Source organism: Lissotriton vulgaris, chromosome 7 (assembly GCF_964263255.1).
Source record: "Lissotriton vulgaris chromosome 7, aLisVul1.2, whole genome shotgun sequence".
Classification (NCBI taxonomy): Eukaryota; Metazoa; Chordata; class Amphibia; order Caudata; family Salamandridae; genus Lissotriton; species Lissotriton vulgaris.
Window position 1 is genome coordinate 354,513,679 of NC_141695.1, and position 72,089 is coordinate 354,585,767.

The 72,089-nt window shown below is 45.6% G+C and overlaps 1 long non-coding RNA gene across 1 annotated transcript; it reads left to right on the forward strand.

Moving 5' to 3' along the window:
• The first annotated feature begins 14,115 nt into the window (after positions 1 to 14,115).
• On the forward strand, positions 14,116 to 45,448 carry LOC147701575 (uncharacterized). The gene is made up of 3 exons (XR_015297191.1): positions 14,116 to 14,243; positions 37,542 to 37,921; positions 44,842 to 45,448. It is a non-coding gene; the product is annotated as an uncharacterized LOC147701575 (long non-coding RNA).
• The last annotated feature ends 26,641 nt before the right edge of the window (positions 45,449 to 72,089 follow it).

Here is a 72,089-nt window from a genome sequence, read left to right on the forward strand (position 1 = left end):
CATATCCAGTCCCAGATTACACTGCTCCGACCACTGCCAAGCAGCTGGTTCGCGAATTCTTCCCACGGTATGGTTTGCCCCGTATCGTGTACTCAGATAACGGTCAGCCATTCTCATCCGAGCTTGTGAAACATGTTACACTCATGTTAGGCTATCAGTGGAAATTCCACTGTGTCCGGCATCCCGAGGCAGCAGGTCTCGTGGAGCGCCATAATCAGACTCTGAAAATCCGACTTTCAAAAATCTGCAGAGAGAAAGGCGTTGACTGGATAGTAGCTTTGTCAGTTGCGCTCTTCTATATGAGAATGGTAGCGCATTCTCGAACAGGGCTATCCCCGTATGAGGTGGTCTTCGGTAGGCCACCAAATATGTGGGGGACGCCTATACCTCGTAAAATTACAGATGTTGACTGTATTATGCTGACAGATTACCTTGCTTCCTTGATGTCTGCACTACAATCTTGTCGTTCACAGGTAGCTGCAGCCTTTCCCGATAACACCGAAGTGAAGCCCCATGAAGTGGTCCCTGGTGATTTTGTTTTTGTTCGTAATTTCGACCGGAGAAGTCCGCTGGAGCCCCGCTGGCAAACCCCGAAGTTGGTTCTTCTGACGACGAGGACTGCCGTGAAGGTTGAGGGCAGAAAAGGGTGGCTGCACTCGAGCCACATTAAAAAGTTTCATGGACTTCCTTCAGACTTGAACTCTCAGCCCTGCCCTCCTCCACAGACTGACTCAAAACTCCCCCTGGTTGAGAAAACCGCCTCCGAGAAATATAGACTGAAACTACGGTCTAGCAAGTCAGAAAGTTTAATTGTTTAAGTCCTCCCCTAGGTGAATCGGTTAAATTAGTTTCTGACATGTATCCCCTAGACCGAGATAGAGAGAGAGATAGACAGAGACAGCTCAAGAAACATGCATATTGTAAATCACTTCGTAGTCACTGTATAGTGACATTATTGATTATGTTTTTCCTAAGTCTTCTGACTATTGCTGCAAGCATATTACTGCATATCTATTACCCTATTTTCAAGCGTGCACATTCTGCTTTCAACGTCACTGCCGAACATTCTTTTAGCGAATTACCTCCGCATGAATTGTCCTATAGACTTGCGCTGCGCAACAACACATTCATTAGTATGTTACATCACTCCCATCTACACTTAGGTCATAGTAAATGTACAACTGTGGTCGAATTTAGTGATCAAGGCAAGTCTACATTCAGAGCTACTCGTCATTCCTACTTCATTTGTGGTCATACCGCATATATACGTTTACCTCTAGATTGGGATGGTACCTGTTACATTGCATTCCTCCTGCCACCTGTTTTCCTAGCCCCTCCTGATTATCATAGAAATACCAATCTAGTAAATAATAGACTTCGGAGAGACCTCCCAATTGTCGATTACACTGAAACGGCATGGGAACAATACACAGACTTCAATAAAGGTTTCTTTCCCTACCTAGGTGCTGTCTTTAATAGTAAACTGATACGCAAATTAACTAGAACCCTCGAAGCAGTAGTGAACGAGACTACTTCTGCCCTAGGCAACTTAACAGAGGAACAGTCTGCTATGCGGGTTGTTGTTCTTCAAAATCGTCTCGTCCTTGACGTCATTCTAGCCGATAGGGGCGGAGCCTGTAGAGTCATCGGGTCGAGTTGCTGTGTTTTCATTCCAGAAAACGCGCCATCAGTATATAAAGCTATAACCCGTCTTCATAAGATTGCAAGTCTGATACATCAGAATCCAGGCACCTGGACTTGGTCCGGTTGGTTCTGGACAACGTTGACCGCCTGGGGATGGAAGGTCCTATCCTTCCTAGGCATTGCCCTTCTCATAGTATTCAGTTGCTGCCTATGTCTGCAATGTGGGCCAGCGATTTGCGGTCTGTGTGCCACATCATGTATTCCACATTCAAGTTCTCATTCGAAACGCCATAAGAAGAAAGAAGAGTAGTGTCAAATGCAGCACCTGTGTTGTCAACGGACATTTACTCATTTGATTTAATTACGCTGCATCATGTTTCTGTTATTTTAATCAGCACCAGTCAGGTGTTATTGGGCATTAAACCCTTACAATGCATATCATCTTGTCTTGGCTCTTTCTTACCTGTCTCAGAAGTGATGCCATGTGATGTAAGTCCGCCTCCTTTGCCGTTCTGCTGTGTTGGGCATATGTGCCTGTCGGTGTTGGGGGGGGTTAGGGGGGATTGCTGTGCACGTAACTCGTCCTCACCGTACACCTCTATGGGTATCCCCCTTCTTGTTGCGATGTTATGCAGGATGGCACAGACAGCTATGATCTGGCAGCAGGTCACTGGGTCGTACTGCAAGGCACCTCCTGTCTTGTGCAATATTCTGAAGCGACTCTTGAGGATGCCAAATGTGCGCTCCACCTCATTCCTTGTGCTGATGTGTGCTCTGTTGTAGCGCTGCTCTTGTGGTGTTGCTGGGTTGAGGTAGGGAGTGAGTAGATACTCACGCAAGGCGTAAGCGCTGTCACCTGCAGGATGGGGAGAGATTGGTCAGCGGCATGAATGTAATGGTACATGTGGGGATGTATTAAATATTGCATCAATACGTGCCTAGTAGGTGTCCAACTCCAAATTCACTGTTAATCAGGCGCCTGTGGATGCCACTGTGACGGAAGTTGTATGCGTCGTGTGTGCTCCCTGGAAATTGGGCTACGAGGTCCGTAATGATGTGCTTGGCATTGCACACAACCTGCACATTAATAGAATGGTATGACTTCCGGTTGCAGTAGATGTATTCGGTGGCTGAGGGAGGACAGATGTGGACATGGGTGCAGTCGACACACTCTATCACATGGGGGAATTGTGCCACCTGGTAGAACTCACGCTTGGTGCGGTTCAACTGTTGGGGGGTCGTGGGGATGGTGATGTGGCGATGTATCGTTGCTAGCATGCCATCCAGGAACCTGTGGAAGAAGCGTGATAGTGCGCCTTGCGACACGCCTCCGGCTTCTGCTATTACCCCCTGGAAGGTTCCAGACGCCAGCAGCTGCAGGCTGCATAGGACCTGGACATGGGCTGGTATTGCGTGGGTCCTAAGGGTCAGGTGCTACAGTTGTGGTTCCAGGTATGGTATTAGACGCATGATCATGGCAGGGCTGAGTCTGTACTTATCGTACACCTGCTCATCTGTTTGCCCCAGCAATGTGATGTGCACCTTGAAGACCCTTTCCTGGATCATCCTCCTTCCCTGGGCCAGGGCATTGATTCTCCTCCTCCGAACAAGCACATAGGGGGCAGCCATTTTGGTTGACTAACAGGGTTTCCAGGGTCATTTTTCAAGTGTTACTGATTGTCAGCACCTGTCAGGATTTTTTTTTTCTTCATTCAAATAACTTTACCTCCAGTTTGATATTCCCCTTATTTAGCTCATGCAAAATATCGATTTTTGAGTGTTTCGGTATTTGCGATTTTTGATGCATTCCGTTGCGATTCTTTATTAGCGATTCGGTATTTCCGGGGGCCTGCTTTGGTTTTCGTTATTTCCGACTTGCTGGATAGCGATTCGGTTAAATACCGGGGGATTTTTTTAGCGATTCTTTATTATTTACCGATTTGTGTTGATGCATTGCATTTTGGGTTTTTGTGGTCGGTATTGGCCTGTTTTACCGATTCGCTATTTTACCGGAAGGTATTTTGCTTGATGCATCTGCCTGTTTGTTCTTTCAAAGTAATATAAACGTGCTCTTCAAACATCTAACGTGTGTAGAACTCGTTCTGCCACTGAATCAGGTTGAGGAAAGAATACAGGTGACTCAACCGACTGATGTGAAAGGCAGAAACTACCTCAGGTAGAAACTTGGGGTTAGTATTAAGAACCACTTTGTCGCTGTGAAGTTGGAGAAAAGGTTCTTTTATGGTTTAGTGCCTGTAATTTACCCACTCTCCTCAGTAAAGTTCACATTTATGCATGGGTTCAAAAGGTGGGCCCATTAGTCTTGTTGTAAGGACTATGGTGAGATGCCAAACTGGGGCAGGTGGAAGTCTTGGTGGGAAATGTAACAGATAACAAATTATATTTTGTATTGAGGCATCAAGAGGATCGAGGTTATTGTTGCAATAGATAAAAAAGTTTCCATTTAGCTGCATAACAGGCTCTTGTAGTAGGCCTTCTGGCCTCTCTAATGATGTGCATACAGTCTGGTGGGAGATTTACGTAACCAAACTCTATGATTTCAAGAGACAGATAGCGAGGTTCAGTTGTTTGGGATCTGGGTGTCGGATTTCTCCATGGCTCTGTGTGAGGAGACTGAATGTGAGGTGCAGTTTTTGATGTGGAACTAGTGACAGCTTCAACAGGGTAGTGAACCAAGATATTGTTGCCTTTGTAGGTTGTAGAGGCAGTGTCTGAGGAGGTGTATTTGGACCCGCCCTGATAAAAGGAGCGTCAAAAGGAGCCGCGGCGTGACTAGAGGGCTCCTATGGATTTCGCCACCTCTGAGTATTTTTTCAACTTTCCTAATAATGAGTCTACTACAGGGCCAAAGAGGTGTTGTTTGTCAAATGGTGTGTTCAGAATGGAAGCCTGAACCTCTGGTTTGAACCCATAAATGTGTAGCAAGGCATGCCTTCTTAAGAGAACGCTGGTGTTAACACCTCTAGCAGCAGTGTCAGCAGCATCTAACGCGCACCTGAGGGAATTGTTTGAGATGAGCTGCCCCTCCTGCACTAGGTCTTGAGATTTGGACTTCTGCTCATCAGGCAGAAATTGTAGCAATTGCTCCATTTCATCCCAATGCGCCCTATTGTACCTAGCTAGAAATGCTTGTGTACTAGAAATGCGCCAAACGTTTGCAGCTTGGGAGGCTATTCTTTTTCCAGAAGCATCTATCAATTTAGACTCTTTTCTGGGCTTGGAGCATTCCCTGGCGTTTAGAAATTAGAACTCTTACGTTCATTAGATACAACTAGAGAATCTAGTGTTTACTGCCCCCTGATCTAAACTGAGTCTGATGTTGCAGATTCATATTTCTTGTATACCGGGTAAGGATACTTGCGGGCACAGGATCATTAAAAATGTAATCTACATTTCTGAGCATACCCTTGAGCAGTGGAAGTGTGTTCAAGGATTTTGTTAACTGCTAAGAGTTTCGAAAAGGAAATCTTCTTCTAGGGATTCCTTATGTAACTGGACCCCATGGTAATTAGCAGCTCTGTTTAACAATTCTATGTATCCTACACTTTCGTCTGGTAGAGAGGGCTTAGTAGGGTACAGATCAGGATTGTTTCCTGAGGGAGGATTAGTTTCATAATCTCCCCAGGGGTCTGTAGGTGGTGGATCATTATCCCTAGCTACATCCCCATCATCCTGATTATCCGGTATATATGGTGCTGGTGAGTCAGCAGGTGAAATTAGTAATGGTTGAGACTCAGGGGTAGGAGGAGATGGAGTAGTAGGAGGAGAAGGGTTAGTGCCCACATTCTTCCTTTTGAAAGGGATGTGGTAAACTTCCTACGTCTGTAGCTTACGTTTTAGTGTCACTTTGGAGGCAATACGTCCAGTTGTTGGATGAATGTAGAGTTCTCTTTGTTTCGGATCCGGTTTCAAGGGTGGAACATCAAAAGGGAACTCCTTTGCTGGGGACTTCGCCTACTTCTGTTTCGGCGCCGGTGTTTGGGATGCCGAGGTTTTCTGATCTGAAGATGTTTTCGGGGTCAAGGGATGGTTGGGCTGAGCCTGACTTTGACCCCAAAGGTTTTGGCTCGGTGCCCAAATTTGAGCGACTCAGTTCAGAGGCAGAAGGCTTTGGGGTGTGTTTCGGTGCCGAGCTGGAGGGCGGGGCGTTAAGACACATGTTCTCAGTGCTGACTGTGGCCCTAAGGCGGAGGTTGGACCAAAGCTTCTTCTTAATCTTAGGTGGACTTTGGGGCAAGGGAGGATAAGTACTCACAGTACGCTGCCCTTGCGGGATATTTTTGTTCCCATCGGAGCCTGAGTCTGAAATGGAGATGGGATCCTGTTCTTCTTCGGATCCAATGGCTTCTAAGGTTTCCTGTTCAGAATCTTCTCCAAAGAGGTCCGGAATGGAACCTGTGTGCTGGCTTTGCATATCGCAATGTCGAGCCCGATGATCACGAAGCGTCTTCTTCGATTGGAAAGCCTTACACGGGCTGCAGTCCTGTTCTTTGTGCTCCGGTGACAATAACAAGTTGCACACTTTGTGTGAGTTGGTGTGCGGAAACTTCTTATGGCAGAATTTAAATGGAGTTTGTTCCATCTAGTGCGAGGCGGACCTACGCGGGTAGGTCCGACGGCCTTCCAGGAGCTACCCAATCAAAGGGGGATTTTGAGTAAATACAATATGCAGAGAAAGAAGATAAGCGATCGAAAACAATACCGTCGAGGGTGAGTGTATTGCGCACCGATGGGAACCTGCTAAACAGGGTCAACCCGAGGCGCAGTAATTCATGTCCGAATCCGATGCCAGAAAAAAACTATCTAACAATGGAGTCGATGCCCATGCCATTCACCAAAAGGAGGAGTCACCTAGCTCGTGACTTGAAAGACTTCTTGGAAGAAAAACAACTTGAAACATCCAGACTCAACACTAGATAGCAGGAGTATGCAAAGCATGCGATCTAAAGTTCACATGCCTCGAACATTCTTTTTCTCTATTGCCTACAAAAGTAAAATACCTGCAAATATCTCAGAACGTGACATACTTTGACTTTAATTCAGATAAGCTCCAAACGTTGCGTCTCCTTCTGGCCTTATGTTCTTTTGATGCTTAATGTAGCCACCCTGTCACATATATCAAGCCCTGATAACCACATAATGTCAGTAGAACCAAATATATGGTTGAAGATGTATTCTGTGATATGTAAATTTGCGTCTGTGCACGATTATGCTACTAGTATGTATATGTTGCAATTAATTTCATGACCATGTTGAATTAGAACACAAAGCCAGCCTTGAAATTTTCCTCCAATTAGACTCACTTACCACATGGTTGAAGGTACATGCTTTCAATTAGGTTGTCTTCCTCCTTTGCTCCCTCCAATACCCTAGATGAAGCAAACATGAACATCAATCAGTACAGTGCCATTCTCATTCTAGAATGCATCACCACTAATAGGGAGAGGTGAAACCAAATTGCTTCCTCCTAACAGGCTAACCTTTCCTCAGCTCCGCCCAAGAGATAGTAGCTCTTATCTATCCTGGAAAGAGGATTAAGGAAGACAAGAATACAGAGATGCATTTTGTCTGTTCAAGCTTCAACCATTAGTGTGTGATTTCAAACTACCTAAGTACTACAAAATTACCATCTGGATGTCGTGTTTACACATATGATTTTGGACAGTTAGGTCCTTTTATACTGAGCTCTCAGTGAAGACTAGGCGAGTGAGGGTGTCGAATTATGGCAACATTCATTATAAAGGCCAGTTCCTGACGCGCTTCAAAAGATACCAATGCAAAAAAAATACACTAGCATGTCATAATATTAAACAAACATGTTCCAAATGCATTTAAACTTCTGTGTCTAAACCCACGGTCATTTCAATTTTTGTGCTGCGATCCCTTTAGGTGAAAGTGATCTGGTCCGGACTCCAAGGGGATCACATTATAATCAATGTGCTAATCCCCCCTTCATTCCCTTGTGCCAAATGGATTGCAGGAAGCTCACAGTTATAAGGCCTATAGAAAAACTCCATATTGCTGAAAGCGATACAGATATGGAGAAGTGTTTCGCAAATTGCTCCAGAAAGAAAGTGAGGACACATCAACTGACAAAAGAGGGTATCTCTAAAAGGGCCATATTGCCAGAAGACATGTATCAGATTATAAAGGGTGCCAGAAATGTATAAAAGAATCCCTAAGTACTGTTTAGTTAACCTCTATCCAGTTTCCAATCGAGGAACTAGATGGTTGCAATTACTTCTCGGTCTACATTATTTGGAGTCACTTACAACTCTTCTACAGACATGCAGTCCTATCTCTGGCAATATATTCCTCCTACCTACCAAATACCTGGAAGTGAGGGACACGTTCAGTAAGCTATCAAGGTTGCCCCAGACAGACGTAGAACTCAAGGTCATGCCCTTTGGTCTTAGGTTTTCTGTCGGTCCTAAAATGACCACTTCTCGTAATATACGTGGCAAATGTAAGAACTGTGAACCAGTCATGCTAAAAAAGGATTTAAGCATGACTTGAAAGCATGGCATTTTTGGGACAGCTGCAGATGAAGGCTATTGTTCCATCCATTCTCCTCTGTGTTCTACAACTCTATTTTGAGGTGCCACAAAGTGTTACTTTACAAAAGAAAAAACTGTCCAAAGGTCCAACAATGGAAAACCCAACTGGCAGCAGTGATACCAACTAAAATGGCATTGGAAAGGCTTTGTCAGGGATGACAGCATATGGAAAGCCATTTCCCCACCAGCATCAGTTCTGAACGACACAGCCATGGATGGCAGTGTTGAAGAGAAATCTCAGAAAATGGTCCCACCATGCATCAGGAACATTTTAATCCTTATTCTGAAAAATGTTTGAAGGCAACTCCACCAAATGCTAAATAGGGCAACGTTGACATTCTAGCAGAATATAGTGTTCAAAATATCATACTATGAAAAATATTGTAGCCAAAATGCAGACTACCACAATAGCGCAAACATAAGTATATACACATAAGTATAGGTTTACTATTATTCTAATATTAACTCTCTCTCTCTCTCTCTCTCTCTCTCTCTCTCTCTCTCTATCTATCTCTCTCTCTATATATATATATATATATATATATATATATATATATATATATATATATATATATATATATATATGTGATCAAGACAGTGTTTCACTGTCGAAACGCGTAATGCTGGGCACTTGCTGTTTCTGAAGAAGCTGACATCTATGCAATAAACTGCACTTGGATTTACTAAGTACGTTGTGGTCCGTACCTGTCTGTTGCGGGAACTAAGGCAACAACTTTGCAATCCCCCACACAGCTTCTTCCTTTTGCTGGGCTGACATCTGAGGAAATTGACAGCCGTCAACGAAACGCGTCAGGACTACCCATGATTGTAACCTGCCTGCAACTACTCTCAATAAAGTGATTGACATCAGTGCAGCGTGTGCGACTCACCTTGCTCTCCGGAAGGGGAGAGCTCCAGTTCTTATATATATATATATATATATATATACACACACACATACACACCAAGTTGCAGGTCCACAAGAGGATACTCCAGCACATTAGAGCGATACGTGGCAGTACACCCAGCTGCACGTCACTTGAAGGATTCTCATGATAATGAGTCTGATCTTTTGAGATTTTTTGTGATTGACTCTGTCCTGCAATTTCGAAGAGGGGGCAATCGTGAAGCCCTTCTTCGCGCACTGGAAACAAGATACATCCTGGAACTAGACACTAAGACACCTCATAGTCTAAACGCTAGTGAAGATTTCTTCACATGCTTATAGAAAAGCCAGTTTGCATTTCTCTGCACACCTGTTATATGAACTTCTCATTCTTGCAGCCTATATTTGTGTGTGTGTGTATATATATTCACTGAAAAAAACATAGGTTTCAGGGGCGTTATAGTTAGCTGGACATTTCACTCGTACAAAACCATTGAAATTCCCCTGTTATAGTTAGTTCAGCTAACTATAACTTGCACGCCCGCAATGCACTGTTGATTTCGTCACATATTACATCACTCATGACATGGTCAGTGACATCAATCATGACATCACGGATGACATCATCCAGTGAATGTGTGTCTTTAAATATTTTTTATATATGTATATCTCAAGGTCGATGGAAGAATAAATGGATAAATAAGCATCTAAATGGATTATTTTTTGTAAAATTGATTGTATAACTGACTGATTAAGTGTAACTTAGGGAATACATGGGTTAGCGAGTAATGTTTAAATATGTAAATATCTGTATCAGTCTCTCACTTTGTGCATAAATGGCTGCATGGGTTGGTGAGTAGCTACATGTGTGTCTATATGGGTAATTAGTTGGTTTTGTGCGTATGAGTGTCTGAGTGTCTGTATGGTTCAGTGAGGATTACTACTGAGTGCATACATGCATGAATGAGCGAGTCACTATTTGTATGTTTTGAAGACAGTATGTGTGCAGGACTGTACGGGTAAATGAGTGTGTTGGTGTGTTAGTGAGTGAATGACTTTCTCAATAGTGTGTTTATAAGTAACTACGTTTATTTTAAACTACTATATGTGAGTATTGGTGTATATAAGTGAGTATATGTGCGAGTGAGAGATTGGAAGAGTTGTGGTATGAATAAGTATGTATCAGTGTATGAGTACATATGATGAGTGAGTACATGTATGATTGACTATACAGAACTGTTGGCGAATGAGTGGTTGTGTATGTAGATTTTAGAATTACTGAATAGGTTGTTGTAACTTGTATTGGTATGTACATTGTTTTGAACATTTTAGTTTCTATTTTTGTATGTGTGTATCAAAGGTTATATTAGGATGAGAGGAGGTCTGCCACTCTATCACAAGGATGATGTCATCAGTGAGGTCATTTGAGAAGTCATCAGTGATGTCATGAGTGATGTCACTGACCATGTCATGAGTGATGTAATATGTGACGTTATCAGCAGTGCATTGCGGGAGCGGGAGTTATAGTTAGCTGAACTAACTATAATGGGGGAATTTCAATGGTTTTGTACAAGTGAAATGTCCAGCTAACTATAACGCCCCTGAAACCTTTGTTTTTTTCAGTGAATTTCTAGGGTTTTTTAAATGCTAATTCCTAACTATAACGTGCCCAAAACCTATGGTTTTTTCAGTGAATTTCAAAGGTGTTTTAAATGCTAATTTCTAACTATGCCTACAGAGATAGGACATATGAAGAAAGAAGAGAAAACGCACAGAAATAAAAAAAAGAAATGCAGAAAGAAGCAACAGAAGTCCTCAACGACGAAGAAAAGTGCAGGAAGAAGGAAAATGTGCAGAAAGAACCAACAGAAGAGCAGAAAGAAGCCTTGTTTCCAAATCATCCTGTACCCTCAACTTTTTCAGACGGATTCTGGCTAACCAGTGCTATGTTAAAAGGCACTTAGAATACAGTGAAAACCCTAAATACACTAGGGAACACTATGCGTTGGGGTCCCCCTATGATTAGCATGACCTCCTCTGTAAGCCCCTAGTATATAATAGGGCAGGAGGATTAAAACTACCTCTTAAAACGCGCCACAGGGCGTGTTTGCACCCGTCACCTCAGGCCCCGTCCCCTCCCTTCACCAGTGTGCAAACACGCTCTGTGGCCGTTTTAAATTGGGAGATTAAGTTACCTTGAATCCTGAGGGTCCCTAGGGTCCAACTAGCCCACTAGGTACCTCCAGTAAGCGCCACAGAGCTGCGTTGCATAGAAGTGTAAAAAGGGGTACGACCTAGTCCACCTCTCTGCAATGCAACACAGTGGCGCTTACTGGAAGCACCTGGTGGACTAGTTGGCCCCCAGTGGCCCTCAGGTTTGAAGGGGAATTATTTCCCCAACTTAAAACGTGCCATAGGGAGTGTTTGCACACGTCACCTCAGCCCCATCCCCTTCCTTCCCCACTATGTAAACGCGCCCTGTGTCCGTTTTAAATTGGGAGTTTAGGTCCCCTAAAATCCTGAAGGTCCCTAGGGTCCAACTAGCCCACTAGATACTTCCAGTAAGTGCCACATAGCTGTGTTGCAGAGAGGTGTAAAAGTGGCACGGCCTGGTCCACCTCTCTGCAATGCAGCGCAGTGGCGCTTACTGGAAGCACCTGGTGGGCTAGTTAGCCCCCATGGGCCCTCAGGATTCAAAGGGAAATATTTCCCCAACTTAAAACTTGCCACGGGGCGTGTTTGAATACGTCACCTCAGGCCCCGTCTCCTCCCTTCCCCACTGTGTGAACACGCCCAGTGGCCGTTTTAAGTTGGGAGAATAACTCCTCTTGAATCCTGAGAGTCCCTAGGCTCAAACTAGCCCAATAGGTACCTCCATTAACTACCTCAGAGCTGCGTTGCAGAGAGGTGTAAAAAGGGGCATGGCCTGCACCACCTCTCTGCAAGGCAGCTTTCTGGCGCATACTGGAGGCACCTGGTGGGCTAATTGGCCCCAGAGTCCCTCAGGATTGAAGGGGACAGGGCGTGTTTGCACACGTCACCTCACGACCTGTCCCCTCCATTCACCACTCTGTAAATGCACCCTGTGGTCGTTCTAAGTTGAGAGATTAAGTCCCCTTGAATCCTAAGGGTCCCTAGGCTCAAAGTAGCCCACTAGGAACCTCCAGTAAGCGCCACAGAGCTGTGTTGCAGAGAGCTGTAAAAAGGGGCGTGGCCTCTGAACACCTGTCTGCAACACAGCTCCCTGGCGCATACTGGAGATACTTGTTGGGCTAGTTGGCCCTCTAGGACCCTCAGTATTGAAAGAGAATTAATTCCCCAACTTACAACTCGCCACGGGGCATGTTTGCACAATGGTGAAGGAAGGTGGCAAGGCCTCAGGTGATGACCTGTCTGCAAACACGTCCTGTGGCACGTTTTAAGTTGGAGAATTAATCCCTCCTCAATCCTGAAGGTCCATGGGGGCCAACTAGCCCACCAGGTACGTCCAGTATGCGCCAGAGAGCTGCATTGTAGAGAGGTGTTCAGAAGCCATGCCCCTTTTAACAACACTCTGCAACGCAGCTCTGTGGCGCTTACTGGAGGTAACTGGCTGGCTAGTTGGCCCCCAGGGACCCTCAGGATTGAAGAGGTATTAATTCCTCAACTTAAAACATGCCACAGGGCGTGTTTGCACACATGTCACCTCAGGCCCGGTCCCCTCCCTTCACCACTGTGCAAAGTTAATAACTTCTATCTTAGGTTTGGTTATTTACCCATATCTACTTACTTCTATTTAATTCTATGAAATTCTATTTAATTCCTAGTCTTTGCTTATATCTTCTTTTTCTTAACGGTAAGAAGACAAAATATCGAATTCAAAATATAGAATTAGCAAAATATCAAAGTCAAAATATAGAATGGACAAAATATTGAATGGACAGAATATAGTGGTGAAAAATATCGAATTGAAGGTAAGTAATTTAATATTGAATAGTAATTTTCACCCCTATGCTATCCAACACTTTCCCTACTGTTGCACTCTCTCGAGTGGGAATAGTAATTTTTACCCATACGCTATCCAACGCTTTCCCTACTGTTGCACTCTCTGGAGTGGGAATAGTACTTTTTACCCCTACGCTATCCAGCGCTTTCCCTACTGTTGCACTCACTGGAGTGGTAATAGTAAATGCTATATTTATTATTTCATTAATTTTAAATTCCTTTTAAGACATTTAAAAAAATTCGATGTTTTGACTAACTATATTTTTGATTCGATATTTTTTGTACTTACCTGTTTGTAGATAGGATTTCTATATTTTTGCATTCTATATTTTTTCTTCGATATTTTGGTAATTCTATATTTGTGAATTCGATATTATGTCAGTGATCCTTCTTAACAGGTAAGTTGTATGTGAAGGTTCGATCTTTTAGTTAGTTTTTAATGTGAACTCAAAAGACGAAGTCAACTTTTTTTTTGTTTGGGGGTATTACTAAAGGGGATTACAATTACCCACAAGCGTATACTGAAGACCTCTTAATAGGTGTACTTTAAACATGTGATACTTCTCAAATGCTTTTACTAAATCTAGATTTAGATTTTATGGCTGAGTGTAGAGATTTGTCCAAAGTGATATTTTCCTCAATATCCTTTTGAGCAACTGGCTCCTTAATAGCTGTAGGATCTCAAATTATTTATTTTATTCAATCAGTAAACAAACGTAGTTCCGACAACTCTAAACGTTACCGGCACACTGCGGACCAGTCAAAAATAAGAACTCTACTCCACGGACTTGAAGCACTGATTCAAATTCAATAATCACATGCGCAATAGAAAACCAACTTTGAACACTACACTCTGGATGTGCGCAATGCCTTAGACTCAAATAACACATGTGCAAGGTTTTGGGGAAAACATTAGTTTGAGCGAGCTTTTCGGCACTTCACAGTTCAGCTGAGGCGGCTGACTCAGCGTTTTGCGGTTTCCGGGTCCGCGGCGGTTCACTCGAGGAGCAGCCGATGTGTCAGGGATTGGTTCCAAGTCCTGTGCCTTTGCGTTGGAGAGAAGCAGCAGTGGAGCTGCGGAGGAGTCGAAGGGCGGCAGTATACGGCCCTCTCAGAGGCAGAGGGGGGAGCAGTGGAGGAACAGAAAAACGGTGCGGTAAGGGGGCTGTGCGGGGGGCTGCTACCTTAGATGCCCGGGGGGCTGGTATTGACATCAATAATGGCAATGGCACAGAGTCAGCTACGGCTGTAAGCTCTGCTCAATCTACCTTAACAGAGCTCAGATCCTGCCCCGATTTTGCTCCGAAGTTGGAAGTAATTAAGAGCAAACTATACGCTATCACCGATATTGTGCAAGCTCAGAAGAGCAGGAAGATACAGGACACGAGGGAGTCCTCAAGAAAAAAGGGAGGTCTCCAGCGGAACTCTGGGGAAGCGAAGGGGTAAAAGTAGAAAGCAGGGGAGAAACCTGGTGACAAATAAGGACGCAGTTAAAGATTCTGAATCTGAGTACGAGCCAGGGGGGGAGTCAGGGGGGGAGCCAGAGTTTGAGACTGGGCCCGGGCTGGATTCAGTATTGGCACTAGGGGGCAAAACTCTGGGAGAGGCAGGAGAAACAAGGATTTCTATACCTCAGGCTGCTAATATAATAGAAGAAGGGTCCAGTATTAATATCACCACAAAAGAGCTGCCACTAAAGCAATGGCAGAAAAATAGTAAACCCAGAATCGCAGGTACAAAAGCTACACTGATAACACCCTCTTTAAAATCTTATTTTAAGGTCCTGCCTCAGGTTTTGAATATTACTCAGGAATTGCAGGGTCCAGCTGTTGTTCACAGCAAGAGCATAAGCACCCCTGCCATTACCACTGCCCCCGGGGGGTGGTGATGGACGGAGCATCTGAATCAATCAAACACTCACACCCAGTCAAAAGATCTGGGTTTAATCCACCACCGTTCTTTAGCCCACTCTGCCACCCCACTTCAGACATGGCTATATGCAAATCAGTCTGACCCAGTGCCTCATGCACCATCAGGATTCAAGCAAGCCGGGCCGAAGACGGCTGAAATGCCAGAAACAGGTCCCCGGAAGCTTGTTTCCTTCCCAGTGAAAGAATTGGCTTGGTAGTTTGGTTTGCCCTGTTCCCATGATGCACTGGGCCAGGGACAGACTAATTTGCATATAGCCAGGTTCTGAGCTGGGATGGTGCAGTGAGCTAAAAAACGGTGTTGGATTAAGCCCTGATCTCTTGACTGGGTGAGAGTATTCTGCTTAATTCAGAAACTCTGTCCATCACCACCCCCTGTTGTTTAATTATTTTGTCCACCATAAGCGTGGAAGGGTATACTCAGACGTGAGTCCCTTGCTCATTGCACCATCAGGATTCAAGCAAGCCGGGCCGAAGACGGCTGAAATGCCAGAAACCGGTCCCCGGAAGCTTGTTTCCTTCCCAGTGAAAGAATTGGCGTGGTAGTTTGGTTTGCCCTGTTCCCATGATGCACTGGGCCAGGGACAGACTAATTTGCATATAGCCAGGTTCTGAGCTGGGATGGTGCAGTGAGCTAAAAAACGGTGTTGGATTAAGCCCTGATCTCTTGACTGGGTGAGAGTATTCTGCTTAATTCAGAAACTCTGTCCATCACCACCCCCTGTTGTTTAATTATTTTGTCCACCATAAGCGTGGAAGGGTATACTCAGACGTGAGTCACTTGCTCATTGCACCATCAGGATTCAAGCAAGCCGGGCCGAAGACGGCTGAAATGCCAGAAACCGGTCCCCGGAAGCTTGTTTACTTCCCAGTGAAAGAATTGGCTTGGTAGTTTGGTTTGCCCTTTTCCCATGATGCACTGGGCCAGGGACAGACTAATTGGCATATAGCCAGGTTCTGAGCTGGGATGGTGCAGTGAGCTAAAAAACGGTGTTGGATTAAGCCCTGATCTCTTGACTGGGTGAGAGTATTCTGCTTAATTCAGAAACTCTGTCCATCACCACCCCCTGTTGTTTAATTATCATGGGAACAATCCAGCCCGAACTGCCAAGCCATGTCTTCTCTGGACCGGAAACAAGCTTCCGGGGACCGGATTCTGGCATTCCAGCCGTCTTCAGCCCGGCTTGCTTGAATCCAGTGGCAAAGTGAGCAAGGGACTCACGTCTGAGCATACCCTGCCACACTTATGGCGGCCAAAAGCGGTACAAAAGGGGGTGGTGATTACCACTGCCCCCATCACATCTCGCAGCAGCGAATCTTGCACAGCAGCAGAAATAATGGAGCAGAAAAATATGATGACGGCAGAAACATTAGAACAACCAGCAATTACAGTGGCACCAATAGACTCGGCGTTTGCTGATTCAGTGGGGCCAGATCCTGCAAATAACATTAGCGCGTCAGAGTTATTCTCTGGGAATACCAGCGAAGGTTCCCTCCAGGACATACTTATCGCTATGAGGAGCGAAATCAAAAGTGGTTTTGCAGATTCAAAAAAGAGCTTTGCAGAGTCAAGACAAAACCAATCTGAGATTCGGGCAATGTGTGAGACTCTAGAGACGAAAGTGGATGGCTCTTTGAGAGGACGGGCAGTCTTGAGGACACCGTAGGAGAGCTCAAGGCTAAATTAGAGCACGCAGAAATAAAAATCCAGACACTGCGGAGACAAGGGGAAGCAGTAAAAGACAGAGTTGAGTCCTTGGAAAATTATTCTAGGAGGAACAACCTTAGGCTTTTAAAAATCCCAGAAGGGAAGGAGGGGAGTGAAATTAAACAATACGTTGTCAGCCTTCTTAGAGACACCCTCAATCTAGAAGAGTCAACAGCAGAGTTACAACTGGATATACAGAGGATACATCGCGACCCTTTCCGGCTGAATCCAGGGAGGACTAAGCCTTGTGAATTTTCTACCTTACGCAACACATGGAGAAGATCCTAAATCTTGCACTAAAAGCTAAGACATTGAAGGCCCCTGACTTCTCCTTCGAAGTTAGATCATATCTGTCAAAAACCACATTAGAAAGACAGTGGGAGCTCGGGCAGCGATAGGAGAAGATCAGGGCTCTGGGAGCCACAGTGCAGAAGAGATTCCCTACCTTTCTAAAAATAATGTTCAACAATAAAATGTATAACATTAAGACTCCTCTTGAAGTGGACGAGTTGCTAGTTTCCATTAGTGAGTTTACTCAAACGCCTTCTTGACACCTCGTCTCACTCGTCTCATTCAAGGGTTGGTTTTTGATTTTACACCCTTGTCTGGTCCCTTCTCTTTTTCACTTTTTTTTTTTCTTCACACTACTGTAGGTCGTTTCCCTAGTAGATACACCTGCTTATAATATAGTCTAAATAACAGATAACAGCAGGTCTAAGAAGTATACGTATTGGATTGTACTGAGTACATGAAATCAGGGATAGATAACAATCAGTAAACAATCAGTAAAAAAAAAGGGGGATGAAAATGAAAAAGGAAAAAAAATGTATAAAATATAAAACAAGCACTTGCGTTGCCAATAGGTTTCGCATTTGGAAAGTTGGAGCTATTGGTTTTGTAAATGACATTTTATATTTATATATTGTTATTGACAATGCCAATAACGATATATAAATATAAAATGTCATTTACAAAACCAATAGCTCCAACTTTCCAAATGCGAAACCTATTGGCAACGCCAGTGCTTGTTGGAGTTACATCTGGTGGAGGAGATGGGGAGAAAAATCTATCCCAAACATGGTGGCCAGAAAGTTGAGGAGTAATAGATTTGACAGAGTCATCGTCCAACTCGGAGCCCTGCATAGCCTCCCAAATCATGGCTACAATCTATAAAGCCTGATGCCGCTCCCTAATGACTTGCTTCAGATCCAGAAAGTTTTCACAGCGAGAGAGAGGGCGAGAGGGAGGGCGAGAGAAGGCAGCTTATGGTTTGCCGTACCACCCCAGGGGGTCGGACTAACATTACACTGTCCCAAGGAGTAGAGCCAGTCCCTAGCATCATCAGGAGAGTAAAAAAAAAAAAAGGACAGTCGCAACCCTTAGACACGCTGTGAATAAAAGGGAGCACCGGTTATTGAATTCACGCAGGTGACATGCCACAGCAAGGATGCAGTTTCTGTGCCTCTGTACCGCTACGCTGTAATCCGGAGAAAACATTACACAAGTGTTTTCAACTGTTAACTTAAATGTTGTGTAGTATATAATCCCCATCTCGGTAGAGGAGGAACCAGACCAGGAATCGTTTGGGACGAGATCCAGGTGGAAGTCATTGCATCGGGACACAATGAGTGCGCTCTACTGAGAAGAACTGTGAAAAAGCTCCCCGTACCCAGCACTCCACATAAGTATCCACACCAGTAACTGCATCAGACCCCTCCACCCCTTCTGGAAGGCCAATGATTTAAATATTGCTCCGATGTGAGCAGCCTTCCGCACAGCGATCGAGGATATGTACCCACTTTGCCAATGTTCATAGAGAGGACCATGAGGGACTGCTCGTTCGCGTGGACCTTTATCAGCTAACTTTCAAGGGTCTGTGTGTAGCAGTGCAAGAGCTGCCATCAGTGTCCATCTTACTTTCCAAAGATGCTGGTGTGCTTTCCAGTGAGGCTACAATCCGCTCAACCACCGCCAGCATCTTGTCTAGCTTGCCCACAAAAGATGAAGGATGACAGGGTTGCTCCAGTGCATCCACGCCACTGACCACCTGTTAAGGAATTGTGGAGGAGCGCAGAGATGAGCCTTGAGTACTGTTACATATGCCACCCATGTCGAATGACATCTTAAGTACTTGCTTAAGAGGAGAACAGTATTTCGCAATCAGGGCCCGCTTACCAGCACCTCAGTGATCCATCCAGTGCAGCACCACGAGCAGCCCCATTTTTGTAGTAGAATCCTATCCAGGCGATAAACTCAAGATGTGAAAGCAGCAGGGTGGCAGCTCTAATGCCAGGTTGCCCCACAGGTAGAGCAGCCAGACCGCAGCGTCGCAAGGTAATGAGACTAGGTACTAGTGAAAGGTCTGAGCAGGTGTCCGCCAACAGAGATGCAATCAACACTTGAAGGACCCGCTTGGCAGCGCTCTCGAGCTGTCCTATGCACAGCAGCATGAGCAGCCCTGTATCCATAAGTGAGAACAGTCTGGATCAGGAGGTAGACTCAAGAGCATCCCACAACACAGTTAAAATGCATTCAATTGTTCCCTAGCCTGAGAGAGACCATGTCCTTAATAAGAAGGTGTAGGTCACTGAGGGGTCCAATTAAGGTAGAGCTCGGCATGAAGACGCTGGAATCTAGATGCTCAGGCTAGTCGAAGGTGGGAGTAGGGGTATTTGGCTACTGCTGCTCCAACTGGATCAGGGATGCCCAAGGCAGCGGTATCCACATGAAGGCACTGGTCACTGCCACCCAGCAGCAACAGAGCAGGCAAACGGAGACCTGCAGCACGGCCTGACTAACACTACCTTTCCAGCCCAGCAATCATGTACACCGGCCACCATACTCCTAATGGGCTAACCTCTTGGCCTCTCAATTTCTATGTAAAAAGCCTTCCAAGTACTCAGCAAGTTCATCCTTTACCTCTTATCTGATTATTAAGGGAATTCAAATCCTGCCGCCCAGATTATGATCTCGATTTATGTGCCTTTTTGATTTTCTCCACAAACTCAGTAAGTTTGCGCCTGGACTCCTTAAACTTAACCACAGCTATACTGATGATCCTCCCTCTAATAAAGGCTTTAAAGGTGTACCAGTATGTGCAGAGGAGCTGAGCCAATATTCACTTCGAAGAAAACAAATGCGTCTTGCTTTTGCTGAGTGATCACCATATGACTGAGCAATAGTGTTGTATCTAGAGGCCATCTAGGAGGAACAAATCCCTTCGTCAAACCGGACTGCAGAGTGAAAAAACAAATGTTCAGAGAAATGTCTCACCTCATTCACTCTACTAGAGAAGTGACCATATTACTTATTGTAAAGGTGAAGATGTATTACTGCCAGTCCTTTGTCTCCACATATCACATAAACCCTGATCCTTCATCATCTGCCTCACTAACGCAGACATCTTTGGAGAATTAGCCGTTTTCCTTATAGTAGATTTATCAAGTAGAAGATCCAAATTCGCATTAAAGTCTCCCACTATAATTGTATGTTCTACTACCTGCATCAATTGTCAATAAAATGCCTGAAGAGGTCCTGTATCATCAATGTTATGGCCACAAAAGCATGCAATTGCATACCATTAGCTGTATACCTGAATTTTTACTATCAACCATCTCCCGCAACGGTCCACCTTTTAATTTAGAGCATGCAGAGATATTGATCAAAATAACCACCCCTTCATGCAACGTGACTGGTCAGTACATACTTGATCCATTTCTACCCCCTATTTCCTCAAAATCCTTCAATAAATGAGTCTCCTGAAGTATAACTACCCTCAGAGTCTGATTGTTTCAAGTATTCAAAGATCTTCCTTCTTTTATGCTTTACCCTAAGACTTCACGTTCCATGACAAAAATCTCAGGTGTAACTATTAGGGCCCATCATTTTTTTCTGAGTTTTCTTAGGTCTCCAAAATCCAAGGGGGGTTCCCAGTTGGAATCACTTCCACCAGACCTACCTTTGTCTTGTGTCAATACTTGCTGCAAACAAGGACCTTTTTCCACTCCCCCCCCCTAATGCTTCTTACTCAGTGCCTCCACCATCGAACAGTATTCACCTGTGACAATCTACCACCCAACACCCCTTGGTAAGCCCCTCCTATCATTTCGATTAGTTTGCTTTACCTTTTGGGCCCATCCTCAGGTGCCAGCATCACTTCGTATGTGCCTTGATCGGTTTAATTAGGTTCTCCTCCGCCCCAGAATCCCTCAAGTTGTGCATGCATAACTTTAAAGGTTATGTAGTGTGTGTGTGGAGGGGGCACGTAGTGCTTTGGTATGTGCGTTATGTGATGCTTGGTGTGGGTCATGTCGTATTTGGTATGTGCTATTTGGTGATTGGTGTGTGGCTCTTTATGGCTGTTTGGTGTGCGTGCGTTGCATGCGTTATGTGCTGCGTGTGCATATCCATGTTCTAGGCATTCCTATAGAGCACAATATCCCCTCAAAACACCTTCACAGTCTTATCTCGAGCAGCCAGCAAGATAAACTGCAATAAAAAGTGCAACTACAAATCTATGACTGCCATTCATACAGCAATCAGCTCAGTCCCCAATGGACGTAATTGGGTATGCAGATGCCTTCCCATCACTGATTAATTAGCGCGGCTTTCGGTCCTCCCATCAATCTTGTGAAAACCACTGTGACTGATCTGCGCGCGCTTGGAGCTGAAAATCACTTTGCCAGCAGCATACCTATAATACTCGGCGGTTCAAACAACCACCAAGCCAACCCTCTCCGGTGGCCGCCGCCTCTGCACTTTTCTTATGTTGCACATTTTCCGAGCGCGGTTGAACACAAAAGAACGGGCCTCCACGAGCAGCAGCCACTACACGGAAGCAAAATAAAGCACCGTGTCTGCGCCCCGAAGGGCATTTCCACACGGAAATCTTTGATCAAAGTCAGCGAGGTACTTTCGAAGGTCTCGTCTTCGACAAAAGCTAGTGCTTCAAGGATCACTCGTGTCAAATTAATATTTTGCTGCGACTAAAAAACAGCTACTCCACTAAATCACTTGAGAACGCGAATCACAAGAGCTGTCCGTGTTCACATCCAGCGCTGACAGGCTGCAACAGCACCTTCCCCAGCGCCGTACAAGCTAAACAAAAAACAGGATGCGGCTGCCTTTGTTTGTCATTGTGTACCTAATAGTCAGACAGGGACTTTCGCTGCCCATGAAATGGTTTATCTTTCTGTATTTGATTTGTCAGTCCTGAAGGACAAAGCCCAAAACGCCAGCAAAATAATAACGAGGCATCGAACACGGACAGTGGGCGGGCGGGAGGGAGGAGGCACGGACAGTGGGCGGGCGGGAGAGAGACGGCTAAAAAAACAAGGCCAAGGGAGAGAGGGAGGGCGAGCACAGGGGAATGAATGGACGGGGGGTGGGATGGGAGTGCTGTAGGGATTCGGGGGCGTGTTTTCCGTGCTCTCCCCTTCCCATTGGCTGGAAGGTAAAATTCCAGCCAATGGGAAGAGGAGAGGGCGGTACTTAAAAAAAGACATGGAAACGCCCCCGAATCGCGTTTTGACTGGGAATGACTGATTGACAATACTGTCTTCCAATGGCTAGCCTCCATTTATGGAGCTAGCCAATGGAAGAAGGGGCGGATTCAAGTCCCCCATATAGTAAACAATAGCTTTCGACTGGGAGGGGCACTGCTTCGCCAAGGTCGAAACCTAAAAATATATATATAAAAAGGGGGAGGTAAAGTGTGAAATAACAGCAGTGTGAAAAGACAAGAGAACATAATATAGAACACAATATGAAATAAAGTAGCAATATATTCCCTAATCAACTAAGATACCAACAAAAAAATCATTTTTTAGGAACAAACCTGGTTTTTTCCACTTTTTTTCTCCTCTATATACTGTCTGGCCTTTCTGGCCTTTTTGGCGCATAACTTCCGCCAGCTACACAAAGTTGATTTCTATCCTCAAATCGGCCAATATCGTCCTTATAAGGTAGATGGGGCTATGGTTGGACATATATCGCTGACGACAAACTGGCAAGTCATCTAGCCAGAGTAAGTTGGGGGGGGGGGGGGGAGGGGGGGGGCGGTTTCCAGGGGATGGGGGGTTAAGGAGGGAGAAAGCATTAAAAAGTCCTTATAAGCAATTTTTTATTCTTATGAATTTTGTTGATTCCAGGAACTATTCTGTATACCGATCTGACAACATAATCCATACTAGTCAGGAAATGGTAGGGAAAAACGTAGGGTCTCCACAGAAAGGTAGGCCAGGAGATGGGAGTTTGGTCGTTAATGATAGATGAGGGAGATTAAGTTTCTATCCTGGAATGTTAATGGCCTGCGCGTGAGAGGAAGGAGACATAAAATTATGCAATACCTTAGAGATTCCCCCGCGCAGGTCATAATAATCCAGGAGACACATCTATTGAAACAAGAGATCACGGACATAATGAAAAGATTGAAATGGGTGGACAAATTTCTTAGCACAGATCACAATGCCAATATTCGCGGAATTACCATTATTTTTAAAAAGAAAGCAAAAGCTCAGATTGCGGTAGATGGTTGATAGCCAACGTCCAGCTTGACAGGAAAGGGTATACTCTGGTGGGGTACTATGGCCCCAACCAGGATGATCCTTCCCACCTTGACACAATACAGAACCACTTGATCACGACTCAGAATCCTATAATATGGATGGGAGATTTCAATCTGGTCCTGGACCCAAAATTGGATAAATCCCCCACTCTAGAGCAGCAACACACAGTAAAGCGAGGGCTACTCTTCTGACCTGTATGTCGAACTTGGGGTTGGCGGATTTTTGGAGGGAGAGAGCTGGGAATACTTTGGGGGTTTCGCTTCATAACTATAAATATAAACATAAATCTCGCATTGATTATGCCATATTCAGCTTCACCCTCAAAGACGCTATAAAGAGCTTGGTCTACCTTCCCTCGCATATGTCTGATCACTCGGCTATTCTCTTTTCTATCACATTAGGTCAGAATGTTTCTCATGCCTCATGGTCCTTTGATCGTACCATTCTTCTGGAAGAAGAAGAGAGAGAACATCTTATAACTGAATCCGCTGCTTTTTTGGAGTGCAATCTAAATTCTGCCCCCTTGGTCTGTGTGTGGGAGACGTGGAAGGCATATTTGAGGGGATGTATCACCAATCGTGCCTCCTTTAGAAAAAAGAAATATAGAGAGGAGGTATCAAAAATAGAGCGAGATCTGGCTCTCATAGATTCGGATGACCCTATATCCCCGGAGAATTCGGAAAGAAGGGGTGAGCTAAAAAACAAATTAGATGCTATATTGCAGGAGAGAGGAATAAAAGGTGGCAGGCCAGTAAGCTTTCCCACTTCAAATATGGTGAGGCTGCGGGCAAGTTGCTTGCTTGGAAAATTAAAGCAGGCCAGGCTAGAAACTATATTAAAGAAGTGAGGGTAGAGGGCGAAACCAATAATAGAAATACAGACTTAGAAATAGGGGAAGCCTTTCTGGACTTTTTTCAGAATATATACACAGAAGAAATCAGAGTAAATGCTGAGGAGAGAGATACGTGGTGGAGAAGGTGAGCCTCCCAAAGCTGACTAAGCGACAGAGTGAACATCTGGATAAAGAAATAACAGAGGTAGAAGTCGCAAGAGCTATTCCCGGCAAATTGTATCGAGTACTAGACTTAACTATCATTCCAGTCTTAACGAACTTGTTTAATAACATCTTAATCAGGGGCGCGACATCCCCTAGTTCCTGGGGCGAGGCAAATATTGCCCTAGTTCCAAAATCAGGGAAGGATCCAGTGGATTGCGGATCTTATCGTCCGATCTCGCTTCTTAACAATGATTATAAGATCTTTGCAGCAATTTTGGCTGCATGTCTGGGAAGCGAGATCTGTAGGATCATCCATCAGGACCAAAAGGGCTTTATTAGAGGTCGCCAGTTGGCCGATCTAACCTATGATCTGGTCGGGGCAATAGATATCGCCTCAACCTTTGCCTTGCCTCTTGCGATTATGACACTCGATGCAACGAAGGCATTCGATAGGGTCGATTGGCCCTATCTAGCTGCAGTAATGGAAAAATTCCAATTTGGTCCCAAATTCTGTAGAGTAATCAGCTTGCTTTACAAAGACCCAAGAGCTAGCCTCTTGATTGATGGCACCCGCACGGAACCTTTTGAAATCCGTAGGGGGACAAGACAGGGGTGCCCTCTCTCCCCCCTCCTGTTCAACATTTATGTTGAACCCTTTGTCAGACCCTTAGAAATGACAACAACATTCTGCCTTTTTCCTTCTTTGGCTGGGAGAAAAAGGTCGGGTTGTATGCGGACAACATTCTTATATATACAACCGATCCCGACCAGGCATTTCCTATGGTCATAAAAAGGGCTGAGGAATTTGGAAAGGTTTCAGGTTACGAAATAAATGCTGGGAAAACCGATCTTATGGCTTGGAATATCGCAAACTTTCAACTCTTGGTGAAACCTTCAATCCGCTATCTGGGAATTAGAATTACAAACGATATAAATATTTTGGCTCAGATTAATCTAGATTGGATTTTCCGCGAATCTAAGGCACTGATGAAAGAATGGTCCTTTCTCCTTCCTACTATCTATGGGAGAACGAGCCTAGTGAAAATGACTATTCTTCCAATATAGACATTTATATTTAACACCAGCTAACATGCTGCTGTACCCCATGTGGAAAAGCAATCTGCTTTGCTTCATTGAAGCGAGAGCAGGCATTGAAGCGAGAGCAGGTTTCCCTGCTCTCACTTCAATGAAGCAAAGCAGTTTGCAATGACAGGGTGGGAGCCGCGAGGCTCCCGCCCTGTCATTGCAAACAGCAGTGTCCCGGGGATGGGTACTCCGGGACATTGCAGGAGCCGGCCCTGGGGGGTGGCGGTCCCCAGGGCCATGACAAGGCTCCAGGAGGGGGGCAGCGCGGCCCCCTCCCAACATCTTCAAAGCCCCGGGGAGGTAGTGGTCCCCGGGGCTTGGGGGTCCGTCATGGTCCCCCACATTTTTATATTTTGAGCCCCGGGGAGGTCGCGGTCACAGGGGTGTATTTTTCAATCAAAAGGAAGCCCAGGGGGGGGGGCGTGGGGGGGGAATGGCAGTCCCCCGGGCTGCGGGGGCCGTGAGCCCTCGCAAATGTTTTAGATAAGCCCCAGGGGTGGCAGTCCCCGGGGCTTGGGGGGGCTTTTGAGCCGCCCAACCATTTATTTTACAAGCCCCGGGAGGTGGCGGTCCGCGGGGCCCCTCTGGGCCCCCCATTAAAATATGCACCTTGGCCCCCCGGGAGGCCGCGCTATGTTTTTTTTTTCGCTGCGGGATGCGCAGATCCTCCGCGTATCCAGTGATTAAAAAAAAAAATACAAATGTTTTAGCCCTGGGGGTCTGTGTGGGACCCCTGAGCAGGCCAAGGGGTCAGAGTGTTTCTACCCTGCCCCTTTGCGTGCTTTTCAAGTTTCTTTCCACTGCTTTCTTGTTGCACAAGATGGCTCACAACACTTCCTGGTTTGGAGTGTTAACAGCCAATTAGCATACAGCTTGTACTCAGCACGGTGCGAGATTTCTGCGCGGCCATTGATATCATTATGATTTTCTTTTGATTTTCTCAGGAACTACTGAACGGATTTACACCATTTAACCAAAAGGCATGACTCTGAACCAAACCTTTTTGCCAAATTTGGTGTAATTCCATTCAGCATTTCGGGCTGTAGCTGCGATTAAAGGTTGTTATAGAAAATTGCATGGGGAAAACACTTTTTGGGTCCCTCTTTTTTCTCGGCTCCCGTTTGACGAATCTCCCCGAGACTTTCAGGATAGGAGCGGACCAGAGCGCTCCACCAGTTTTAACAATTTCGCGGAGATTCTTCAACCGGCGTCAAAGTTATTCCAAATAGAATGTTGCGGATTTCCTATGGATAATAGGTCCTAACTATAACTACCTACTGGCGACCGCCAGTAGGTAATATATATATATATATATATATATATATATATATATATATATATATATATATATATATATATTTTTTTTTTGTCATCACTTTACTGCACTAGCACTTTAGTATTTTTCAAACATAGAGGTTTGCTACTGTTGTTTGTTCTAGTACTAGCACTTTAGGCTATTTCTTCATTCAGTGGCAATTTTGTAAATAGAAACTTTTTATCATGTAAAGTTTTTATGCTTACTTTAAATTGCCATTTGTATTCTATACATGTATGAATCAATTGATACTATATTCTATGCATTTTTTAATGTTTATCCCAACAGGTTTATTTGAGACGTTTTTAGCCTATTAATGTGCAATAATTATTGATTTGTTTTTCTTTTTGATTATTACAATGTGTTACCACCCACTTGGGTTTTATCACATTTCAATTATGTTTTAAGCAAAAATTGAAAGGTTCAGGTATTATTACAATTTAAAAAAATTCCTTGAAGTCTATTATAATTTTCAAATGTAACTAATATCCATGATGCAATATTTATCATGTATAGTTTATAACTTGTGTCAATAATTCTAGCATTTTTTACCGTAGGCTCTTGCCTAGAACTCACAAATGTTTCCTCTAGGTCTATTTGTCGTGTGCTCTATGCCAATTACGATTGCATGCACGTAGCACTTTAAATTTTGCACTTTCCTCCACAAGCGTCATGTGATCAAGGCCTCCTGAAGGCCAAATCGCGTCATGGCGGACACGAAGGGTATTCAATAAAGAAAATCTTCGCACCGATTTACGGGTCTGCTTTCGTCTGTTGAGCTGAAGGATTACAGTGGCGAAGGCTAGCGCATATATATCTCTCTCTCCTTTTTAAGGAACGTTTAAGTGGGGTGAAGAATAGTAAATGAAATAAGCATCCCATCCCCACTATTGGCACCTTAGTATGATGTGTTCTCACTGGAAGGGTGGCTCCAGGAGTGGACTATGCAACTAGCCCCGTCAAAAACTCGAGTAGCCAAGCAAGGCAGAGCATTAGCTTCATGGTTCAACGAGCCACTTAGGAAAAACAAAAGGGCATGCAAATGCCTTGAAAGAACTTGGAGGAAAAACTACGATCCTCTGAGTAAAACCATCTATAAACTGGCCCTGAAAGCCCACTATGTCTGAGTCAGTGAAGGAAAAAAATCCTTTCTGGCATCTAAAATTGAGCTAGCCGGGAATAGCAGTAGTCAACTTTTTAAGATAGTTAAGTACTAACGAATCATATTGCACAATACTTTTATAATAAAATAAAAACTATCCAGGATTCATTTGGCTCTGCTGCCCTTGTTAGCAAGGGCTTTTTGCGGCTGCAATACTTTTAGATTTTCCCCCTATTCCTATGGCCACTTCCCTTAAAATTATGAAGGCATTGAAATCCGGCTCCCACTCCGACCCCGGGCCTGCCAAAACATTGGCACCCATCGTGGAGGTTATGAACCCTGATGTCAACAGAGCCTTGAATTTATCCCTGCCTGAGGGTTTGATGTCAGACAAATGGAAACACGGAAAGATCCTCCCGCTACTGAAAAAACCCTCAGCAGATCCTTTGGTAGCCAGCAATTACAGAACAATATCTCTGCTGCCTTGCTTCTCCAAGGCTTTGGAGAAGTATGTCAATGCTGTCATCACTGATTTTGTAGAGTCTACACATGTTCTGCACTCAAGCCAGCCGGGTTTCAGAGCCAACTTCAGTACGGAGACGTCCTTACTACAAGTCTCTAAGACAATCATAACTACTCTTGATAGAGAGGGAAAGCTGTACTGATACTATTGGGCCGATCGGCTGCTTTCGATACCGTGCCCCACAATCTACTTCTGCACAGACTTCAGGACTGCGGCATTGGGGGCACAGTTCTTAGGTGGTTCTCCTCCTTCCTGCAAAGCCGCCAGTAAACTGTTTGGTCCCCTCCCTTCTCGGCCATCATTCCTCCGTTGAATGTAGGAGTGCCACAGGGCTCGGTTTTAAGTCCAACCCTGTTTAATATTTATATGCCCCCCCCCCCTCCCCCTCGCACTCATAGCAGAACAGCATGGAGCAAAAGTTTTATCTTACGCCGACGCTTAGCTGTTATTTACTTGTGAGAAAGATGCGGCGCTAAGAGGAAACAACATCAGCACGTGCTTGGCCAAGGTGTTTGCCTGGTTCAAATACAACCAACTGCAATATAATTCGGATAAGTCTGAAATTATCTTTTTGGGACACACTCCTGGTGGCCCCAGAATCTGTCCCCCCCTTGCCAGCCCAGTGACCACCATAAAAATCTTGGAGTGAAACTGGACGCAGATATGTCTACGAAGTCACAGGTCTAATCCGTGGCCGGCACCTGTTTTGGGCTATTAAAAATTATGAGAAACTTTCACACTCTGCTCCCTATCTCGCATAGGAAAACAGTGGTCCAAGCGCTGATCACATCAAGGCTGGACTATGCTGGACTGGCCGCACCGAATACCTACTTGTTTGCCTACAGGTGGAACAAAACATGGAGGCCAGAGCCCTACTGAGGGTCGGCTGAAGGACACACATGACCCCTTGTCTAAAGTCCCTGCACTGGCTCTCAGTGAAAAAGAGTGTTAACTTTAAATCTCTGGTGGTATACTTTAAGGTTCTCCACAAAATTGGAGCTCTCTACCTCTTGAATAAAATCCAGCCCTATACCCCATCCAGAACTCTGCGGTCATCGACACAGCACCTGACGATCGTGTGAAAGTTCTTTCGGTCTCAAAAGGGGGTACGCTCCTTTCAAGTAGCAGCTGCAAATCTATGGAATAGCTTGCCTCCCTCTCTGAGACAGATGCAGGATCTCCTTGGTTTTACGCAACTCCTGAAAACATGTCTCTTCCAACAGTAGAGGAGGCGCATATTGTTCTGTTCACAATGCTCTGTCAAGGGTTTTTGAGTAAATGCCAGTACACTCCCCGGAGCACCCATGCGCTCAACAAATACCTCATAACATAACATGACATGACATACTTGTAATCCTAGTGGCATCATAGACATTCTCACTGAACCCATAAACAGAGAATCGTCCCATCTCTGTGTGGGGTCCCTGGAACAAATATACAGTGTGGGTGTGTATGTATTTCTGAACTTGGAGGTAGACACCCCAGTGCTCGACACAGTCATAAGTCTGTGACAGGCCAGATATAACTGTATTTTTCTGTACAGTACTACACTATTGTAATTTAATCCAAACCACATTCCAGTATTTAGTGTAGAATTGTGATACATATTTGAAATAAATAGAAATTCTCAAACTGCAGAAAACGTGAAGGTAAAGGTGCCTGTCAGGTCAGAAGTGCACTTGCTGTGTTCAGTATACAATGTACCTTTAAGGAAGAAAGCAGCTTCTATTACCGACCATGAGCTCCAATGACAAATTGCCTCACCACCTCAATTGGTTTTAGATGGAAGACTATGACCTGTGGTAGGATATAATACAAAGAAAAGAATAACTTAAATTGATAAATGTAGAAGAGAGGATTTTTTAGTACTTCAGTGAGACTATCTATGATGTAGAGCTAGGATTACAAGAAAGTAAAATGTCCTTCTGCATCTTGGGGTTCTAACTGATGGTCATTAAGATGTACTAGAATAGCAAGCATAGCCCAACTGCCAGGTTGTCCATGAAAGAAGAAAACATTCTAATTAATGTATGCAGTATAAATGTGACAAGATGTGAGAACGCTAATTAAATACATTAAGTAGGCAACTGACCCACTAATGTATCAGCTCAATAATCTTCAGAACAGAGGAATGACTAGTTTATTATGAATAGATTTCCAGGTTGCTGCATTACATACTTCAGGTAGGAAAACCTTCTTGAACCAAGCGGTGTGCTTTCGGTCTACCTGCTATAGGTTTGTTTGCTAACTGGTAAACAGCACATACCACAGGATACAATCCATAAAGCAATAGTTTTCTTGGAGGACATTAATCCTTTCCCTAGAGGACCATCATTTACAAAAAGATTACTTGTCATTATGATGTTCTTAGTTTTATGTAAATAAAACTTTAGGACTCCTTTTAGATTTAGTGAGCCCCCTGCTGGAGACAATGGATTGGCGGAACATAGGAAAATAAATAGTTTGAATAACATGAACATCTGGTACAACTTGTGCAGAAAATAAGATCTGCCCTTAATACTAATGTGAATGGAAAATCAAGCAGGATTCAATAGCAGATGAACTCAACTCGCTACCCTCTTGCTGATGTAATGGCAACTAAGAAATTACCTTCCACAAGACCTGTTGCAATCTGGCCTTAGGAAAATGCTCGAAGAGAGGTGCCATGAGAATAGAAAGCACTACAGTTAACTTCCATGGAGAATCAGGCCTTTTGATTGCAGTGTAGGTCTTTTGTCTTCTCTAAAAACATTCTCTAGATCAGTGGGATCGTAAAGAATGTTCTTTGATTTGGACCTTTACAATAAAGCTGTAATAGCTGCCAGGTGAAGTTTGACTGTATAGAATTGCAGAATTGACTGCGACAAATAAAATAGATAAGGAAGAATAACATTCTCCTGACAGAGTGGAGAGGCACTAAAACACAAATTATTTTCACTAAAATAATGGGAGCTCCTAGAAGATGGCCTACTTGCTTACTTAAGACTCTTCATACAGTTTGAGGGTCTATGAAAGTGTTCAAACTGTAAGACCTCAGAAGCATACTGCCAAATTCAAGGACTGTGTGTTGGGCCGGATGATCTTCCCCCCTACATCCTGGATATGAAATTGTGGTTACATAGCAGCCCTGTGTGGAGTTGAAGCAATAGGTGAAGAAGCTCTGAAAACCACCAATAACTAAGCTACTCTGAAGCTATAAGAAACATGGTCGCTGAAGACCTTTTGAACTTAGCAATGACTAATGGTATCAGTAGTCAAAAGAGCACTGGCCATTTTGTCTAGTGGCAAATAAGCATAGTTGTAGGACAACCCAGTCTTGAAAGAAAGTGCAGAAAAACAAAGTGCAAGACGTCGGCATTGAAATATCACTCAAGATTTTCATAAAAGTGTCTAATGGGTAGGTCTGCTTGATGATTTTGGAGACCTGACAGATGACCTGCTCATTTAAATTGTTAAATTTCTCACTATCAGCCAATGCCAGATTGCTTGTGCTTCCAATATCAGAGTTCTTGATATTGTTCCTCTCTCTTTATTCAAGTAGTTTATGGTTCTGGTATCGTCTGCCTGCACTAGAACTATAGATAGTACTGGTGGGAAAGCCCTGAGGGCAAAGTGGACTGCCTTGAGCCCGAGTCCAATGAAGTGATATAGTTGTTACTGCAGAGACCACTGCCTCGGATTTGTTCGATTTTTTTAATGTGTTCCCCTCCCGTTGAGAAAAGCATTTGTTATTATGTTTGAGTACGAAAATCTTGATGGAATCGGACTCCAAAGTGTAAACTTTTTCTGTTGAGCTACCTCTGAAATGACCGTTGTGCTTTATTCAGGTTGATCTGTCTTCCCAGTTGATATGTTTTGACCAGAGATCTTCCAAGCGTTGATGCATGGCTCATGTTTAGACAGGCATTGGACCCTAGAAAAATGCAAGAGCCCATGGAACCTAGCAGGGAGATGACTTGTCTATCGGGTGTGTGGCATGAAACAAATAAGGCTTTTTAAAAGAAATGGAATATACGAAGTCTTGCAAAGGAAACACTTCTCCTCTGATGGTACTGAGGGATGCTTCCATATAGTTTCAAATTTGAACTGGAGATTATTTTTGTAGATTCCCACACAAACGTATTTTAATAATGCAACAGTGAAAGTGAAGTCCTTTTATGCTTGACATGCAGTGAGTATCTTTATTAGACAGTCACTTAAGCAAAAGTGTAGTCAAAGGTTTCATTTTGGAGGAGAAAAGTCATAACCACTTCCATGCATTGTGAGACTGTCCTTAGGGCTGACTTCCGGCCAAGTGGTAGAAATGTGTACAAAGAGAGCTTTGCTGACAAGAAATCTGAAACGTTTCCTGTATTTTACTGCTATTGAGATGTAGAAATAAGCGTCCAAAAGATCCATAGAGCACACACAGTCTCCTTTCATGATCTGTGAATACATATTTAATGCAGTGCCAACATTCTGATTTTGTTTTATTTTGATATACTTGCTGGCTTGTCTTAGGTTTAACATGGCTCTAAATCCTCCTTTTTGGCTTTGTGTACCAAACCATATCTGGAATATATGTCACTTCCTCATTTTGGCGGACGAACCGGTACTGTTTTTTCTTTTTGAGGTAGAATATTATTTTTGTTTTAAGATAGAGCCGCTGGTGTTGAGATATGGGTGGCAGAACCCTGAATTGATGTTGCAGTCGCTCTAAATAATATGTCGGACTTATTTGTCTGCAGTAATTTTCCTCAGCTCTTCCAGTTGTTAAACTCCCTCCCACTGGAGTCGCAAACAGAGTACATGGAGTAATGACCCATTGTTCATTGTTATGGGAGCGTAATTTACCCAGAGTAAAGGCTTTATATGTTGATCTGTTGCTGTTCAAGAGTACAGCGACTGATGTTGAGATTGTGGGTACTAAGCCCATTGAGTAGGTGAATCCTCTGTTGTTGAAATTGCCTGCTCGAGTTCTGTCTTCATGCGAGACATATCATCAGCATTGAAACAGAATAAAATGTTTCCTGAGAACAAAAAGATTTGGTGTCGAGTTTCAGGTTTTAGCCCTGTGAATGTGAGCCTAGATGAGCGATGGTATCCGTGTGCTGCTAGGACGGAGGAATCAGCTGCAGCACTGATAATCTGGATGGATACCATCATGCGCCTCAATCAAACTTTCTTAGAAATCTTCACGTCTATGTCTGGGAAGTTCTATCAATTGTTTGACTAGAGTCCAGAAGTGACCGGTCATCTCTTCCAGTCAGAGCAGAAATGCTTCCTACCTTCATAGCAACAGCAAATAAGCACTTGCAATGTAATAGGTCTAGAATTACTGAACGTTATTGGCGTTGCATTATAATTTGCATCGCTAATAGGTCAAACATTCAGTAATGCAAAACCTATTGCATTGCAAATGCTTGTTTAATCTTGATCTTACCTCCATGATCCCAAGACGTTTTTCAGCAGGTCAGTGGCCTGTAGAAAAGGGCCTACATTTCCCCCCTCCAGATAACATGGGTGAATGCTGCATTTGTGCGTGACTGGAGGGGGACAGGGTGTGTGGCCGAGGAGTCAAGAGATGACCAGAGCTGGTCAACCAAAAGAATCAATTGGTGATGTCCGCTAGGAGGGAACCAAGCACCAAAAGGCGTGTTCAAAGACCCTGATACCCCATAGGCCGAATACAGCATGCCTCGCAGCACATGCGCTGCCCAGGCTGGACCTAAAAAGGGGCACATACTTTTGGGACTCTGAATCCTTTCCTTGTCAGGAGGAACAGTACAAGGGGCTGTGGTATGAAGGTTTCGGGCAGAAGAAACGATGACAGAGTACGATGTGGGATCGGTACGATGTTGTGATCTGTACTTTCTGTCGGTGGGATGGTGCAACAGTTACAGATGCCAGAATCAGGAAAGAATCCACAGCTAGTTCTGCACCAGAGGTCTGCTGGAATGAGACCCTAACCACCTAAGCGGTGCCCCTCCAAAGCCCTGGACCCATGGAAGTGGTGTTAGAGGTGATGCCCCTGCCTAACCCTAAAATATGGAACCCAAGGTGCACTGCTGGTCGCCCTAACTTTGCAGTAACTCCTGGTACATTCTTCACTGCAGCAGCACATCTTGTTCAGTGGGACCTTAGAGTAATATTAACCAGCCTCAGAAAGCCCTCTTCGGCTATGGCTTGCAGCATCATCCCATTGGAGGTTTTGAACTTCCCAAAAATTGTCTGAGTCCGAATGTAAAAATCTTCACCGGGCTCGATGATGACAGGCTCCCAATCAACACTGATGACATCCTTGGACTGGAAATCCAGATTCTCTCCTCGGAACTCCATCCCACCATCGTCAATGCTGCTCTCCTTGGCTGCTGAGGGTTCTTGGGAGCCAACTGCCCCATCTGTTACCTCTAGTACGTCCCACACAGAGGGACTGGTGGTAGGTCTTCGGAGGCCACGCCCCCTTATTCCACCACTGCAAATGCGCTTCCTTGGCAAACTACTGGCTGCGGGGATAAAGCCCCCTTGGCTACCGAGGGTCCTTCGGGGCCAGGAACCGCTTCTGTTACCTCCTGTAAGTCTCAGGCAGCTAAATTGCAGAGAACTGGTTGGAGGCACGGCCCCTTTCTCCGCCACATGGCAAACACTACAACTAGTTGACAAAACATAGAAATTCACTGAAAAAAACAAAGGTTACACGGACGATATAGTTTGGAAATGGAATAAAAAAAATAAACATAGAAAGTCACTGAAAAGAACAAAGGGTACAGGGACGTTATAGTTAGGCTCAAGCTTCACTACTACAAAAACAGTGAAAATCAGCATACATAGTTAGCACCCACGGCAATGCACTGCTTATCTATCACCTCACATATTACATCCCTCATGACATGGTCAGTGACTCCAATGACATTACTGACGACATAATTCACAGAATCACAGACACACCCACTAACATACACATTTTGTTTGTAGGGGCGGGGGGATCCCGTTGAAAATGTTTTTTAAAAATGCATTATTTTGTCCTGGGGAGGCCCAGTTGGATTCCCCAAGACGCCTAGAGGGTCAGGGTGTTACTACCCTGCCCTCTTTTCTTTTTATTTACATTTATTTGGGACTGTGCTTCAAGCAGAGTCCAAAGAAGGCTGCCTAACACTTCTTGGTTGAAAAATTGGCAGCCAATCAAATTTCAGTAGGATTTCAGCAGTACCTTGGGCTCCCAGATATCTATCTTTTTTTAAATTGTTGGTGTAATTCTGTTCAGCAGTTCGGGCCCATGGACATAACATGGGGAAAATGGATTTTTGGACCCCCCTTTTTTTCCTCAGCCCCCCTCTCAACGGATCACCCCGAAACTTTCAACACAGCAGTTGAACTAACAAGCATTGGTAATGCATCAGTTTCTTCTATGTGATGAATAAAATGCTGTTTTTATCAATCATCTTCCGGGGCAAAGGAAAGAGGTCCCTTACAAGTAACACAGGAAATGAGAGGAAGTGGTGCAGAGCACAGCGCTGCTGACCCCTTCCTCTTTGTGAGTGTACACGAAAATATTTTTAAGAGCAGGCAGTGGTCCCAGGGACCAATGCCTGCCTTAAAAAAATGAAACAAAAAAAGTTTCTTTTTTCTTTTTTAAATGGAAACGGGATGCATTTGAAAAAAATACTGCTTTATTTAAAAACCAGTACCAGACAAGGTGGTCTGCTGACAAGAGCAGGCCACCATCCCTGCGAGTGCTAGCCATTCATAACGGGGTCGCAAACTGAGACTGCCTTATGAATATTAATGAGGCATGTAAATTGTGACCCCATTAGGAATGGCAAACAGTGTCTGAGACACTGTTGTACATTCTATTTTGCATTTCGACGCAATTTGCGACTCGCAAAATTGAATGGTCGTACATCTGACCATTAATCTCTCCGGGTGGCAAGTTGCTATATAAATCTGCTGCAAGACGAAAAAGCTAAATTAAGGCAAAACCTTTATAAAACACTTGGGGACTGATGTAGGTAGGCCAATACCGGTCGGTAAAGGCCGATTTTACCGAATTTCGTCAGTTACCGACCGGTATAGGCCTTTTGGGATGTAGGGGACAGAAAAACATCAGAATCTGTAATTTTACCGAATCGGTAAAGTTACCGAATCGGTAAAGATACCGAATCGGAAAATATACCGAATCGGTAAATTTACCGAATCGGAAAATTTACCGATTCTGTAAAGTTACCGAATCGGAAAATATACCGAATCGTTAATTTTACCAATTCGGTAAAGTTACCGATTCGGTAAAGTTACCGATTCGGAAAATAACAAGTGGTAAAAATGAGTATTTGAGATGTAGGGAACCTCTGAAATACCGATTTTGACTGAAAATCGGTATTTAAGAGTCTGTAATTACCATGGATTCAAATCAGGTGGTAAACAGGTGCAAGGTATAAAAAAAGGCCCAAAATGCAACATTTTCTCAACTATGGCGGCATTCTATGTCATTGCGAGGCGGCTACGCCTACAGGCTGAAGGTGAGAGGGTCTGGAGGAGGGAGGAGCAGGTGTACAGACAGAGGATCACTCTATTCCAGCTAACTGACCCAGAGACCCTGCAGAGGTACAGGCTGGATCTCCAAACCATCCTGGACCTAATCAGGGACCTCCACCCACTATTGGAACATCCAACCACAAGGGCCCACGCCATCCCCCCCATGTCCAGGTGCTGTGCAGCCTACACCTGCTCGCATCTGGAAGTTACAAGAGTGTGGCTGCTGCGGTAGGTGGGGTGTCCCAGAGCTGTCTGTCACGTTTTTTTCAAAAATTCCTTGATGCAATGTTGCAGAGAATGCATTTATACATCCGCTTTCCAGCAACGCATGCAGAACTGCTAAGGACAAAGACAGACTTTTACCAGGTGGCGCATTTCCCACACATCATAGGCTGTATTGATGGTACCCACGTACCAATATGCCCACCAGCTGCCACAGAGTACATCTATCGGAACCGCAAGTCCACCCACACCATCTACGTTCAGGTGATCTGTGATGCAAAATACGTGATCACTGACATAGTAGCCAAATTTCCAGGGAGTACCCACAACTCCTACATATTCCAAAACAATGGGATATATGAACGCCTGACTGCGGGGGAGTTTGGCGAAGAATACTTGCTAGGTGAGACACTGTGTGGAAATCACTTGAATCGTATTACAGGTGGATGTGTGTGAGCATGTGATTAATGTCAATTTCTCATCACTAATAGGGGACAGTGCATATGCCTTCCGGTCCTTCATCCTCACACCCTACCTCAACCCAACAACACCAAGTCAGAGGCGATACAACCGGGCACACAAAACAACTAGAAACATCGTGGAGCGCACCTTTGGCATGTGGAAAAGCAGGTTTCGCAGCCTCCATAAAAGTGGAGGGGCCCGCCAGTACACACCAATCACCTGCTGCAAAATGATTGCAGCCTGTGCAATGCTGCACAACCTGGCGGTCAAGAAGGGGACAGAAGTGGAACTCTCAGATTTTGAGGACCATGACGACGAGGATGCCGTCCCTGAACCACACACATCTGGTGGAGCAACATCAACTGATGGCAGACTCAGACGGGAAGAGGACACATGCAACTATTTTTAAGTAAGTAAGGAGACAAAGACAGGCATAGTATGCTACAACACTAGTTTAATTTTCAAATCACTTTTGTTATTAAATCACAAAAGTGTAACAAAAACACATTTAACGGCAATGCTCCGAGTTATGTAGAATTACACCTTGAACTGTGTAACTCATTTCCTTGCTCGCTTCCCAGTAACACTAGGAGGTTGTTCAACCTGCTCACTCTCTTGTTGGCCTGCGGCCTCAGCATGGCGCCTGCTCCTCCTAGTTTCTGTTACAGGGGCGCTTCCAATGCTGCTCCTGCTCGTGCTCTCCTCACTAATATTTACAACAAGGGGTGGTGAGGGACAGAGTCTCTGAATTAAGCAGAAAGCTCTCACCCAGTCAAGAGATCAGGGCTAGATCCAACACCGTTTTTTAGCTCACTGCACCATCCCAGTTTCAGAACCTGGCTGTATGCAAATTAGTCTGTTCCTGTCCCAGTGCATGATGGGAACAGGGCAAACCAAACTACAAAAGCCAATTCTTACACTGGGAAGGAAACAAGCTCCCGGGGACCGGTTTCTGGCATTACAGCCGTCTTCGGCCCGGTTTGCTTGAATCCTGATGGTGCAATGAGCAAGGGTCTCACATCTGAGAATACCCTTCCACGCTTAGGGTGGACAAAAATATTTACAACAAGGGGTGGTGAGGGACAGAGTCTCTGAATTAAGCAGAAAGCTCTCACCCAGTGAAGAGATCAGGGCTAGATCCAACACCGTTTTTTAGCTCACTGCACCATCCCAGTTTCAGAACCTGGCTGTATGCAAATTAGTCTGTTCCTGTCCCAGTGCATGATGGGAACAGGGCAAACCAAACTACAAAAGCCAATTCTTACACTGAGAAGGAAACAAGCTCCCGGGGACCGGTTTCTGGCATTACAGCCGTCTTCGGCCCGGTTTGCTTGAATCCTGATGGTGCAATGAGCAAGGGTCTCACATCTGAGAATACCCTTCCACGCTTAGGGTGGACAAAAATATTTACAACAAGGGGTGGTGAGGGACAGAGTCTCTGAATTAAGCAGAAAGCTCTCACCCAGTCAAGAGATCAGGGCTAGATCCAACACCGTTTTTTAGCTCACTGCACCATCCCAGTTTCAGAACCTGGCTGTATGCAAATTAGTCTGTTCCTGTCCCAGTGCATGGTGGGAACAGGGCAAACCAAACTACAAAAGCCAATTCTTTCACTGGGAAGGAAACAAGCTCCCGGGGACCGGTTTCTGGCATTACAGCCGTCTTCGGCCCGGTTTGCTTGAATCCTGATGATGCAATGAGCAAGGGTCTCACATCTGAGAATACCCTTCCACGCTTAGGGTGGACAAAAATATTTACAACAAGGGGTGGTGAGGGACAGAGTCTCTGAATTAAGCAGAAAGCTCTCACCCAGTCAAGAGATCAGGGCTAGATCCAACACCGTTTTTTAGCTCACTGCACCATCCCAGTTTCAGAACCTGGCTGTATGCAAATTAGTCTGTTCCTGTCCCAGTGCATGATGGGAACAGGGCAAACCAAACTACAAAAGCCAATTCTTACACTGGGAAGGAAACAAGCTCCCGGGGACCGGTTTCTGGCATTACAGCCGTCTTCGGCCCGGTTTGCTTGAATCCTGATGGTGCAATGAGCAAGGGTCTCACATCTGAGAATACCCTTCCACGCTTAGGGTGGACAAAAATATTTACAACAAGGGGTGGTGAGGGGCAGAGTCTCTGAATTAAGCAGAAAGCTCTCACCCAGTCAAGAGATCAGGGCTAGATCCAACACCGTTTTTTAGCTCACTGCACCATCCCAGTTTCAGAACCTGGCTGTATGCAAATTAGTCTGTTCCTGTCCCAGTGCATGATGGGAACAGGGCAAACCAAACTACAAAAGCCAATTCTTACACTGGGAAGGAAACAAGCTCCCGGGGACCGGTTTCTGGCATTACAGCCGTCTTCGGCCCGGTTTGCTTGAATCCTGATGGTGCAATGAGCAAGGGTCTCACATCTGAGAATACCCTTCCACGCTTAGGGTGGACAAAAATATTTACAACAAGGGGTGGTGAGGGACAGAGTCTCTGAATTAAGCAGAAAGCTCTCACCCAGTCAAGAGATCAGGGCTAGATCCAACACCGTTTTTTAGCTCACTGCACCATCCCAGTTTCAGAACCTGGCTGTATGCAAATTAGTCTGTTCCTGTCCCAGTGCATGATGGGAACAGGGCAAACCAAACTACAAAAGCCAATTCTTACACTGGGAAGGAAACAAGCTCCCGGGGACCGGTTTCTGGCATTACAGCCGTCTTCGGCCCGGTTTGCTTGAATCCTGATGGTGCAATGAGCAAGGGTCTCACATCTGAGAATACCCTTCCACGCTTAGGGTGGACAAAAATATTTACAACAAGGGGTGGTGAGGGACAGAGTCTCTGAATTAAGCAGAAAGCTCTCACCCAGTCAAGAGATCAGGGCTAGATCCAACACCGTTTATTAGCTCACTGCACCATCCCAGTTTCAGAACCTGGCTGTATGCAAATTAGTCTGTTCCTGTCCCAGTGCATGATGGGAACAGGGCAAACCAAACTACAAAAGCCAATTCTTACACTGGGAAGGAAACAAGCTCCCGGGGACCGGTTTCTGGCATTACAGCCGTCTTCGGCCCGGTTTGCTTGAATCCTGATGGTGCAATGAGCAAGGGTCTCACATCTGAGAATACCCTTCCACGCTTAGGGTGGACAAAAATATTTACAACAAGGGGTGGTGAGGGACAGAGTCTCTGAATTAAGCAGAAAGCTCTCACCCAGTCAAGAGATCAGGGCTAGATCCAACACCGTTTTTTAGCTCACTGCACCATCCCAGTTTCAGAACCTGGCTGTATGCAAATTAGTCTGTTCCTGTCCCAGTGCATGATGGGAACAGGGCAAACCAAACTACAAAAGCCAATTCTTACACTGGGAAGGAAACAAGCTCCCGGGGACCGGTTTCTGGCATTACAGCCGTCTTCGGCCCGGTTTGCTTGAATCCTGATGGTGCAATGAGCAAGGGTCTCACATCTGAGAATACCCTTCCACGCTTAGGGTGGACAAAAATATTTACAACAAGGGGTGGGGAGGGAAAAAGCCTCTGAATTAAGCAGAAAGCTCTCACCCAGTCAAGAGATCAGGGCTAGATCCAACACCGTTTTTTAGCTCACTGCACCATCCCAGTTTCAGAACCTGGCTGTATGCAAATTAGTCTGTTCCTGTCCCAGTGCATCACCACCCCCTTTTGTGAATCAGAATAGCGAGCAGTAGCAGAAAGCACTTTTTAAAATTTTTATATAGGTACTTAATACAGCATCATTCTGTACATAGCTAGCTAGAATTCTGCATATTAATATTGCAATCACAGTTACTAAACATAGCACCCCTTGTTGTAAATATTTTTGTCCACCCTAAGCGGGGAAGGGTATTCTCAGATGTGAGACCCTTATTCATTGCATCATCAGGATTCAAGCAAACCGGGCCGAAGACGGCTGTAATGCCAGAAACCGGTCCCCGGGAGCTTGTTTCCTTCCCAGTGTAAGAATTGGCTTTGTAGTTTAGTCTGCCCTGTTCCCATGATGCACTGGGCCAGGGACAGACTGATTTGCATATAGCCAGGTTCTGAGCTGGGATGGGGCAGTGAGATAAATAACGGTGATGGATCAAGCCCTGATCTTTGGACTGGGTAAGAGTGGTCTGTTTAACTCAGACACTCTGTTCATCACCACCCCCTTTTTTAAATCGTTTTTGGCCACTATAGGTGTGGCAGGGTATACTCAGACATGAGTCCCTTTCTCACTGCTCCATCAGGATTCAAGCAAGCCGGGCCGAAGAAGGCTGAAATGCCAGAAACCGGTCCCCGGTAGCTTGTCTCCTTTCTGGTGAAGAATTGGCTTTGTAGTTTAGTCTGCCCTGTTCCCATGATGCACTGGGCCAGGGACAGACTGATTTGCATATAGCCAGGTTCTGAGCTGGGATGGGGCAGTGAGATAAATAACGGTGATGGATCAAGCCCTGATCATTGGACTGGGTAAGAGTGGTCTGTTTAACTCAGACACTCTGTTCATCACCTCCCCCTTTTTTAAATCGTTTTTGGCCACTATAGGTGTGGCAGGGTATACTCAGACATGAGTCCCTTTCTCACTGCTCCATCAGGATTCAAGCAAGCCGGGCCGGAGAAGGCTGAAATGCCAGAAACCGGTCCCCGGTAGCTTGTCTCCTTTCTGGTGAAGAATTGGCTTTGTAGTTTAGTCTGCCCTGTTCCCATGATGCACTGGGCCAGGGACAGACTGATTTGCATATAGCCAGGTTCTGAGCTGGGATGGGGCAGTGAGATAAATAACGGTGATGGATCAAGCCCTGATCTTTGGACTGGGTAAGAGTGGTCTGTTTAACTCAGACACTCTGTTCATCACCACCCCCTTTTTTAAATCGTTTTTGGCCACTATAGGTGTGGCAGGGTATACTCAGACATGAGTCCCTTTCTCACTGCTCCATCAGGATTCAAGCAAGCCGGGCCGAAGAAGGCTGAAATGCCAGAAACCGGTCCCCGGTAGCTTGTCTCCTTTCTGGTGAAGAATTGGCTTTGTAGTTTAGTCTGCCCTGTTCCCATGATGCACTGGGCCAGGGACAGACTGATTTGCATATAGCCAGGTTCTGAGCTGGGATGGGGCAGTGAGATAAATAACGGTGATGGATCAAGCCCTGATCTTTGGACTGGGTAAGAGTGGTCTGTTTAACTCAGACACTCTGTTCATCACCACCCCCTTTTTTAAATCGTTTTTGGCCACTATAGGTGTGGCAGGGTATACTCAGACATGAGTCCCTTTCTCACTGCTCCATCAGGATTCAAGCAAGCCGGGCCGAAGAAGGCTGAAATGCCAGAAACCGGTCCCCGGTAGCTTGTCTCCTTTCTGGTGAAGAATTGGCTTTGTAGTTTAGTCTGCCCTGTTCCCATGATGCACTGGGCCAGGGACAGACTGATTTGCATATAGCCAGGTTCTGAGCTGGGATGGGGCAGTGAGATAAATAACGGTGATGGATCAAGCCCTGATCTTTGGACTGGGTAAGAGTGGTCTGTTTAACTCAGACACTCTGTTCATCACCACCCCCTTTTTTAAATCGTTTTTGGCCACTATAGGTGTGGCAGGGTATACTCAGACATGAGTCCCTTTCTCACTGCTCCATCAGGATTCAAGCAAGCCGGGCCGAAGAAGGCTGAAATGCCAGAAACCGGTCCCCGGTAGCTTGTCTCCTTTCTGGTGAAGAATTGGCTTTGTAGTTTAGTCTGCCCTGTTCCCATGATGCACTGGGCCAGGGACAGACTGATTTGCATATAGCCAGGTTCTGAGCTGGGATGGGGCAGTGAGATAAATAACGGTGATGGATCAAGCCCTGATCTTTGGACTGGGTAAGAGTGGTCTGTTTAACTCAGACACTCTGTTCATCACCACCCCCTTTTTTAAATCGTTTTTGGCCACTATAGGTGTGGCAGGGTATACTCAGACATGAGTCCCTTTCTCACTGCTCCATCAGGATTCAAGCAAGCCGGGCCGAAGAAGGCTGAAATGCCAGAAACCGGTCCCCGGTAGCTTGTCTCCTTTCTGGTGAAGAATTGGCTTTGTAGTTTAGTCTGCCCTGTTCCCATGATGCACTGGGCCAGGGACAGACTGATTTGCATATAGCCAGGTTCTGAGCTGGGATGGGGCAGTGAGATAAATAACGGTGATGGATCAAGCCCTGATCTTTGGACTGGGTAAGAGTGGTCTGTTTAACTCAGACACTCTGTTCATCACCACCCCCTTTTTTAAATCGTTTTTGGCCACTATAGGTGTGGCAGGGTATACTCAGACATGAGTCCCTTTCTCACTGCTCCATCAGGATTCAAGCAAGCCGGGCCGAAGAAGGCTGAAATGCCAGAAACCGGTCCCCGGTAGCTTGTCTCCTTTCTGGTGAAGAATTGGCTTTGTAGTTTAGTCTGCCCTGTTCCCATGATGCACTGGGCCAGGGACAGACTGATTTGCATATAGCCAGGTTCTGTGCTGGGATGGGGCAGTGAGATAAATAACGGTGATGGATCAAGCCCTGATCTTTGGACTGGGTAAGAGTGGTCTGTTTAACTCAGACACTCTGTTCATCACCACCCCCTTTTTTTAAATCGTTTTTGGCCACTATAGGTGTGGCAGGGTATACTCAGACATGAGTCCCTTTCTCACTGCTCCATCAGGATTCAAGCAAGCCGGGCCGAAGAAGGCTGAAATGCCAGAAACCGGTCCCCGGTAGCTTGTCTCCTTTCTGGTGAAGAATTGGCTTTGTAGTTTAGTCTGCCCTGTTCCCATGATGCACTGGGCCAGGGACAGACTGATTTGCATATAGCCAGGTTCTGAGCTGGGATGGGGCAGTGAGATAAATAACGGTGATGGATCAAGCCCTGATCTTTGGACTGGGTAAGAGTGGTCTGTTTAACTCAGACACTCTGTTCATCACCACCCCCTTTTTTAAATCCTCCTCACTAATAGGCACATCCATTGCAGCTGTGTGCGCAGTTTGTGTATTCAACAGCGCCTCCAGAGCACTGGTCACCCTGCCCATGCCCCTAGTGACCTCATTAGTGTTTTGCATCATGGCCTCCTGCATGTTGGAGCTTCTCCTGCATAACAGGGATGCGGCAGTGGCCAGGCAGTTGATGGCAGTACTACAGACATGTGCGCGACGCCTATCCCTGTCCCTTGCAGCAAAGTCCTTGTCAAGATTTGTGCATAGTAGCTGCACCGAGTTGTTTACTCCTCGCATCCCTGCAGCCATCTCCTTGTTTACCTGCACCATCTCCTTGTTGACCTGCACCATCTCCTTGTTGTCCTGTACCATCTCACTGATACCCTTTCCTATCTCTCCAATGTTACTATTCAGGGACCTCAGCTGTCGTTGGCATGCCTGGATGGCTCTCCCATGCATCCTCTGTATCCGGACCATGCTCCCCTCCAGACCAAGGAACACACTTCGACCCTCAACTGGTGCATCTCCTGGCCTTTCCTGCACTCTGCGGCGTCTTCCACTACTATGGGCCATCCCTGCACTGGAGTGTGTTGTGCCAGGGCTCGCTGGTACAGGCAAGTTCTGTTGTCCATCACCCTCCATGTCAGCTGCCACGGACTCAAAATCGGGGAGTGGACCCACGACATGCCTCCTGCCTGGTTGTGTTGGGGGTATCACATCATGCTGTGATGCAGGCATCTCTGGTGATGAGAGCAGTAGTGGGGACTGAGATCTGCTAGGGGTTGCCAGCAATTCTTGGGCCATTTCTGTGTCTTGGCCAGTTGGATGGCTACTTGATGCAGCTTTCTCCTGTGGTACGTTGGGGGTACTTTCTCCTGCATCCTGACTCTCCTCCCTCTCAGGTGGTGTCCCTTCAGCCTCCTGCGAGCGCCTACAAGATGTTTCACCTGTGGACATATGAGCGTACATTAGCTAAGTGCTACTGTCTCACAGTCACTACAATAAAATAATTTTCACTTTGGCCATGTTCTGTATGCAGTCATTACATGTACTTGTGAAACTGCTATTTTAACTAGAACTGTGTATTGATTTTAAAAATACCTGTAGTTTGTTGTTTGGACCTGTGTCCACCGCTAATTCTTGCCGCAATTTCCTGCCGCCGCCTTCAGCGACGAGGCCGCTAGCCACGCCCACTTGAGGCAACGCCCCCTTTCATCTCTCTTCTGGCACACATATATAAATGTGCAACCCTAGGAAGCGCAGCGGACGAGCGCAGCGGGCGCGCCTAAGACAAGCCCGTCTGCGCCCGTCCGCGACGGGCCGGGACCTGGGACTATACCCCCTGGCCCTCCCCCGTCAGGACCATCTTACATCTACTCTAGGGAAGTCCTCCTTAGACTCATGCCATCCCAGCATGCCCACTGCACTGTCCTGAACTCTCACTATACCTGCCAGACTTGCCTGCTTCCCCTTACCTCCCTCCCTTCTACAACCAACATAGCCACCTCAAACTTCCCTCCCGTATGTCCCAAACCTACGGTTACGGACCAGACCCAATCCAGGATGCTGATCAGCCCTAACTGCAGATCACTAGGCAAACATAGAAGAGAAATTTTCGATCTTCTTGTCTCGGAGAAACCCGCAGCCCTCTTTCTCACAGAGACATGGCTAAAAGATCACTCTGGCCCAGATATTGCGGCCGCTCTCCCCGACAACTACACTTACGTGGGGAAAAAATAGACCAAAGAAAGAAGGTGGTGGTATAGCCATAATCTATAACAGACTACACTCCTGCAAATGGGAAGACTCTGCAATGCCTAACTGTGAGGCCGGTCTGTTTAAGCTCTCGCTCTCTCCCAACTTTATCTTCTCTGGGCTACTGATCTACCGCCCCCCGGGCCCGGCGAATTCCTGGGCAACCTCCCTTCCCCGAATATATAGCACCACTAATTCAGACCTCAACAAATTTTTCCATTATCGGTGACCTCAATTTGCACCTGAATGACCCCTCATGCACTATCAGCAGCAACCTCTTACAGGATTTGGCTGCTTTAAACATTTCTTTACACAACTCTGGCCCCACACACAAAGCAGGGAACCTTCTGGACCCCATCCTTTCCAACCTGGAGGCCATTGACTGTAAGGCTCCTTCACCTATCATATGGTCAGACCATTACATGGTGACATTCGCTATCAAACTAGGTCAGCAACTTAACAACTCCTCCAACCCCGCAGAACCCAGGTTATCCAGAAACTGGAATAAATTGGACTTAAACAAATTTAACACCTGTCTCGAAAATACTAGACCTCTCATGGAAGACACTAGCACTGCAACGTCTGCCGCTATAAACATCTGGCTTACACAGGCTGCCGATGCATGCCTACCTCTGCGTATGCTATCGCACAATTATCATCATCCACCTGCACCCTGGTTCACTGAAGCCTTAAAAAAAGAAAAAACCATTTGCAAAAATCTGGAGCGCAAATGGCGCATAAAATATGCCTCCTGTTCTAAACAAAGCTATAAAGTCGCTTAAAAAAATACCACTCCCTATGTAAAGCTGCCAAAGCTGAACATGTTAACCACACTATCCTTGAAGCAAAAAATCGCCCAAAGACACTCTTCAAGGTAGTGCAAAAACTCTCAGGAGCACTTTGCCAGCCCAAAGCTCCCTGTCTTAATACATCTCAATGCAATTCATTAGCTGAATTCTTCATCGCCAAAATTGACACCATCTACTCCAATTTTGGAATCTCATCCCACCTTCCTACTTTACCCAACTCATCGGCCCCAACCTCATCCCTCGAGCAAGAGATACCAGATGACAACAGCCCCATTCACTCCTTGCCGACCCCCTCCTCTCCACCCACGCCTTCCTGTGACTCTAGGCTTACATCTGGTACCTGTCCTCCGATCGCTCTGCTGATCGACACATGGGATCCACTCAACATCGAGACCCTCTATGATATCATCAGTAAAATTAAATCCGGTTCCCCACTAGACCCCATTCCTCCCCAAATTCTAAAAAAGCTGGACAACGCCTCCCTAGAACTCATCATGGAGCTTTTAAACTCCTCCCTAAGAGAAGCTACGGTACCCTCCGCATGGAAACATGCGATGATAATGCCTCTACTAAAAAAGGCTAATGCTGATCCCAGCATTCTAGCTAACTTTCGCCCCATCTCGCTTATCCCAGTATTTTCCAAAATTTTAGAAAAACACATTAACTCTCAACTTTCCACCCATGTTGAGCTAAGAGGAATCTTACATCCATCACAGTCAGGCTTCAGAGCCGGTTTCTCAACGGAATCTACCTTGTTGGGAGTCTCGGAAAACATCCGTTTCCGAGTCGATAGGGGGGAAACCGTGGCACTCATCCTGCTGGATTTGAGTGCCGCATTCGACACGGTTTCCCATCCCATCCTTGTCAATGCCCTCCGATCATCGGGCATTACCGGCTCAGCTCTCAACTGGCTTGTTAGCTTCCTATCCAACCGCACCTTCCAAGTTTTCTCTTCCTCATCTGCTTCCCAAACCTTTACATCTGCGTATGGAGTACCACAGGGTTCCATCCTGAGCCCCTTGCTCTTCAACTTATGCGTCAGACCTCTGGCGTCCATTGCGGAGCAAGCTGGGCTCACAATTTACTCCTACGCAGATGACACCCAGATCATCTACTCCCTCTCCTCAGACCCTCATGCCCCCTCATCCGCCCTCTGTTCAGGACTGAGCAGTATCGCAGCCTGGATGTTGGACAACAAACTCCAACTGAATGGGGGAAAAACAGAACTTCTTCTGTTTGGACATAATACCACTCTATGGGGACCCCAACACTGGCCCGCCCAAATGGGCACTCCACCCACTCCCTCTAAATCAGCTCGCAACTTAGGAGTGATCTTTGACGATCAGCTATCCATGAAAAGCCATGTGATCAAAACCTCCTCCACCTGCATCACAATCATCAAATGGCTGCGTAAGATCATCTGGATGCTGCCTGTGGATACCCAGAAAACTGTTGTCCAGGCTCTAATTACTTCTAGACTAGACTACAGTAACATCCTTCTCCTGGGCGCCAGCAAAGAGGTAACCCGAAAACTTCAAACCGTTCAGAATATGGCGGCACGACTGCTCTGCAAACTATCCAATACCGCCCCCACTTCAAACTCCCTCCGCACACTTCACTAGCTTCGCATTGAAAATCACTCGAAATTCAAAGCACTCTGCATCATGCACAAAATAAACAACGGTTCGGCCCCACCATATCTTACATCTTTGGTCCATCACCACTGTCCCCCCCGCACTTTGCGTTCATCCAACCAACACCTTTTTTCAGTGCCTAGAATCAGAAAAGCCAGAATGGGAGGTCGTTCCTTTGCCTGGCTAGCCCCTTCACTTTGGAACTCTCTCCCCCTTCAGTCACGAAAAGAACCCAACTATCTTAGATTTCCCAAACAAGTAAAACATTGGCTATTCAACATGTAAGCTTCCTCCTCTCTGTCCTCCCTCTCTTTTTGTTGATTTAGCGCCGGGAAACCTACGGGTAGCTGAGCGCTTTACAAATTTAAATATAATAATAGTTGGTTGGTGTGCTGTATGACAAGGCCTAACATTTCCTGTCTACATATCGCATCATGCATTGGCCCAGTGTATTGCTAGCAGTACTGGAATTGGGTTTACTTGCCCACTAAGGGTACAGGTAAGGGGAATGATATGGGGGGGAATGCTGTGCATTTCTCTTACCTTTTTTGCTTGCAGCTCTGGCAGAGCTGTCTACGTCTCCCAGTCCGCAGACGCTCTCCGAATCAAGGGTTGAGGCCACCATCTCCTCCAGGTCAGTCAGGGGGGGTGCTGGGTTCTTGCCTCCGCCTGTTTTCATAGCCTGCTTGTGTAGTTCTGCCATTTCTTTTTTGGTTTGGCTCCTCAGGTCATAAAACCGTTTTTTTTAGGTCCTCTGTATCCCTGCTGGTGACCCCCACAGCATTCACTTTCTCCATGATGTCCAGCCAGATTTTTCTTTTTGCTGATTAAGCCACAATCAGGGACTGCCTGCCAAACAATTTGTGGTGCACCCTGACCACCTCCTCCACAAGGACCTGCAGCTCCATGCTGCTGAATTTTAGTTTCCTTCTCCTCTCAGGCTGCTCTTTCTCTTGGCTGCTTGTCATTTTTCACTTTTAAAAGTGCTCCAACCCCTTTCTGCTGCTCCTGCACTCTGCTCTGCTCCAACAGCCTTTCCAGAAGGTTCTGATTAGTTGCAGCAGCCTGTGTAGCCACTTCCTGGTAGGGAGGGGAGGGTGGTGGCACATGATTGGCTGCCTACTTGAGTTTCACTTTGGTTAGGTTTCCAATTCTGTATTTACCGAATCGGTATTTACCGAATTGGTAAATACCGAATCGGTATTCCCCATTCATTCCTATGGGCCTTTTGGCCCATAGGAATGAATGGGGAATACCGATTCGGTAAATACCGATTCGGTAGATTCCGATTGTCAAATACCGAACTTTACCGAATCGGTATTTTTTACCGATTTTTTTCCTACATCCCATTTTCCGATCGTAAAATAACGATTCCGTAAAATTCGGTATTTTAGGATCGGTAAAATCGATTTACCTACATCTGGCCTATAGTTCCACCAAAGTGGATGTTAACAGTATTTCGGTTACGGGAAACTGATAACAGAAGCTGACGAGGAACAAGCAATGGTAAATGCAGGAAAATATGCTACAGCCAATAGAAATGGAGGCAAAGTATGCAGCAAGCACAGGAGCCAATGAAAAGCCAGGAAAGAGAGGGGGTGGGATGTTGGCCCCTTTTAAGTTGAAAATAAAATCAAGAGATTTCACAACAAGCTAAACCTAAAAAGGGTGTGTGTGTGCTGCGCCAAAGTTATTGGCAAAATAAAAAAGGCCTTTTCCTGTGGAAACTTTAGTTCTTACTATAACTACCTACTGACTATTGGCAGTAGGTGATTATTCCAGTGTTCCTGCACAGAGGCAGGACTATTCAATGTTTATGACTATGAGTGAGAATCCTACTATGCAGAATCCATACCTGCATATACTTCCCAATATTGTGGTGTCAATATTTTTGCTAAGATGCTTTTGTGGTAAAATATTTTTGACTCAACATTCTGACAAACAGCCAAACCCTTTAGTCGCTGGTCTGTAACACACGATACTACATCCATTAAAGAAGATATTCCAGCACCTTATGACTTAAGGCTGTGATTTTCTGCTTATGTAAAGGGCAGCTTCATACTGTTTTAAACACCTAAGATACTTCATATGTGTAAGCTCAAGCAAGACTTGATATAGGCAGGTTAAGACAGTAACAATTATTTCAGTTGCTTTGACATACACTCACAAATAGGCAGAATGCTCCTTTCCCAAAAGCTACAACAAAACCAACCACAACACCATAATATAGCAACATTAAACAAATAAACTTCAACACATCACAGCTGCAACATACGAACTGATCTTTTATGAAAGCAGAACGCCACCCAAGAGAGTAGCCTAGTGCCAGGTAGTAGCGTACCCAAGTAGCCAAATACAGAAACTGACACCACCAGAAAAACATCATGCGTCTGAAATGCGGGAGAACCCATTTGCACACTTCAGATTCTACCCGTCCCAAGTGAAAGAGAAATATTTAAAATGATGCACTATATATGTATCTAACCAACGAAAGGCATCATTTAACCACATGGCTGCTGGGCGTTTTCCCCCCCCCTGTGCTGGAAACTGCCATTTTAGTCGCACTATGACGAGCTCAGCTCGTCATCAGCACACAACACCTTTGGGTGATGACGAGCTGAGCTCGTCATCAGCATCGAAAGGGTTAAAAATGATCAACCAACAAACTACAATCCACGCATCTTCCTAACACCCCACCAACTAAAGTTTCAAAAAAAGGTCACACGTTTGCAACACTACTCATTTGTCAACAGGACAAAAGAAGAATACAAGATAATCACACAACCATAAAGTCGAGCAAAGAAAAAAATGAAAAAGACCACACGTGGAAAATTCTAACAAAGCTAAACAGAAAACACTATATAATCAATCATATATACATGTGCACCTACAACATCTTTATAAATGCTGAGTGAATTCCAGTTCCCCAATTAATTAGAATTGCAGCACAAATCAGGATTTAGAGTAATGGTGGGAAACTTACACCTCCTTGTGTGTCGCAAGACACATTGCCTTAAATATGCAAGGGGTACTTATTTAGGGAATGTTCTCGGAATGAAAGATAAAGCTGAGAAATCAGTGCACAAATACAGACATCTATGGTTACCCTTTAATTCCGTGGAACAAATCTCTTAATCAGAAGGGAATCCAGCATCTACTGTTGACTGCACTCTACTATTTGTAATAACTAGGGGGTGGGGTTTTCAAATCAAAATTAGTGGTTCTCATAATGAAGCTCCACTGAAAATATCACAGGCAAAATAAAAAGGTTTAGATTAACAAAAAATCTAAACAGAGCCTAGCTTCTGGCTGCAGCACAATATACAGACAGACGTCAGTGCCCAATTGAGGAGCCAGACACTGTCTAAATTTCTTCACAGGCTAAGAAAAAAAACCAGCATCTGAGCCCTTGGGCACATGTCTATGCCTCAGCGATGAACCATAAGCGTTTTTTCTATTCTAAGAATAAATAGAAACAGCGTGTAGTATTCTTTATTTTCCCATTCATTGTATGTCTGAGCAGGTGTGGAATGCTGAGAGTATATGACGTAATGTAAATTTGGGATCACTGAAATAATATCGAGGGACAAAATATCAACTTGCAAAAATATCGTGGACAAAATATCGACAGTCAAAATATCGAGTTTGTATCTACAAACAGGTAAGTACAAAAATATCGAGTACAAAATATCGTTTACAATAATATAGTTGTAAATAATATCGACTTTATTAAAAACAGTGTTAAATTAAATTTATATTCAAAGTTAATTACTAAAATATACTTAAAAATACTTAAATTAACTTATAATAATTAAATATTAAATGAAAATAATAAAAATAATTTTTTAAAATCTTATTTGTTAAAACATATATATATAGTAACATACTATAATTAAATAAGGTACTATTATATTACCGTACAATACCAGAAGTGTAAAAAATACTATTCCCACTCCAAAGAGTGCAAGCGTAGGGAAAGCATTGGATAGCGTAGTTGTTAAAATTACTATTCCAACTCCAGTGGGTGCAACAGTAGGGAAAACTGACCCTGAACCCAAAAAATACCCCTTTACCCAAGAACTGAAAACTGACCCTGAACCCTAAAAATACCCCTTTACCCAAAAACCCAAAACTGACCCTGAACCCTAAAAATACCCCTTTACCCAAAAACCCAAAACTGACCCTGAACCCTAAAAATACCCCTATAACCAAAAACCGAAAACTGACCCTGAACCCTAAAAATACCCCTTTACCCAAAAACTGAAAACTGACCCTGAACCCTAAAAATACCCCTTTACCCAAAAAACCAAAACTGACCCTGAACCCTAAAAATACCCCTTTACCCAAAAACCCAAAACTGACCCTGAACCCTAAAAATACTCCTTTACCCAAAATTAATTAATATGATTTAATTACCAATTAATTATTAATTAACAATAACAATAAAGTAAATATATTAGCACATTAGCTGTAATTAATTTAATTTAATAATTAATATTATTTTTTCCCAATTAATTAATTAACAATAACTAAAAATTATATATATAAATAAATTACTCTAATTAATATAATTAACTAATTAATATTATTTAATTACCAATTAACTACTAATTAAAAATATGTACAAAATTATATTAATTAATTAACTAATTAATATTAATTAATTACCAATTAATTATTAATTAAACATATTTACAAACATATATTAATTATTATTAAATTACTCCCCACCCTTATCCCCTATTAACCCAACATCCCGCTCCTAAACATTAACTACAATTTATATTACTAATAATACATTTTAATTTTTTTTAACCTTTTTTCTAAATATTATCTATATTTTTTACTTTGACTATTTATCAATATTTTATCTTGTCAATTTTTTTGAGTCGATATTTTTGTACTCGATATTTTTTTATCATTATTTTATTCGATATTTTGACCAACAATATTTTTGTTATCGATATTTTATTATTGTCGATATTTTTAACTCAATATTTTGTCCATTCGATATTTTGGAGTCGATATTTTGTCTGTGCACCGTAAATTTGGTGTGTGATATGGAGTGGAAACTAGGAGAACGGGACACCTGTCAGAAGGATAGAGCCCTGAAGGGGCCTACCTGCTACTGCTGTAACTGAAGGGACTAAGATGAAATAAAGAACTACGGGCCCGATTAGTATGGCGGTGGGACTGCCACCGGACCCGCCACAACCGCTCGCCATATTACAATGGCAGGCTGATGTGTGCCGGTCGGAAAGACCGATAGCCATGCATCTGACAGTCTCCTTGAGCCCATCTGTGCGGTGGAGGGCCTCGTATTCCTACAATAGTGGAGGTGCCTTCTAGGCACCGCCGTAGGTATTACGATATCCCTTTCCGCCCGCCTGTTCAGGACCGTTAACGGGGACAAGGCTCCAGGTCCTGCGTCGCATCAGTTGACGGACGGGGAGAAGGCGAATAGCAACGATGCTTCTTGGCCTTCTTATGTGCTTTGACTTACCAGAGGAGTGCGAAGAATTCGATGATGAGTGGCGATGGCTCCACATACGGTCCCGCGAACTTTCCCTCGACTGGGACAGGGTGGACTACCGGGCCTCTAAAAGCTTTCGGGATCGCTCCCACTAAGACATCAGGTTCATGGCCCAGTAGTAAGAGCATGACTTCGGATCGTGGTTACGCTCCAGGCACCAAAGACACACGAGGTATGATCAGTGACATCAGCTTGTGACAGGAGTCACAGGGCTTGAAACCATTCCAACGATGGGACATCCCTTGTGCACCAGGAATCGAAGACTCGAAAAAGACTTCGAACAAAGTTAAAAAAGGTTAGTAAAAAATTACTAAGGGCACGCTTTCTCTGGATCTGCGCTAGCTGGCGCAAAAAAAGAAAGAACTGACATCAGAGTGCGGGCAGCGTGTAAGAAGACACCACAACGTCATCTCAGCGACCACGACGCCGACGACAGACACGGAGTCAACCAACACCACCTGCCGACGCACAGCGATACTGCTACAAAAATCTTTCTCCGGATCCAGTCTGACGCCTGGGGTAATTCTAAGATCAGGAATCTATAACTACAGTCTCTTTCAGATCAGGCCCTTACATCTTACCTGAGTGTCTCTAGACTTTAGTATGAAGGACCTGCCTCCAATGCCAAGATCTCCGTAACAAATTATTAGGGACCGGAGAGAAGATGCAGCAAGGCTCTGGTGGCCGCTGGGAACCATTTACGGCATAAGGGGGAAGTCTGTTGTGAGCAGAAAGATAGCCCTGTGACCATGGAGGAACAGTCTGTGGCCGCCCACTCTCTAACCCCCATTGAGTGTGATTAGGTCATGCTTCTGGACAAGAGATGCCTGTGAGGTGGGTGGGTGGGCAAACCATGGTACAGCTCAGGAGCCAACTAGGAGGAGTTATAAACACAGGTGATGTCCCACTGTATAGCCCTAAGATCAAGGGCAATGCTATGGAGACAATACAAGAGGGAAGGAATCTAGGAACCTTCCAAATGCATGAATAAACCTGTGCCAAAGAAATTACTATTCCAACTCCAGAGGGTTCAACAGTAGGGAAAGCTTTGGATAGCGTACCTGTGCCAAAGTCACATTAATTAAGAACTGCAACCTCACCCATGATTCTCCTTATGTCACCATTGAATCTATTCCTGCCTGAAGCGCCATCAGTCATTGAAGAGTTATGCTTAAGGTAAGTAAGCATAACTCTTCAATGACTGATGGAGCTTCAGGCAGGAATAGATTCAATGGTGACATAAGGAGAATCATGGGCGAGGTTGCAGTTCTTAATTAATGTGACTTTGGCACAGGTTTATTCATGCATTTGGAAGGTTCTGTGGCTCCAGGTGTTGGTAATGTACTGCGACTTATGCTTATTGCATCACTTGTCCTTGATTCATACGTCTGTAAAAAGCCCAGTCATTGCACATGTAAAGTGACTCTAAGTTAGAAACCAGAAAAACATTGGCCCAAACAATATATAACCCATGGAGAACATCAAAAGAAAAGGGAATAAGTAATATCGAATTTCTTTATATCGATGTAAGTAATATTGAAGTTAGTAATATCGATAGCATATATATCGATGTAACTAATTTCGATGACACTAATATCGATATTTGTATTATTTTTATGTTTTTTATTAAGTATGTGTTATATGTTTTTGTTAAGTATTTAAATGAATTTATATTATATGTGTATTATTTTTATATATTAATACATTTATTTATAAGTAAATTATATGTTTTAGTACCGGAGCGGGTTGTGGGTTTATAGGGGAATAGGGTGGGAAGTAAATTAATTGTAATTATATATAATAATTTTTTATGTATAATTAATTTTTTAATTAATTATTAATTGGCAATTAATTAGTTTAATTGATAAATTAATTATTTATTTGGTAATTAATGTTATTTTTAAAGTAAATGTAATGTTTTAGTACCGGAGCGGGTTGTGGGTTTATAGGGGAATAGGGTGGGAAGTAATTTAATTGTAATTAATTTAAAAAAATGTATGTATAATTTATTTTGGAATTAATTATTAATTGGCAATTAATTATTTTAATTGATAAATTAATTATTTAATTGGTAATTAATGTTAATTTCAATTAAATTTTATGTTTTAGGCCTGGAGCGTGTAGGTTTATAGGGGTATTGGGTGGGAAGTAATTTAATTGTAAATATTTAATTATTCATACATTTTTTGTTATGGATAATTAATGTATTAATTAATTATTAATTGGTTATTAATTATTTTAATAGATAATTCATTATTATTATTTTTTTTGGGAAAACCTTTATTTGACATTTCAACCAAGTACAAACACGGGCCTACAACCCCCAGGGCCGGCCGCTAAGCAGTTGCAACACAATAAAACAATCAAAACCCAGACTCAGCATCCCGGGGAGCAGATTCGCCACGTCCACAATACGTACTAGTTGTAAAACATATCAAGTTGGTAACAGGATAAAAAGGTTCCATTTTATAATATAAGATAGAAGGATCAGGTGCCATACAATATCTCAAGTTGCAAAAAAAGGGGTGGGCGAAATAGCAATATGTCCACAGTTAAATCATCTTCGTGTAAGTCGGCGGCGTTAAAACATACTATTCAGGATAAGCGAGCGTACAAATATAGTTCGCGCCAGCTGAATGTCCGCCCAGTAGCACTGAAACATCGCGAGAATTGAGGCACATAGGAAACAGCAAGGATGGCCATAAAAATGAACCCATTACACAGACCCGGAAAAGAAGAAAAGAAAAGGGCAAAGAAAGATAAGAAGAAAAAGGCCATAGAAATAAAACGAAAAACAAAACACCCATCCCCCAACCCCCCACCCTGCACCCCTGCAGATGACTACGGCCTACCCCCCTAGCAGCGTGCCTGTCGCCCAAGAACTGAAACCCGAAATATAGAAAGACACAGAGAAAGACAGAAAGAGATTAAACCCCACCCAAAGAGGGGAAATGGAGGAGGGCTATCTCCTACGTGCTCCCGGTCTCTCCCCCCCCCCGTCCTAACAAAGGGGTCCCCCCGAAACTGTCACATCCGAATAGTCCAAACTGAGAAAACATCCCGGGGGGAACCACCAACCCTGCCCCGGACTCCATTAAGCTAATGAAGCAGTCCCGTTACCGATAAAACCACAATGAACAACCCAAACAACAGTCTCAGCCTTGGCCCCATCGATCGAATTCGCTGAGTCCCTCAGACGAATAAAGCCCCATCATCAAAATGTCAAAAGATACACAGAAGTGGTCGGAACATAGTTCAGTAGATGGAAAAAGAACAGTAGATCTCAAAGTAAGCAGCTGGTACCGACGATGTCCCTCCCCGTCTCCGAAGCCAGGCATTATCACATCCGCCATCTTGATAGACCGACTGAGGAGGGGGTTCGACACAATCCAAAACAGTTCACAGTACCAATTAAAAGGTTCCAGGATAGGGACAGCAGTTGAATGTTCCGACAGCTGCAAAACCGGGGATTCCAAAGAATTCGTTAAGTCACCGATCACAGCCCATTCGAGTAGATCCACTTCTGTAGGGGCAGGCACAGCTTCCAGCACCGGGTCTAATTGCGCCACTGGGGCGTCGATCAAAAGGCAAGCTGGCTGCCGGGTCTCGGGCATCGAGTCAGGATCCGGTCTCAGTCCTTTAAGTCCATCTGCCGCCGACAACAGGCCGCAGGTCTGAGCTGCCACAGTCACCTGAAGTGCCTCTAGGGCCGCCAGCACCTCCCGCAATGACGTGCCGCTTTGGGCCTGCTCCGCCCGGTTCCATATTTCCTCAGGCATAATGATCCCCACGGAGAGGCGCCTTCTCCGGGGTAAGATCAGCCGGAGCAGGACTGAGCCGTGAAGGACCAACCGTCAGCATGCATTAGTGCGTGACAAGGCTCCAACTCAAGGTGCACCGGCGATGCAAGTGCCGGGCCTCCGGGTCAGGGACCCCTGCAACACAGCACCGTGCGTCACTCGTCTCCTCACCTCCAACACAACACCAGGCTGCAGATGGTAGCAAAGCAATCCAAAAATTTCGAAAGTTCCAGAGACCGGATCCTGCCGCCCTCAACAGTCCGCTGTTGTTCAACTCAGACCCGGCTAAGCCAGCACTCGAGACCCCGGCTTCCAGACTGGGTTAGGCCACAAATCGGTCCTCGACGTTACTCAGCTCCACAATATCAGAATAACCCCGGGATCACACCATCGGAGTGCGGATTAGTTCACACGCACGGATCCGGGCCAGGAAATCAGGATAAGTGACAGGATCTTGGAGCGTAAGACGGAGGTTAGCGGAGGTTAGCGGAGCCGGGAGACTATGCGGCCATCTTGCTTGCTGTCGTAGCTCCTCCCTCGATAATTAATTTTTTTAATTGTCAATTAATATTTGTAATTTGTTAATTTATTTTATCAGCTAGAAAAATCAATTAATTAATTTTTTTTTAAGTATTAATTTGTATATTGTTTTTTAATTTTTAATAGCGATTTAAATTTAAATAATATTTTTTGTTATGAAAAATATTTTATTCTTTTATATTCATTATTTGGTGAGTAATATTTAATAATTATTATTTATTGGTGTTTTTTGTTAATTTATTGTCAATTAATTATTCAAATGTAATTGGTTTTATTAATTATTACTTGTTTTTTATTGATGTTGATGTATTTAAAAAATTAATTATACATTATTTCAAATATAATAATAACCATCTGGTGTTATTTCCGACTTTCCTACACTGGCGACAAGGATGGGATACGAACCCCCATGTCACGTTTCATTCTATCCTTATACGACTGAACCTTGTGTTGAACAGCATCAAAATCAACTTTTGAGCAATTTTCAAAACCGGCTAAATTCTTTTTTAGCCACCAAGGGACTAACTTAGTGCTGGGCTTCCGGCCTCTTAAGAGCTCAAAAGGAGAGACCAGGGTCACGGAATTTGGTGAAGTCCTATAAGCTAAAAGCATAGATTGCAAAGCATTCCTCCAATTCAGATTACCCTTGATAGAAAGTTGTATGGCCTCTTTGATCACACGGTTGAAGCGTTCAACCTGGCCATTTGCTTCAGGATGGAAAACTGCAATTTTCCTGTGAACAATACCACATTTAACAAAAAAAAGTTCAATCTCCTTACTCACAAACTGCGGACCATTAGTGTAGGAAAGTCGGAAATAACACCAGATGGTCGTAGTTAGTAGACGGAGTTTATTTGGATGCTCACGCCTTCAAATCCAAGCTTGTAATGAGCATAACAGATGACAGCCATAACTGTCTACATTCTACATATTTAAACAATAACACAGTCCCCACAACACGAGCTTGCCACGAGCAGCCAGACACACCTGAACGCTCGTGACAGCTCGTGTAAGCAAATGTACGTTCCCAACATAAACATTATTTATAAGTATGTTAAAATAAAATTCTACGTTATTAAACGCTTTCCCTACTGTAGCACCCTTTGGAGTTGGAAAAGCAATTTTTCCCCCTACGCTATCCAAAGCTTTCCCTACTGTTGAACCCTCTGGAGTTGGAATAGTAATATTTACCCGTACGCTATCCAACGCTTTCCCTACTGTTGCACTCACTGGAGTTGGAATAGTAATTTTTACCCACCCGCTATCCAACGCTTTCCCTACTGTTGCACTCTGGAGTGGGAATAGTAATTTTTACCCCTACGCTATCCAACTCTTTCCCTACTGTTGAACCCTCTGGAGTTGGAATAGTAATTTATACCCTTACGCTATCCAACGCTTTCCCTACTATTGCACTCACTGGAGTGGGAATAGTAATTTTCACCCACCTGCTATCCAACGCTTTCCCTACTGTTGCACTCTCTGGAGTGGGAATAGTTATTTTTACCCACCCGCTATCCAATGTTTTCTCCACTGTTGCACTCTCTGGAGTGTGAATAGTAATTTTTCTCCCTACGCTATCCAATGCTTTCCCTACTGTTGCACCCTTTGGAGTTGGAATAGTAATTTTTACCCTTATGCTATCCAACGCTTTCCCTAATGTTGCACTCATTGGAGTGGGAATAGTCATTTTTACCTACCCGCTATCCAACACTTTCCCTACTGTTGCACCCACTGGAGTGGGAATAGTAATTTTTACCCGTACGCTATCCAACGCTTTCCCTACTGTTGCACTCACTGGAGTGGGAATAGTAATTTTTACCCACCCGCTATCCAACGCTTTCCCTACTGTTGCACTCTCTGGAGTGGGAATAGTAATTTTACCCCCTACACTATCCAACACTTTCCCTACTGTTGCACCCTTTGGAGTTGGAATAGTAATTTTTACCCTTACGCTATCCAACGCTTTCCCTAATGTTGCACTCATTGGAGTAGGAATAGTAATTTTTACCTATCCGCTATCCAACACTTTCCCTACTGTTGCACCCACTGGAGTGGCAATAGTCAATTTTACCCGTGCGCTATCCAACGCTTTCCCTACTGTTGCACTCACTGGATTTGGAATAGTAATTTTTACCCACCCGCTATCCAACGCTTTTTCTATTGTTGTACTCTCTGGAGTGGGAATAGTAATTTTTCCCTCTATGCTATCCACTGCTTTCCCTACTGTTGCACTCTCTGGAGTGGGAATAGTAATTCTTTCCCCTACACTATCCAACCCTTTCCCTAATGTAGCACCCTTTGGAGTTGTAATAGTAATTTTTACCCTTACGCTATCCAACGCTTTCCCTACTGTTGCACCCTCTGGAGTTTGAATAGTAATTTTTACCCTACGCTATCCAATATAATTTATATTTTTTTATGTATTTTATAATTTTTTTTATCATGTTACATAATGTTGTATTTAATTATTTTTTTTAATATTGAAAGTATATGTAATTGTTTTTTATGTATTAAATATAATTATTTATTATTATTTATGTTATTATTTTATGAGTGTTGATGTATTTGTAATTTATAGTATTTGTTAATATTTTTAAATTAATTAAAACAAATAATAAATATAATGAATTAAATATATATTACATTTTGTATGTTTAATTTTAATTACATGTTTAATATTAAATATGTATTATTTATTCATTTTAAACATTCTAAAATATTTTTACATAAGTTGAAATTATATATAAGTATTTTTATTTTTTTTACATAAAAAAACGAGATTTTTAAGTTACGATATTTTTAACATCGATATTTTAGTTTCGATATTTTTGTACTTACCATGTTGTAGATAGGGTGTCGATATACTTGCCTTCGATATTCCAGCGTCGATATTCTGTCTGTCGATATCCTGTCTCTCGATATTCTGTCAGAGATCCGGGTCTCAGCTTTGCTGGGGCTGTGGATTTGGCTGTAGGAAGTCTCAGAGTCCAGGTCTTGTCGGTCTCTGTCGTTCGAGCTCCGGCGGGAGCAACAACAAAGAAAACCTTTGAGCGCTGATGGTGCCTGCTTGTGCAGGGTGGTCACTCCTTGACCACAAGGGAGATTCTTCAGTCTTCTACGTCGTGTAGGATGTCGAAGGGTCCAGAGTTTCGTATCAAAGTTTCAGTCAGGATGATCTAAAGTCTAAGGGCACAGCTCCTACCTTTGTTCCAAATCAAGGGGCCGGATCACCTGTTAGGTCCCTCCTATGGGTGGGACCCATAGGAGGGTTTGTCCAGTTTCGCGCCAGAGCTGGGGCTGGAGTGCCCCAGCACCGGTTTGAACTGGACTATGCATGGAACACCTTGTGTGCCCAGGCAGTGTCTAGTTTCATTCAGCCCTCCCTGCCCCAATCCACTATCTCCTGTCTGGGTGGTGCTAGCACCTCCCTGTGACAGGAAACCTTTTGTCCAGGCCTCCCCTGCCGGAATTTCGGCCAGCAGCAGGAGGACAGACTTGTGTCTGTGGCAGCAGCATCCATTTTGTGATGCTGAGGCACTGGTTAGATTTAACCACGTTTAAGGAAAGTAACGCACAAGTTACTACTTGTGTAACGATATATCTGTAAGAGACATTAGTTAGTGATAGATTCATTACTTTAGAATACCCCCAGGCGTCAGACTGGATCCGGAAATCTTTGCGTAGCAATACCCCTGCGCGTTGGTAGGCGTCGTCTGCGGCTCCGCATCCATCGTTGGTGTTGTTAGCGCCGGAATGACGTCGTCGGAGTACTTAGACGCCGCCCATGCGCGCTCACTTCAGTTCTGAAACACAGTTTTTCCGCGCCAGATACGCAGAGCCATGATAGAACCAACACTGGTGCCATGAAACTAGGGCCCTGAAAGGGGATGTCCTTAACCCTAGATATTGATTCACAGAACGGGGAGGATGGGTGGGTCAGTAAGGAATCTATCACTAACTAATGTCTCTTACAGATATATTGTTACACAAGTAGTAACTTGTGCATCTGAAGGAGACAAGTTATTGATAGATTCCTTACCTTAGAATAGATACCTCAGCAATACCAACCCCGGTGGTGGGTCTGCGAACCAATAATCACACCAGATAGTCCTGGAGGACGGAACGGCCAAAGAAGCCATCCCTCCGGACTTAGCTGTCCAGGCAATAATGTCTTGCCTAACGTGTGCAGCGAGGCCCACGTAGCCGCCTGGCAAATGTCCTGCAAGGGCACTCCTCAGCCCAAGGCAGTTGTAGTCGCTGTGGCCCGAGTGGAATGAGCCCTCAGCCCAACAGGGGGTTCCTTCTTAGCCAAGGAGTAACACGCCTGGATACACAAGATGATCCACCGCGAGATGGTCCGCTTGTGCACCGCTTTCCCCTTCTTAGCGCCCACGTAACCAACAAAGAGTTGGTCATTTACCCGGAACTGGCGTGTGCGATCCAGATAGAATGAGAGAACACATTTTGGGTCCAGACGGTGGAGCCTCTCTTCCTCTCTCGAGGGATGCGGAGGCGGAAAGAAGGTGGGCAAGGTGATGGATTGCCCGATGTGGATGGCCGTGACTACCTTGGGCAAGAAAGAAGGCCTTGTCTGCAACACAACCTTGTCCGGATGGACTGAAAGGAAAGGAGGTTTACAGGATAGAGCCTGGAGCTCACTCACTCTCCTGGCAGAGGTGATGGCTACCAGGAAGGCAGTCTTCAAAGTAAGAAGGCAGAGAGGACAGTTGTGAAGTGGCTCAAAGGGAGCGCACATCAGAAAAGTAAGAACCAAGTTCAAGTCCCACTGAGGCATCACAAAGGGCACAGGAGGGAACGTATGCGTGATGCCTTTTCAAGAATCAATTAACAATAGGGGACTTGAACAAACAAAGTTGATCAGGCAGCCTCAAAAAGGCTGAAAGATCCGAAAGGTAGCCCTTGATAAGGTAGCCCTTGATAGTGCCCAGAGCAGAGCAAGAGAAAGAAGAGAAGAACCTCAGAAAGAGGGGCAGAGAGAGGATCCACAGCCTTTGCTGTGCACCATGCCACAAATCTGTTCCACCTGCAGGCGTATGCCGACTTTGTGGAGGGACGCCTGGATGCCAGAATGATGTTACAGACTTCAGGAGGCAAGTCAAATGGCCTCAACTGTCGCCGCTCAATCTCCAAGCATGGAGGTGGAGACTGGACAGGTTCGGGTGGAGGACCGTCCCCTGCTGCTGCGACAGAAGGTCCTCCTGAAGAGGCAGACGACTGACACACTGAGGATACCAGTGCCTTCTCGGAATACCAGTACCTTCGTGCCCAGTCCGGAGCCACAAGGGTGACTTGTGCCCGGTCGTGCCTGATCTTCTTCAGCACTCTGGGCAGAAGTGTTATAGGCAGAAAGGCGTATAACAGACCGCAACTCCACTCGAGATGAAAAGCGTCTCAGAGCCAGTGCCGCCTTGGAAATTCCAACCCGCAGAACTGATGACATTGCGCGTTCTCTTCGGTGGCAAATAGATCTAACCAAGGCTCTCCCCACTGCTGAAAGAGACCTTGCGCCACGTCCGAGTTCAGACGCCATTCGTGATCCATCATGCACCGGCGGCTGAGGCTGTCCGCCCTGGCGTTCAGAGAACCTGCCAGGTGTTGAACCACCAGGGTCACTCCCTGATGTTCCAGCCATTGCCAGAGGCGCAGAGCCTCCTGGCAGAGGGTCCACGACCCCACCCCGCCCTGTTTGTTGCAGTACCACATGGCGGTGGTGTTGTCCGTGAAACCTGCACTACACTCCCCCGGACAGAGGGGAGGAATGCCTTCAGTGCTAGACGAATCGCCCGCAGCTCCAAAAGATTGATATGGAGCCCGGACTCCGCCGGAGACCAGAAGCCTCTGATCTCCGCCTCTCCCATGTGGCCTCCCCAGCCCTGGAGGGACGCGTCCGTCACAACTACCTGCTCCGGTTGGGGAAGGGAGAGGGATCTGCCGCTGACCCAATCGCGGTCCGTGAGCCACCACTGCAGCTGTCTCGCAGTGCCCTCCGAGATCAGGACATGGTCGGACAGGTTGCCCTGATGCTGGGCCCACTGAAACTTCAGCTCCCACTGCAGAGCCTGCATCCGCCAACGGGTGTGATGCACCAAAAGGATGCAGGAAGCCATCAGCCCCAGAAGCCACAGCGTCAACCTGACCGAAACTCGGGATAAAGGCTGAAAGATTGGAATCAGAGATTGTATATCCCGAACCCGCTGTTCTGGTGGGTAAACCTGAAACTGCGCCGAGTCGAGAACCGCTCCGATGAAAAGGAGCTTATGAGAGGGGCACAGGTGTGACTTCGGCACATTGATGGAGAACCACAGCTGGTGCAAGAGGTCTGCCGTCGTCTGGAGGTGGCTGACGACTGTCTGGGGCGAGCCCGTCTTCAACAACCAGTCGTCGAGGTAAGGGAAGACTGAAACCCCTAACTGCGCAGATGAGCTGCGACCACCGCCATCACCTTTGTGAACACCCATGGGGCGCTGGTAAGGCCGAAGGGGAGCACGGTAAACTGAAAGTGCTCGTGGCCTACCGTGAACCACAGGTAACGCCGGCAGGAAGGAGATGTGGAAAAAAGCGTCCTGCAAGTCCAACGCTACCATCCAGTCTCCTGGGTCCAGGGCAGCTAAGACCTGAGCCAGAGTCAGCATCTTGAACTTCTCCTTCCGGAGGAAGCCGTTGACGTTCCGTAGGTCCAAGATAGGGCGTAGGCCCCCTTTGCTCTTCTTGGGTAACAGAAAGTAGTGGGAATAGCAACCACGTCCTATTTCTGGCCCAGAAACGCGCTCGATGGCCCTCTTGGCCAAGAGGGCCGAAACTTCCTCCTGCAGAAACCGCAAATGATCCCCCGATACGCGGTGGTGTTGCGGTGGCATGGCTTGAGGGGTCGTCTCGAAGGGGAGGGAGTAGCCCCTTCGGACGATCTGCAGCACCCACCTGTCCGAAGTGACAGTGCGCCAGTGAGAGTGGTCATGGCGAACCCTGGCCCCCACTGGCGTCACATGGGCCGAAAAGCACGGACTCGGAGGGTTTAGAGGCGGATGCTGCGGGAGAGGGTGTGGGCTGGCCTCGCCGTTGTACCCGACCGCCTCCACGGCGATTTCCACAGCCGCCACCGCGCTGGATGTTAGCCTGCGGCGTGTGGCTGGCAGCACGTGTGGGGGCGCCCCTTCCTTGGCCACGAAAGGAGCGAAAGGCACCCGTTTGCTGGCGCGGGGCCGAAAGGCCCAAGGACTTGGCCGTAGCCCTGGAGTCCTTAAAGCGCTCAAGCGCATGGTCTGCCTTGTCGCCAAAAAGGCGACGGCCATCAAACGGCATGTCCATCAATGTGTTTTAGACATTGGCCGAAAAGTTGGCGGACCTCAACCAGGCGTGGCGTCTAATCGCCACCGTCGTTGCCATCGCTCTACCTAGTGAGTCGGTGGTATCTAGCCCACACCGTAAGGTCCTACGGCGACGACCCAGATCCTGAAATGGGTCCAGTGAGGTCCCGCGGCGCTGGACCCGAAGGCGTTGGCGGCGTTGGGACCGTTGGGCCCTACGGCGCCAGGCCCGAGGGTGCCGGCGGCGTCGGGCCGAAGCCCCCGACCCGCTAGGGGCCACAGACGGGTCTGCTGGGCCCGAAGGCGCCGCGGAGCCCGTCGGAGGAGAGAGGGACCTCATGGCCATGAGGAAGCGCTCGATCTCCTCCGGCGTCGCGTCTCGCCAAGGGACCGGAGGGTGTGGAGCTGGACGCGACGCCCGCGACTCCGACGGAGCCGCAGGGGCGGTATCACCCAAACCCCCGGCTGCGTCGCGCGAGCGTCGGGGGAGTCAGAAGAGCGATGGCGCCTCTTCAACTTCTTGTGTTTCTTACCTGACAACGACTTCGACCCAGAGGAGTGGTGCCTCCGAGCCCGTGACCTGTCCCTCGACCTCCCGTGGGAACGGGACCTCTCGCGGCGCGGGACCGACTGCCGGAGTTCGAGTCGCCTGTAAGCATGGGCGTAAAATCCGTTCCGCTCGCGGATTTTGCGGATTTTCGGTAAATCTGCAATCCGCGAGATTCGCGGATTTCCCGCAAAATCCGCAAATCCGCGCGCTGCGGATTTTTTGCTTGTGTTCGCACTGCTCGCGGCCCGGGCAGCAACAATCTTGCAGTCGCGAAATTACAAAAAAAAATAAAAATGGCGGAGAGGTGAAGGAAGGAAGTGGCCCAGTCTCCAACTTCCTGTTCCTGTCCAGCAAGCTCCTCCCATTGGGGTGGGGTGAAGGAAGTGCCCCAGTCTCCAACTTCCTGTTCCTTTTTCCTGGCCATTTTGGATTCGATCTTGACTGGGAAGGATTACTTTTTGTGGATGCTGCTGGATATTTGGATTTGAGGCCTTTTGGATTACTTTTGGATTCGAAATTTGATTTCACAAGTAAGTTGATAAGTTGATGTTGTTTGTGTTGATTTTTGTGTGTGTTTTTCGACTTTTGGGGTGGTGTTGGGAGGGCTGGCTATGTTGGTGGGGGGCCATTTGTATTACTTTTGGATTCGAAATTTGATTTCACAAGTAAGTTGATAAGTTGATTTTCTTTGTGGTGATTTTTGTGTGTGTTTTCCGACTTTTGGGGTGGTTTGGGTGATTTTGCGGGTGTTTTGCCACGTTCGTGTCGTGAAGCAACAATCTCGCACTCGCGAAATTGCAAAAAGTGCAATTCTGCACCAGAAAACCACCAGCAGGCAGCATAAACCTTCTGAAACTTGATGGATGGCATTGGATTGTGGTGATTTGTGTTGTCTTTTTTGACTTTTTGGAGTAGGGGTTGGGGGCTGGCTATGTTGGGTGGGGCCATTTTGAGGCATGGTCCTCCTGGCTATGTGGATGGGGGTCAAGCGGCCATTTTGAAGGCAGGCAGTGAGCTTTGTGCCATAGGCCTGCACCCATTTTTCCTTGCTTTCACCCATTGTGCCCAGGTTGAGTCAGTGGTACATGAAACTACAAGCCTCTCTGTGGGCTGTCTTGGATCAATGTTAAATTCCTGTTTCCCAAAAATTTAGCAATTCTTATTTTTGATATTTCCATATTGTGGTGTGCACGTGTGTATTCGAAATTTGATTTCACAAGTAAGTTGATAAGTTGATTTTCTTGGTGGTGATTTTTGTGTGTGTTTTCCGACTTTTGCGGTTGTTTTGGTGATTTTGCGGGTGTTTTGCCACGTTCGCGTCGTGAAGCAACAATCTCGCACTCGCGAAATTGCAAAAAGTGCAATTCTGCACCAGAAAACCACCAGCAGGCAGCATAAACCTTCTGAAACTTGATGGATGGCATTGGATTGTGGTGATTTGTGTTGTCTTTTTTGACTTTTTGGAGTAGGGGTTGGGGGCTGGCTATGTTGGGTGGGGCCATTTTGAGGCATGGTCCTCCTGGCCATGTGGATGGGGGTCAAGCGGCCATTTTGAAGGCAGGCAGTGAGCTTTGTGCCATAGGCCTGCACCCATTTTTCCTTGCTTTCACCCATTGTGCCCAGGTTGAGTCAGTGGTACATGAAACTACAAGCCTCTCTGTGGGCTCTCTTGGATCAATGTTAAATTCCTGTTCCCCAAAAATTTAGCAATTCTTATTTTTGATATTTCCATATTGTGGTGTGCACGTGTGTATTCATAAATGCCTACTTGCAAACTATTAATTGAAGCGCCACATATGCAACATATATTTAACTGATGTTCCTCTGTCTTCGTTTGCTTTTAGGTGCACAAAGTCAAGAACTCCGCATCATCGTTGAGCATCAGTGCCAGGAAGAAGTCCTGCTGCGGCCTGCTGTTCCGACATCTGAAGAAGAATCAGAAGATGGGTCCGAAAAGAGGTGCCCGTAGCTCCTCTTGCAAGAAAGATGTCTCTACTAAGGAGAAGAAGAAGCAAGTGGCACCACTTACCAAGGAGTCTGGTGCCTCGACCACTAAATTTATGTGGAAAAAAGAACAAAAGTCCACCATGAGTGCTGCACAGGTAGCCTGTTTAGTGGTTCAATCACCAACGACCAGTGATGTTGGCTCAAGTACTATTCAACAACCAAAGCCGCAACAACAACTGCATGAGCTAACAGTACAAGCACAAGTACATGCGCAAGGAGCTGTCCGAGAAGGAGCTGTCCGAGAAGGAGCTGTCCGAGAAGGAGCTGTCCGAGAAGGAGCTGGCCGAGAAGGAGAAGGCCGAGAAGGAGAAGGCCGAGAATGGGAAGGCCGAGAAGGGGAAGGCCGAGAAGGAGCTGGCCGAGAAGGAGCTGGCCGAGAAGGAGAAGGCAGAGAAGGGGAAGGCCGAGAAGGGGAAGGCCGAGAAGGACAAGGCCGAGAAGGAGAAGGCCGAGAAGGAGAAGGCCGAGAAGGAGAGGTCCATGGAGAGTTGCAAGTAGAGGTCAGTGAAGAGGCCCATGTAGCGGCGCATGGAGCGGTACAAGTGGCCACAATGGTTGTTCTTCCAGAAGTAGGGGCACAGGAGGAAATTGACTTTGGAGCCGGGGTATCAAGTCAGGAAGACGAAGCCACTCCTCTTGATGATTCATTTTCTCCCAGCTCCCCAGCAAGGAAAAGATCAAGGAGGGTGTGTAGAACTTCCTCTTCAAGCCCTGCTCCATCAGATGAACTGGATCCAGATTGGCAACTATCTCCGACGTCTGAGAGGGAGGCACACCATGAGCTGAGAAAGGTATCAAATGTTAAAAGGAAGGGCCCCGGAAAGCTCATACTTATGGATCCGAACGTCGGACTTGATGAAGTGGTGCATTCTGATGTTGATGAACAGGATGACAGCAATGACCTAGTCATCACACACGTCATTCCAGCCACACCTGCCATGCAACACACAGACAGACATTATACCCTATCCCGACGTCATGCTGAGCGTGACCCTGGCGATGTGGCACTGGTAGCACCACCAACGCAGTCATGTAGTACAAGTTCAACAAAACCTACAGCTCCCATATTTTCTCCCCAGAGGGGAACTCCATCCAGCTCGACTCCCTCAAGTAGGGTTGCTGCAATAATTGCACAACCCAGTAGATGTCTGCAAGGCTCATCCACCACTGCTTCATCTGGCATTGGCAGTATCATCACCTCGTGCGGCAAAACCAGAAGTTTCCAGTCCCCAGTTTGGAACTTTTTTAGTGTCCATGCAAAGTATGATAACCTAGCCGTTTGTTCCATTTGTACGACTACAGTTAGCCGTGGTAAGATTGGTACCAACTATGGTACCGGAGGCCAGATAGGTCATCTTGAAAGAAGGCACGCTGTCGAATGGTTTGCGCACCTAGCAAACATCAAGGGAAAGCAATCCCAAAGGGCAAGTGGCCAAAATATACCCGTACTCGGTGTTTCATCTGAAGATGACGGGGAGGTAGAAGAAGCGTCAGACATTTATCCGGGCGCACCCAGTACCCCTGGCAGCACCACACCCTCCGGAACACATAGGAGGCACACTGAGAGTCTGGGAGACACACCAATGCGGAAAATGTCAACACTGAGCAGAAGTGGGTCGAAGAAGGCATCAGCATCATCCATTAAACTTGTCCAGCGCAGCATTACAGACATGTTCTCCTCAGATGCGCCATTTCAACGCAACCACCCAATTGTGCGCCTGTATAACACTAAGCTGGCTAAAATGCTAGCGGTGGACCTTCTCCCTTTTTCGTTTGTCGAAGGTGTGGGTTTTCTTGAACTCGTGGCAACACTGGCCCCTAAATGGAAGGTTCCTAGCCGGTTCTATTTTGCCAGGGTTGCTGTTCCAGCACTACATAAGGAGGTGCTTGAGTTGGTTGGGGCAGCTTTGCAGAAGAGTGCTGTTCACACTATACACCTGACAACAGACATGTGGACCAGTTGCCAAGCCCTTGATTACATGTGCATCACTGCACACTGGGTCTCTTTTTCAGGGGTTGCAAAACGGATAAATGCAGGTGGTGACTTGGTCGACATTTTTAAGGGTGCTCGTAAACATGCAACATTAGCCATGTTTGGCATGGAGAAAACTCATACTGCAGACAACATTTTGGATGACTTTAACAAAAAGGTCTTGCAATGGCTGCCCAAAAGAAATTGCAAGGTTGGTTATGTTTCTACTGATAATGGCAGCAATGTAGTTAAGGCCATGGCGGACGGTGACTATTTCAGAGTGCCGTGTTTGGCGCACTGTATGAACCTGGTCGTGCAAAAGTTCTTGAAAAAAGAACCTGCAGTCGACAAAATACTGACCATCTGCAGAAGAATATGCACACATTTCAACCATTCTTTTAAGGCCCGGAAGGAGCTGAGGCGCCAGCAAAATGTACGTAGAATGCCAGTGAAAGCACTTATCCAGGAGGTGGCAACACGTTGGAACTCAACCTTCTACATGCTTGAGCGCCTGCATGAGCTGTTTCCAGTAGTCAATGAGTATTTCTACAACCTGGGTGGTGATACGACAGAAATGATGCTAGCGGTGGAGCAATGGCAGCTAGTTAAAAGCCTGACAGACATGCTTCGTCCTTTTGAGGTCTTCACGCGTGAAGTCAGCAGGGAGGGCTGTTCTTTGAGCAAAGCTATCCCATTGTTGCTGAAGCTCGAGCACCAAGTCAAGGTGGTGTCTTCAGAATTAAAGGATGCTAGAAAGAATGAAGCCTATGAGTTGGTGCAGACATTATTACAACGCCTAGTTAGCAATAAATGGCTTGTAAATATCAAGAAACAACAGCACTACATTTGTGCTACTATTCTGGATCCACGTTACAGAAAGCCATTGTTAGGAAAAGTATTAATTCCTTTTGAAACTTCAGATGTTACAGAGTACAAAGGTTGGCTAGCTCGGTCAGGGGTGAATGTCCTAAAAGCCAGCAACTTACTGGGAGTAACGACGCCATTCCAGCCAGCAGAATCCTAGAAAGAGCGCCATTGCCGTCGACCTCGCTGCAGCTCCACCGCCGAGTACCTCCTCCCCCCGCCGCAGCCTCACAACAACAGCGCTGCCGCAGTGTGGGGGAGAGGGAAAGACTACATTTCCCAGCGGCCTCCGCGACCGGAAGTCGCGTCGAGGCGGAGCGCGCCAGGAGGCGATTAAAAGCAGCCTTCACCATCAGAGGAGTGGGTGAATGTCCTAAAAGCCAGCAACTTACTGGGAGTAACGACGCCATTCCAGCCAGCAGAATCCTAGAAAGAGCGCCATTGCCGTCGACCTCGCTGCAGCTCCACCGCCGAGTACCTCCTCCCCCCGCCGCAGCCTCACAACAACAGCGCTGCCGCAGTGTGGGGGAGAGGGAAAGACTACATTTCCCAGCGGCCTCCGCGACCGGAAGTCGCGTCGAGGCGGAGCACGCCAGGAGGCGATTAAAAGCAGCCTTCGTCTCCCGCGTCGCGGGAGCGCGCGGGGGGACCGAGGAGGACGGGATGGGTCATCCCCCTTTCCTCTGTGTCAAGTCATCCTAATACGCCTTGCTCTCTACCTGCAGCGCATTAAAAGGGAGCTCCCCATTACTGTCACACCTCGGATAACAACGTGAAGATGTCCAAAACCAGAAAGACCCCGTGGCCACGAGATCTGTAACAAGAACAACAAGTGCACCCAAAACCCCTCTTCCTACAATAACTGCTATTGAC